The sequence below is a fragment of the Pelecanus crispus genome, chromosome 6, assembly GCF_030463565.1.
Source record: "Pelecanus crispus isolate bPelCri1 chromosome 6, bPelCri1.pri, whole genome shotgun sequence".
Classification (NCBI taxonomy): Eukaryota; Metazoa; Chordata; class Aves; order Pelecaniformes; family Pelecanidae; genus Pelecanus; species Pelecanus crispus.
The window spans coordinates 24,108,847-24,180,935 of NC_134648.1; the positions used below are offsets into that span (position 1 = coordinate 24,108,847).

Genomic DNA, 72,089 nt, shown 5'->3' on the forward strand with positions numbered 1-72,089 from the left:
CATTGATGAAGATATTACTGATTTTCAACGTGGTGTTGATATTTTTAAAAAGTCAAGAAATAGATCAGTCGCAGTCACAGTAAAAAAGATATCTTTTGAGTTTGCCAGCAAAACTTTAACAAAAAAAAAAACCAAACCCCACAGCAAAAGACAAATTATTTTAGTCAACCCAGAATGTTTCCTTAGTACACACTGAAGTGTTTTCCTTTGTATTGGAGACCCTACCATTTCATTTTAGTCTTCCTTTTCTCATTGACCTTTTTTTAATTGAAAAATAGTTTGAAATTAAAATGTTTGGACTGAAACTAAGCATTTATTTTTGAAAAGTAAAAATTAAATGTTTTTTCATTTTTAAATTCCCCTTCTACCTTCTTTTCTTTAAAACACTTCAATGAATTTGATTTCTCAGGCATGTCAGTGAACCTGAAATACTGCATTTTTGTGAATTTCATGCTGTTCTCCTGAAGACGCCTGTAATTAGCAGGAGTGTTCCTTAATTCTTTTATGCCTTGGTTCTTTTTTGTTCTTCCTTGTAAGGATCCCCAATTTGGAATTGCTTACACAGGATCAAATATGTTCTAGATAAAAGTTAGAAAATATGACGATCTTTGAACCTAGTCTGTTATCTTTCCCAAGCACTGAGACATGTATTGTAGGTAATTGTCTTAAAGCTTGAAGTACACTGAGAGGCTTTGAAATTAATATAGAAGTAGGGTTAAATATATAAAAGCACACTTATTTTTATTGCTTGTATGCCTCTGAAAATAGCATTTTAAACTAACGAGCTGGAGGCTAAAAGTATGAAATATTGTAATGACTCGGCGAAAGAGGAGTTTTCATTAGCAGATGGACAACAACAGAGATGATGGATTTGACAGATCCAGCCAGTGTTTTCAAGAACTCGTACAATTAATTGTTCTAAACAGCAGGTATTGCAACACATCGGGCTGGGGCAGGGAATTAAATCACACAGAAAATGAAAAGGTATTAAATGAGAAGGTACCAAAGACAAAGGCCCACTTGTTAGCACTGCGCCTTCTCTCTACACCTCTCCCAAGTGCACAGCTTGCTCCTGTAGGAAGACAAATCTTAGCAGAGATAGCCTGGCACTGCAGGCTGGGGTTAGTGTGGGCTCCACATGCCCCTGCATACACAGCCCCGGCGCTCTCATTGTCACATACCAAAAGGAACCTACATGCCAACCACACTGCTTATGCAGGTGAAACAGGACGGAGTTTTAATGACAGCCTTTTTTAACTGAAAATCTGTGATCCTTTAAACACTGCTCACAAATTTACAGTTACTAGCAATCTTCGTTGGGACAGCCTGTAGATCAAGGGGAAACAGGAAGACAAAGAAGAAAAATTAAAGGCAGTAATTTGCTAGTATAGAAATACAGTGCTGCTTTGTATGCTGAGTTCTTAGTGCACTTGTACACCGAGTTCTTAGTGCACTTACATCTGCATGTATGTTCATGGAGGAGGGTGTACAAATGTGTTTATTTGTCTCACGGAAAGCTACAGTAAGGCAAGACTTCTGAAAACTTTAGCCATTTTTTAAGGAAGCACTATCTCCCTTTAGCCTTTGTAAATCTAACCCAATACTATAACCTGGTTTTTCCAAAAAGTTCAGAATAAATAAGCCCCTGCAGACTTTATAAGAAGTATTTTAATCCTTGTGCATCTACATAAGGATCTGGATATGTAGAAAAATGGAGTTAATGTCTGGGTGACAACTTCTTTTTGAAAGTGTAGCTCAAGGCCAAACTGAAGGTTGGGGGCCATGACAACTATTGTGTCATCAGATCAGTTTTAAGGAACATGAGTTATCTTCTGTAGAGCCTAATTCTGTTTGATTGAAATTGATGAGAGATTTGCAGTCAACAACAGTAAAATGAGGTCAGAGCCACAGATGATATGTCTAATTAATAGGTTACATCCATTCCATCCGTCCCACAAAATGTCTGAGAAAGAGCATAGGGTAAAACATTCCAATCCTGCATAAAAGTAACAGTGAGAGCACTTGGAAGATTTCATCCTCTGAAGTATCTAAACATTTGTGCCAGCACATTTCGTCAAGTTACCATTTAAAGGAATCCTACGGGTAAATTACAGAGTAAAAACTCAGATGACAAGAAATCTGTGGGTGTGCTTGTACATATTGTGGCAGATCTTGAAAACCCACTCTCATATGTAGGTGCCTGAACCCTACCATGAAGTGCAAAGCTAGTTTTTCTGACTCACCTAGGTGCGTCCCATTGTCTCTAGGCTAGGCGTATAATATGTGTTGGCAGTCTCCCTTTCAGGCTTTGTCTTGACAAGGCAGAAAATGGCTTTAGGACTCCTACTCCAATATCCAAAACCACCACAGCCGCATGCCTAAAACTCTAATCCTGTATAATAAATTAATTCTTAAGGTTCAAATTTGTTCAAAAAATGCTGACAGGTTAACTTGCATCCACAGGGCTTGATGCCAGGTTTAGGTATTTATTATTTGTGCGTCCTGTGTTAACTTTATGTTGAACTGACTAATCATCTTTCTACAGCTAGTATAAAACCTGTGTAAGTTCCATACTATAGGTTGTGGCTAATTTTAGAGAAATCAAATCATACGCTCCCTGATCTGGACCAAACTCGTATTGTTTGGTGATCAGGTAGAACAGATAAACACATTCATGACTGTGGAACTGTAGCTTCAGAGACAGTGAAACTTGGGATGAAGATAGAGAGTATCTATAGAAGAAGAATGCAGGAACAATCAAGTTTGGAGAGGAGGAATGGACCACAGCTGGGGTTTTTTGGGTTTTTTTTTCCCTGTTAAGTGAGATATTGATAAAGTCAAATATCAGGACAGGGATCTCTGTAGCCTGCATGCTGTATATCTGCTACTCTGAACAGAATCGGAGCTCTACATCCATGCCATTTCATATTACATAAACACCATTTATATTAAGTGTACCTAAAATTGCGAAGCGCTTACAACTATTTCACTAATCAAATCATGATGCTACGCAATTACCCAGACTTCTGTATTTTCAAACATAACAATGTTTCAGCATACTATTCCACTTCACTAGATTTATTTTGTAGCGGGGTGCATACATACACACACACACACACAGAGACTTGCCTGTTAACTGTGTACCATATATCCATAAGGGTAACATCTCTGTTCTTTTCCTAAACCTGCCCTGGAACTGTTCTCTAGTACCGAGACCAACAGAAATGGAAGAGACTACATCAGTATTATTAAACTCTCCAAAATACGTTGATCATATTCAAACTGCCCACTGGGAACAGCCACTGGTCCACACTGACTCCCTAACCATGCCTGTGAACTGGGAGAGGGCTGCCTGGGGAAAGCCATGGCGTGACTGCTCTGAGGCTGACCTGCACACAGAGGGTTGAACTCCCAGCTCAGACACCTGCTCTGCCTCTGTTTAATTTTCTACTATAGATGCAGTGACAGTGTCTCCTAGTGGCTATATTCTTGAAGGAACAGATCCAAACCCAAACTTCACACCTGAAATTCCCACTCTTCAAAGGTATACAAAATACAAACGCATCTCTAAATTTTAGAGTACCTAAACCAGCATCACTCAAATAGGTAAAATAAAATAAATAATTTAAACACTCAAGGTTTAATATCTCAGTTACAAAGCTGCATGCTGACTCAAAATCTAAAAACTATCTCTAGGTTATACAAATGTGGGGGTGTTTTAAAAAAAACAGTAGCAAGATATTGCATTGTTTCCCTTTTGAAACAGTAACACTAAAGAGAGAGATGCGAGCCGTAACAAAACCATTTGAAGCAAGGTGTTCAGGACTTTGCTCAAGGGTCTGAAGGCAAGCATTGTCATCAACTGGATCAGAGTCAATCTCATTTAACCTTTAGGTCCTCTCAGACCCTGTAAAAGCAAAGGAAATGCTTAAATGCTCTGCTACGGTAGGTCTCCATAGGTTCAACCTACCACATACTGAGCCCTATGCCAGACACCACAATCTATGAATATGAACTAATGTCGCTGGATCTTTGAACCACACTAAGGACTCATGAAAAGCGATGCTGGCATAGATCAGAAGGCTACTTCTCCCAGCAGTACCCTGTCTGCAGTCATGGCCAGCAGAGGACATTTAAACAGAGAACATAAAAACGAGCAACCCTGAGCAGTATCAATACTTGGTTCTAGCCCTTCCTCCTTGAACTAGCTATTTTCCATTTTCAGCACCAGCTAAAGACCAAAAATCCATCCCAGTAATGAGATCTGTATCAGGGGATTTTGTGAAAGGAAGACTTAACAGTCAAGATACAGACAGCATATTCAAGAGTAAGCCAAAGCCCTGCTAGCTGGAACTACAGCAAGGTAGACCCAGAATCCTCTGGGACATGAGTCCGATTTTGCCATGTTGGGGACATTTCCTTTCTCATTTTCAACTTATGGAAGTTTGCCGTTGTCCACCATCCTCCTGGAACACAAAGATTTGGGCAGCAAATTTCCATACATGGATAAGATTAACCATATAAAACATTGAGAGAAAAAAATAATGACTGGAAAGGTGCAGACAAGGAAATCTTTCCTAGAAAATCCTGGCTCTAAGCAACCATTACTTCTTAACAATGGAATACAGATTTGCTTTTCTCTGTGTATATATTGGGGCCTTTTGTTGTTCGCCAAGTATTCTGGCACACCCCTGACATCCCCACTTTGGAGATTTTATGTAAGCTCCCCTGTTGCAGGAGAAATAACACACTGCAAAAATGACTGTGGTTGGAGTAGTTCTATCACAACAAAATAAAGCCTTTATATACTTCAGATCCTAACTAATGTATCTATCTGAACATCCCGAGAGCCAAAGAACATAAACCTGGAGTGTATACAGTTTGTCCCCACCTCCAGCAGGTCTTTCGCCATTTACCTGTGTGTGCCTGATACACTGCTCTGCTTGCAGCAGTGGGCACTTTCTGTTAACTTTTTCCCACTGTGCCAGTGCTGGTGGAAAGCCTTTCTTGAACAAGATCTGGTCAGTATTCTCTTTCCCTGATGATCCTTATGGTGCCTGAGTTTGCCGACCTTTAGGCCAGAGTGTAAAGCTTATCTCCATCCTCAGCTTTTTACCTGAGGGGATGGAAAGATGACAATTTGATTTTGGAAGAGGTCTTCATTAGTAAAAAGGAACTGGCAAGTGAAATGCTTCCCACTCAACTCATTTTCCACACTTCCTTCAGCTATCACCGAACACTAGTTGAATCATACCAAATAAACAGTTTCAGCCTGTCTTACTCTAGGTAAGTTTTCTAAAAAGTTTGAAAGCAAAGCCTAAACTTTTTGTTTCTTTTCTCACCTTGACAATTTAGCTCTGTCCAGTAAGGAAAGCAAAAGCATGCATCTATTGAGGCCTTTCTGTTTCTGGTGCTCTGATCTTTTTTAGCCCACCTGTTCAGCAAACTTTTTTAAAAGCAACTCTCTTTCTACACACATTTAAAACCTCCTTTCAGCCAAAGTTGACAAATCCCTCTAATACATGTCTTCTCTTCTTAAACCCCTGCACAACGGATCCCACATTCCCCACCAATCCGAAACAAGCATAGACCTCTACAGCTGCCTTATGTGGGAATGAAAACCATAGGTGACTGGAGCACCCAGAGGGGAGCAAAAGTTGGGGTAGTCAGAGAAGACAAAGCTACAACCCTATGGATGTAGGCTAGTTCCTCCATCTTGAGCTTCTTCCTCGTGGCTCCAATTATTTGTTGACAGTAGTTAAGTGATTTCATTGTCAGAGGAAATGCTACAGGGCAGATTAAACTGCTGGGCTGCTACCAAAACAGGAATGTACAAATCCGGAGCAGAAATTCCCTGAGAAGGCAAGGCAGTAGCAAATGGTAAGTTAGTTTCCTCTGTCACAGTCCTGTGAAGAGCCAGAAGAGCCCCACAGATTTGCCCTGTGTCAGACCTGGGGACTGTCATTTTTCTAAAGCAACCAAAGCTAATACTTTCTAACCTTCCACTCCTCCAACTGCTCAGAGACCACTCTGTAGAGAGCCAGTTCCTTCCTTTGTCCAGGTAACAGGACACTTGTGTGCACACCACACATGCATCGGGTTATTTAAATCAGCTCAGCAAATCTTTCAGCCTGAGAGACACAAAAGCAATATAAACAGAGCTTCTTTTTGCACTCTGTCCTCAGAGAGTCCTATCCAGAGCAGATCATGCTGATACAACCTGACAACATCCAGGGATAAAGGGGAGGCTCACACCAGACACAGTCTAATACTAGCTAGTATTCTAAGAGGGCAACCAGAGATCAAAGAAATTTTATTTCCTACTAGCAGTTACTCTGAAAACCAAACAAGCCCCCAGCCCCATCAGAGCGACGAAGTGGCTGATCCTTGCAATCCTGTCACGGGTGGGGAGAAAGGTTTCCTTCCAAGAGACGCTACCAGGGCTGAACTGTGTTTGCTTTTCTTTAAAGCCTCTTGTATAACCCTTTGCCCTTCCCAGTATTTCTCTTGCTAGCACTGTAATGCATTTGGCACAAAACTACAAAATTGCAAAACTCTTCAAGAAGTTGGATTTGTTTGTTGCCTTTTTAAGGGGCGGGTGCGGGGACAGCTCCTCGATTCTTTTTGAACTCTTATTATATTTAGGAGACTGCTCCCCCCTCCAGCTCTGAGTTAACCTTTCACTTGGACTCTTGTTTCAGGCAGGTGGTTTAAGCTTGATCTGCCCTCCAGGGGTTAAGTAAAGAAGTGATGGGAGGAAAAACAAAACCTTTCCAGTGGCTCATATTTTAAATTCTTTTTTCCCCTCTCTCTCTCCCTCTCCTAAATGGGTATGTCTGCTTCTCGTTTCCTCTCGCTTCCTAATTATTCCGTTAAGGGAATGGCGAGGGGCAAGGATTAACAATGAAGCCGATGACAGGAAACTGTTACCAACAGCACAAAGCCAGACCCCCCTCCCGTTCCTCCCTCCCAAGAGACGGTCCCCCTCACCCTTCTGTCGATGCCATGGTCCCAAAAGCCCCCCTGTCTTCTCAACAGTCCAAGGGATTATTTTGGACAGTAGGGCGCGAAGGAGGTTGCCTCTTTGGGATAACCCTCGCTCCCGTCTGGGAAGCAGCACGCAATTCCTAGTAATCCTGGGGGCTCCGCAGGGCGAGGATCCGGCAGCTCCGCTCCTGGGCTCTCCCCCACCCGCCGCCGCCGCCCCAGCGAGGGCTCTCCGTGCCCCGGGGACCAGCGCTGTTGCCCCGCGGCCGCCCAGCAGTGGCCGGCGGGGCGAGGAGGCGCTGGCACCTGGGCTGCGATCCCCGGCGCCCTCCCCTCGCCGTGGGTGCGTGTGCGTGTGCGTGTGTGTGCGCCTGTGTGTGTGCGCGTGAGGTGGGGGTGACTTCACATCGGCGCGGTGTTGGCTGAGGCTGGATTGGAAGGTTTTAGCCCTCGAGCCGTGGATTTGCAGTCTATCCCTCTCTATTTTAGGCACGGGCTGACATCACTAGCCGTTGTTACTCTTATAAATCCCCCCAACCGCTCCTTGACAGAAGCGCGAGGGGGGAGCGGGGGGGAGGCAAGCCCCTCGGAGGGGGAGGGCCGGGAGCGGCCGACCGCGACCTGCCCCGCTCGCCGCGGACCGCCACCGCCTCCCCGGGGCAGTTCCGGCCTTCCGCATCGAGAGGGCCCGCCGGGACTCCGGGGAGCTGGGCGGGAGCGACGGGAAGGAGCGAATCCGCCCACACACACACCCCGTGGGTGCCCGGCTGCCACCTCATGCTCCTCATGTCCCCTGGCCAGCGGGCCGGCACGCTGACGGGAGAACAGTCCCGCATCCCGCCCGGCCGAGGGGCACGTCGCGCCTCCCCGCCTGCCAGGCCGCGCCCCCCGCAGCCGAGGCACCTGCCCCGCCGCGCCGCGGCGGCAGTCTCCCGAGGCTGCACAGCGCTGGGCGGCCGCCCCTGGCCGGGCCCTGCCCGTTCAACCCTTCGGCGAGAGCCGTTCGGGGACTTGCCTCCGGCCGCGGCAGAACCGAAAGGCCGTGGAGGACGGCGAGCGGGACCGCCCGCCCCCAGGGACGAGCCGGGCGCGCCACGGCCGCACCGAGTGCACCGAGGCCCGGCCCGGCCCGGCCCGGCTGCTGCGCGGGGCGATGCTGCCCCCTGCCGGGGAGGCGGGGGCGGCGCCGCGGCGGAGGCCCCACCTGCTGGCGCGGCGGGACCCCGGCCGGGCAGGCGAGGCCCAGCGGCGGCGTCCCTGCAGGCTCAGCCTGACCGCGGAGCAGTCAGGACCTGGCCCAGCCCCGCGCCGCCGCGGCCCCGGGAAGAGGCCTCCGTCCCGCGGGTGGCCACAGCTCCTCCCCGCGCCCTCTGCCCGCTCGCACCGCCCTCGACCGCGCCCGCGCCCGGGCCCGTCCCGAGCCGCGTCCTTACCTGTACCGCCCGCCGCCGCCGCCGCGCCCCTCAGCACCGCCCCGCCCCGCCCCGCCGGGGGGCGCCGCGCGCGGCCGCGGCTTGGCGGGGCCGGGGGCCGGGGGAGGCTGAGGTGCGGGCGGGGCCTCCCGCCGGCGGGGCCGCAGGGCGGTGCTCACGGCAGCTGCTGGGGCGCGGCCGTGTGGGGTTAGGAGCCGCCGGGAACGCGGGCCGGAGGGCGCGGCCTGGCCACGGTTGCCGTGGCAGGCCCCTCGCCAGAGCGGGGAGGGTCTGACGGGCACTCACAGCATCTCAGCTCACAGGAGAGCACAGAGATGTCCTGGTACGACCCCTCCTCCTCACTTCATCACTCTTGGGAACCGCAGCACCGTTTATGCTGGAATTTTCCAGATTTTGCTACCAGCCACAGGCTGGCGTGGCAGCCCCACTGCCTGGCCTGCAAGCTGCAGCTGGGCCATGTATGCAGTGTGGGGCAGGAAATTCTTGTCCCGTTTGGTAACCACACTCTCGTGCTGGGGTATGGGACACTCATGCCATGTCAAGACTGCCATGCACCTTTGCTTCAGTTTCTCTCAGCTGAGGCTCTGCCTGCCAACCTCAGTGCTGTCTTTCCATCCAAGTCTGACAAACCTGATGTTCTGTTTCACAGGGGCCAAACATTCCTGCCATAGTCTGTTCCCTCTGCACCAAAGAGGCGGCACAGAAAGCCAGCAGCCATGTGGGAAGCTCCATGCCACGGTAAGGAGCTGTGAGGCTGCAGGGAAGGCACAGCTGAGCAAAGGCTGCCCTACCCTGCCCACCTCTCCTCCCCCAGGACGCCTTTCCTGCAACCAAGCCAATTCCTGTACCTGTCCTTAAACATGGCAAGATGCAGCTTAGTATGCATTTCCTAGTCCTAATCAAATACATATTATTTCTTGTAATCTTACAACGGACTTCGGTTTTCAAGGGAAACAAGTTACCAGGGGAATTCCATTAGAGTCAGTGAAGGTATGCCTGAGAAGAGCATGTACTTCAGTATGTCCATTTCCTTACAGTGCTGTTTTTCAGCTAAGCACCCTGGCTTTTGGAAGTAATTTAATGCACCCCCAGCCCCAAAAACATACAAAGGGAGTAGTATAAATCCATGGGAGTGAGTAAGAATGCAGAGACTGTTTAACTTTTTTTTTTTTTTTTTTAATAGCAATATCTTTACGGCCTTTCCAGAATGCACAGCTCTTTTTCTTGGAGGGAAGGTGTGCTGCTATCCATGTTGTGCTATTTCACACCTTTTCTCCAACAGATGGCATAGATCCTCACCTGTTTAGAAAGAGATGTTTGAAATAGTTTTGCATCTTAAAAATAGATCCTAGCTATCAAAGGGATTAGTGATTCCAGCTCACAGATTGTTTTTTTCAAACATTCATCCCCTATTTTTCCTTATTATTGGCATTAGATGTTAACCCCTGATAAGCTCAGGCTGTAAGTATGGAACTACTATGGGTTAGCCTGCCAGACCAGATGGACAAGCTGATTTGTAATTTCTACGAATACTAGGCATGGTACAGAGGCTTGGATATGTTGATATGACTGCCCACCCGTACATGTGAACATGTGTCATATAACAATAGAAATAAAACATTATGTTTGCATTTAGACTGAATTTAAGATTCAAACATCATTGAGGTCCAGAAGTAGAACCAAATGCTACAGCTAATTCCTCTTTCTGTAAAGGGCTATGCTAAAATCTGAATCCTGGGGTTGAGAGAAGCCTGGCCATCTTCTTGCTTCTGTTTTCTTTGAAGAGCATCATGACGGTAAAAAGAAGGGGGGGTTGAATTCTGCTGTGCACACACAGCTGTAGCAGCCTCTTCCTGTGATTTTCATTCCATGAATTCCTTCAAGAATATACTTTTGTGTGATATACAGTTGGTGCACAGCTATATTGTTGCTCCCCAAGCCCAGAAACTTTCAGCTATTCCTTGCCAGATCTGTGAGCAGCTTGAACCCAAATGGGGATGGGATTCAACACTGAGAAAGAGTTAGAGGATCAGTAAATACTAGGCATGGCTGATCTTTAGTAAAAGGAGAAGAGTGAGGGCTAAAGCTGGAATTAATGCAGACTTTTGCAGATCTATGTGGACTGCTTAGTTTTCTACTGGGCAAATCCTAGAGGGAGAAAAAAACATTTAGACCCTCCTCTCTCATTTGTAGCAGTGGAGAACAATAATGCTATAGAGAGTAATGCAGTCACGGTGTCATAACTGAGAAAACCAGCTCACAGACCTTTATGATTTCCGTTTTAGAATATAATTTCTCTTACATTGGAGTGTAGAGACTCTCATTTAATGTAATCATGGAAAAGCTCTGACTGGGCAAGCCAGGCTCCAATAAAAAATCCTATTCCTTTCTCATTTTATTCTTCGTTGATAGTGTTAGGAAGAAACACATGTTGACTTTCTGCAAGTTTGTCCTTCTCCTAAACTATCACCTAATTTCCTCTAACTCCTGTCAGCGGGGGAGTACCACATGTTCACTGGCATGTGTTCCTCCCAGCAGAGGAATGAAACACATCTTATTTTTCACATTTAATTCAGAATTTTTGTTGCTGCTGGTGTCATGCAGTTTGTCAGCCAAGCATAATCTCCTGGCAGGAGGAGACAGAAAAACAATATAAATAGAAGCAATATACTTTGATTGTAGCCCTTAAACTTTTTGATTCAAGCAACATCACCTGGTCCTATTGCCAGTGAAAATAAGAAAAGTGCAAAAGCATAACACATTAAGTCTTTCTGCCCAGGAAAGCAAAAAATAAATTACACAGAATGACCTCCAATATTAATTGCCCTTTTAGCAGCAATTTTCAGATCCAAAAGTAGGTGGAAACTACTGAATGCTAAGAAACTCTTAAGATTTCACAGCATCAGAGAATGAGCTGAAATCAGACTTGTTAGCTTACAATTGCCATAGCCATGCAAGAGGCTAGGCAGAACATGACTTCAAGCTCTGAGTCCTTCTTGGTGAGAGTACTAAATCCTTTCATCAGATCCCCAGCCTTCACATCCAACTATTGCTGTGAGCTGGTTTGAGCACTGTAATAATTTGGAGGTCCTACAAATTCCAGGGTGTCATAGATGAGTTACCCAGGAGTCATTAGTGATGGGAGACATTCCCCTGTCCCTCCTCCCTAACATTTTCTAGGGCTCATCTCTAGGCTTTAGCCACAGCTGAACAGAGAATGATTTAGTGAAAGAGCAGTAATTAAGGACCATGAGAAGACCAAAGTCTCTCCACTGGACAACATGCCCAGTGGGACAATCTTACACTTTGAAGCCAAACAGTCCAGTCAAGAAAAGTCTCTGCTAAGTATGAGACCTGGACATTATTCTTCACCCTGAAGAGCTACAGAGGAGTTGTTTTGCCACAAAAGTATGTGAACTGATGGAAACCAGTTTTCCTGAGGTTTTTATAGGTCTTTGAAATAATCCACATGGAAAAATGTTTTTAAAAGTATGTTTCAGGTTTTCATCTGTTCAGAATACAAGGTGGGAGAGAACTCCCCTGTACATTTCACTGCAATGGTTCATGTAAAACAATAGCAGCACTGGATGTATTAAGAAAAAAAAATCTTGTTATTTATGTAGTAATTGAATTTTGTGCTAATTCTGCCTCCCAGTGTGCCTGAAGAGTCCCAAGTGAGAGTCACATGCAAACAGAAAAGGGCAGTAGAGAGTCCCTAGAGTGTGACACAGGTAAAGCAACAAGGAATCTGAATAAGTCAGACATAGATATGTAGGTTAAAAAAACAAACCATGGTTTATTTAAATGTGTAAAGTACTTGGGAAAGAAAAAGACTACATTGTACTATGGCAATACAGAGAGCACATACTGTAACAAGCTCATCCATCGTAATGAATTCAGGCTACTCTTTCCAGCCTCCTAATCTGCTCAGTCACACAGATCTTTGGGAGAGGCTCACTGTGGATTTCTCTAGGGGACTCCACACTACAGATTAATTTCAGTCAGAATTCACTGTCCTGTTTCTGTCTGTCAGACTCAGGAGCAGAGCATCAACCTCCCACCAGGGGAGACAGGCGAAATATGGCAAAACTTGTCATGCACTAAGACCCTCTGTCATGGGTTAAGTAAAAGTAGCCCAATGGAACATCTGATCCTAGGACAAATTACCAGGCTGCCTGCCTTAACCTTATCCCATCACTGGGATGAGAAGCCTAAAGCAGCAGAGACTGAGAGAGATATTATGATAGTTATAAAATGCCATTTTCAGACACAGCTTTTTATTTCAGGTTCTTCTCAATCCAGTCTTTGAAGGGAAGAGCTTTGGTGTAGCCACTGTAGAGTTCTAGGCTGCAAGTTTTATCATAACCCCAGCTCACTAATCCCATCAGGTGCCACCTTAGCTCAGGAGATGCTTTTCCTGGCAAAGTTATGGCTGCAATCCCACCAGTCTCAGCAGGGCAGATATTAGAAAAGGCTGTGTGGTCTTGTTTGGCACAGAACATGCTGTCAGTGATGCTGACTTGTATCCCATTATCCTCATACTGTTGCTCACACAACAGTGAATCCACCATCTGAACAGCTCCCATGCGGATTGTGTCATTCTTGTATCCAGGATCTTTAATGTCAGCCAATACCTTCCAGCCAGTAACCATTATTTTTAAATCCTCTGTGGATGAAGTCAAGTCATGAGAAGATGACAAGCAAATGGGTTGAACACGACTGCTGATTCTGGCTTTGTCCAAGAGTTTTATGATAGCTATGTCAGAATCAAGCAATATAGGGTCATAATTGGGATGCACTATGATGGCAGAAATCTGGGGAAGAAACAGAATAGGAAGAATTGTATAGTTAACAGCAATAGCAAGTCAGCAGCACTTTTTCCGTACTATAATATGTGTTAGTTTATTTTGCATACTTCTCCTCTACCCTCCACTCCCAAACTGTTCTTTCACCATAGCGCTCACTCAAATGAGAAACACGCAAAGAGATCAAGCATCTTCTGACTTTTTTTTTTTTTGGCTTGGGTTTCAGGACAGTTTTTATTGCATGAAACTCTTCCTAATGAAAAGCAGTCAAGGCCATTTTCAGCAAAATTGGGAGTTAATGTGCAGTTCAAGTTTTTCCACTGTTTACTGAAAAGATTTTACCTGCCATGCCTGTAGAATTTGAAAGGGGGGGGGGGGGGGGAGGCTTTGAATTAAAATGTTATCTTCTTACTGAAATTCAACCACCTTCTCACCATAAACGAATACTAGCAATAAATTACAGATGTTGGGGCCAAACCTTTACTGCTAGTTACCATGATGAAACACTACAAGAATGGATAGGATTACTATAAGGAAATACTGTAAACATTAATATATTTCCTTACAGGAAAAGTCTGAAAAAGCTGGAATTAGAGAAAGAAACTAAAAATGGGAGGGGGGAGGAGAATCAAATTAACTATGATTTCTTGGATGAAATCCATTAATTAACTCACATACCCCCCCACTCCAGAAAAAGAGACACCCACAGCCAAAATTGCTGTATTTCTCCTCATCTTGACTTAAACCTTTCTAGTTCTACTTAAAAAAATCAAACCGCTCTGGTGAGCCTTAGGTGCTATTTTTGGAGCTGGAGTCAGACATAAACTTCTTTTGAGTTTAGAGTTGTACAGCCTTGGGGTTGAGATGTGAAATGCACTCATGGTGTCAAACCAGGATCTAGAGCACAAATTTTTCACAAATTATGATAATAATCACTTCTGACGGTAGCGGGCATCTCTTCTACTTTTTTTCTGGCAATATCACTCAAGACATTATGGCTCATGGAACCTGAGCTATTTTCTTAGTGATCTGTGTTCGGGGTTGAACATATGAGTTGAACAGTGTCAGAGGAATTTAATGAACTACAGCATGTGCCCTCCTTGTGCCATGACAGTTCTGTCAGTTGAGTCTCTAGATATGCATTTCAAAGAACAGTGTGTAAAACAATATATTGCTCAAAGGATAACCTTTTTCTCCCCATACAAGACAGATGTGGTTAGCATCTTACTGTGCTCATCATTTTCCGCTCCCAGCAGAGTTACTCACCCGCAGATTCTGGATGGTCTTTTCATCCCTGTCATCATCTCTGTAGAATTTCCCCAGAACCACTTTGAGCTCTGCTGTCTTGAGCACAATGGTCTTGCCCAGGTCAGTGACACAGTGAGCTGCCACCACCACGGTGCGCTCATTCACCAGGGCCCCGCTGCAGATAAGGATCCAGGCCCCTTTTCGGAGACTGTTCTCCTTCACCCCACTGGCTGTCCGATAGATTGCCGCTTGCCAGGGCCATCTGGTAGAGGTCACTCTCTTCTGAAGGGTGATGTTTTCTGCTTTTCCACAGACTGAGGAAACATGAATCAAGGATGAGGTAATGCCTTTTCCCCACCAAACAATCTGAATATCACTCTTGATTCCTGCTTAGCATGTGCCGAAAGAAACCAAACTGCAATGGTTAGCATGAGGGGCAGCTTTCTAATTAACCTCTGTCTCCAACCTGCAAAATTATAAGAGTATTTTATATAGCCTTTAAAAAAAAACTTTCAAATTTTCCATTATTATCTGAATTCCTGGCTGAAGTAGGAATGTGGATTTAGCACTTAAGCAGGTGAATTTTCATGACAACCTTATCAAGCTGCACTATAATGAGATGACTGCATAAAGAAATGCAAAGAACACCCCTGATTTTTGCTTGTAACACCATAAGCCAGCAGCGCACTAGAATTCACCTAGGCAGTCACAGAGGTGACTGAGGTTTTTTGTGAGGTCCTCTCCTAGAACTGACCTTAGCACAGATGAGTTCATGCCTATGAGAACGGACTTGTCTTGCAACAAGAACCTTGAAGCAAATGCATCTTCAAATCAACAGCCATCCTGGGGAAAAGAAAAAGCTCTGCCCTGTTCTAGGAATATATTACCCAGGCTCAGACCTGGGGTAAAACCTCCTGTATTCTGAAAGGTTTACTTCAGTTGAAAGAGTTACATCATGTGGTCACATTTTTTAGTCTCCCTTAGGCCATTTTTTTTTTTCCTGGGATGTGCATGCCCATAGTGAAAAGGTTTGAATTAAATAATTTTCAATACATGAGGTGATCTCAAAACAAAACCGCAAACAAGAACTCTGAAAATCTGTTTGATGCTAGGATCTGCTTTTTACAGTTTGCCTGATGTCAGTAGTGGGTTGTACCAAATCTTGTGATATTCCTACCCTGACTCACTCTCTGCACTAGCTCTGGATAAGATTTTGTCTAGACTTACAGTTTGCAATATGAACCCTTCCTTAGCAGGATATATTAAAGGAAGAGTCTCTTTAAAATGCAGACTCTCCATTCTATTGCTTAAGCTTTGATGTTTCTGTCAGCTGTGTGCCAAAGTATAGAGATGGAAGAAAAATCACATTCGCAGTAAATAATACAGGAAAACATGAAGTGATAGTAGGAAAACATTTTCAGATCAGGAGAGAAACTCACTACACCTTTTGCTCAATAAAAGAGTAGAAAAATTGATGGCAAATTACAGTGCTGGAAGCTTGATCCCTTTACAATCAACTGCACAAATTCTACTGGTGGATAAAAAGAGCCATATATCCTCCAAGCTTTATTGCTCCTATCTCCCAGCTGGAAGCATAGGCAGCCTACACTGCTGGAAAAACCTGATTATCTAAGATGAATACACATCCTGTTCCCGCATCCACCCAGAGATGTGTGTATTTTTTTTTTCTTGGAAACTCACTTGGCATACACACAGGGGCTCTCCCACTCCATTTTCCTGTCTTCATACAAGTCCTCCTGCTGCTACCCAAGCGGCGGTAGAAAGGAGAAATGCACTCATACTGAAGCTGAGTATGCAGATGCTGGTACCCTGGGGGCAGGTCTCCAAATGGCAGTGCTGGCTTCTTGGTTGGATAGATTTCAAGCTTTTGCTTGCTGAATGCAGATGAGTAAAGTTGATGCAAAGGTGTTTCCCTGTTTCAAGGCACAAAGAACACAAATTAATAATAATAATATTATAAAACTGATCATTACCATAGCTTTTTCACCAGCTGTGTTAAGTATCATTTCAAAGCATATGAAGTTTGCTTGTAAAAGAATAAGGCAAAAATATCATTCCAACATAGTTTAGCAGTACTCCCATTTACATCCCAGCTATTTTATATATATATACACACATTTATATATACATCCCAGCACACATATATATGTGTGCACACATGTTTATAAATTTTCTATTTGTGTCTCTTTTTTTCATTTTACAGTTTCTGGATTGCAACCAGTTGCCTCTGAGTGTGGAACAGTTTTTGCCATTCACAAAAGGACTGAGATACCATGGTTTTAGATAAAGAAATTACACTAGAAGTTGGCATTGCCGTAATTAATTCTCACTAGAGAGGAGTTAGGCACATCTTTTCTGTAGTGAACATTTTAATAGGCAGTATTAGGAATCGATTCAGATTAAATCATGTTGATAAAGTTGCTTGAGTTAGCAATTAACAGAGATAATTACCTCACCACAGAGATTTCATAATTGCAATAATCACTAAGCTTCCATTTAGAAATTGTACTGATAGGCTGAAACATGGCACATAAAAAAATAAATATATGGACCAGCCTAGATATGGACCATAAACTTGACTACAGTCATACTTAAATCTTCATCACTTAGAAAGTGTCCCTTGCTTTAATGCTTAAAAGCACATATCTACAGAAAAAACTATTTAAGTCTGAAAAATTCAGCAGAAAATTAATTTCCCTTGAGACTTCTGGTACTGCCTGCATCCAGAAAAGCCATAAGAATGTTTTTTCACATAGTAATTCCATTTTTGATCACGGAGAGACACAGACTGCCTCCATCATATAGAATCTGTGAGGTGATACATACCAGCGCTCAAGGAAAATAAAGTTATTAAGAACAAGAGCAATGGCAAGTTTCTTGTATTTTGGAAGAAGGATGAGAGCTGCTGTGGTCATGCTTAGACTGCCAGGGTCCCACTCCCTACTCACATGTGACCTTGCAATATTGCATAATCCACACTTTGCCTCACTATTAATCTGTGAAATGGAGATCCTATTTCAATGGATAAAAACAGTCCACGAACTTAAGATGCCATCATGATGCTATGGAGGTCGGGGCATGTATGCACTCTCATACAGCTGGTGTTAAGATCTGAAACATTTAGCATAAAAAGACCTGTGTGCAAAAGTGAATTGAGAAATTTAAGCAAGAAAAATCCCCTGATGGCTACTAAAGCCTCCTGATGGCTTCTTAGAGCCATCTCTACATTCATATATCGCAGAGCTGGAGAGTAGGACAGTATTTGGGAAGTACGTGTTTGCCTTGTTCCTAAAGTCTTCTCTAGGCATCTGCTACTGGCCTTTGCCAGAGACAGTATATGGCTTGAGCTGCACCTTTATTCTGACCTGGTATGGCAGCTCTTAAGATCAAAGATGAGGACAGTTCTTGCACTGCATCTAGGAATAAATGAATCATGTACTGCCAAAAAAACCTGAAATGAGAAATTTCTCCTTGGACAAAAATGAATCTGAACATTGCAGCATAACTAATTCAGACTGGGTTTATTTCAAGAAATCAGCAGAAGGGTAAGCCCAGACAGGTCTTTCATTCCTTCCTCCCCTCCTACTCTACTTCCTCCTCTCCCCCATGTCCACCCCAAACCGAACTTTCTATCAATTGTGCTATACTGCTTTGGATGGTGAAACTGAATGGGAGCAGATTACATTGCTGTACCCCCGTCTCTCCTGGTGGTCTCCCCACTCATTGCTCCACTAAGACGGCATGTGTTCACATTTTAAGACACATCATTAGCCCCAAGGAACTGTTCTCATAGCCTAATTCTGGCATTGTCCAATAGTTTGCACATTTCTTCCTAGCTGCCTCCAGCAGCTTGCAAACCTGTGCTTAATCAGACCTCCCCTCCCAGCAGCTCTCATTGCTCCATTATCAGTGGAGTTGTAGGAATGGCTGCTCAGGCAGGCTAAACACACAGGGTGGAAAGCAGAGGAGGGGAAAAGCAATCACATTTTTTCTTTAAACTGTAGTTGAGATATTGCATTCTCACCTTGACTGAACCTGCATTGGAAGCACTTTCTGTCTCACCAGGTCAGAGATCTTTGGCTCTCTGCAGGCTAGAAAAAATATAATGTTGCACAGTGCTTTTCCACATTCACAGCTCAAGCGTTACGGTTCATACACATTTCCACTTTTTCCTCTCACTAGCTATAGTGGACTGGATTAAGAAAAGAGGCAGTAAGTTACATGTATTAAAATAAAGATAGGCCCTAAAACCTAAAGCCTTGGAAAAATACTTCCCCACAGATCACCAGATCTATCCCATTTACTATGGTGGAAGCAACTGAGCATCTTCTGCACTGGCACTTTCAGCCATGGAGGAAGATTTGTCCATCAGTGTGTCTGAATGCCAGATTTACATCAGTACAAGCTGGTGGTTTGGAATCTGCAATTTTGGAATCTGGAATTTTGCAATAATGGAATTATACAAAAAATACATAGTTTCCATCTGTGTAGCCACACACAGCTAATTCCAGTGACTCAGCATACAGAGAAGTCTGCAGGATGTTACAGACTTCTAAGAGTCTGTTTGCTTGTGCACCTATTGGAAGGAGCTGGAGACTCTGATTCAAAGGAACACCTCAGAGTTACCTGAATATGCACAATATAACAGAAGGGAGATCCAGAATTTCTAATTTTGTGTATTCATTTTATTTACTTTAAGAGCAGGATAAAATATACATGTTTATTAGTTCAGATAACTCTGCCAGGATCTCCTTCCTGCTGCGCCCAGTGGAAGAAAACAAATCTTGCAGGATGGATTTTAGCTGTATGCCTGAGCACTTGTATTCTGTGGGATTTAACAATATCTAGCTCTTTGTGATTACTGTATATGTTAACCCTTATGTCACCATCAAAGTTAACATCAATAATGATGCTTTCCACAAATAATTATCACCAATAAAGATGCTTTCCACAGATGATTATACACTTCAGGGAGAGAGTATTTCCATCTAAAATAACGGAATAAAGCAAATTCCCCAGGGGACAGACATATTTCTTTACATTATCATTACTTCAGTTAAAAAAAAATCCATTAAAATATCTGTCAAACAATTGCTTTGGGAAAATTAATTTGGCAGTTCCCCAGACCAAATTCATTCATCCATTCAGGGTGGCAGACACACTTAGAGTAGCTCCAGATCAACATCATAATTCCCTTTCTAGCAAATTATTTAAAGATGTGTTTCAGTGTTTCGATGAATACAGGTAGTTTAAGCATGTATTCAAGTGGTTTTCTGAACCAAACCTTTAAGGGTGCAATCTACAGGCTTGGCCTCTTACACTCATGACTGGTCCCATTGACTTAAAAGGATTGTGAGAGGAGAGCTCAGCCCTGTAACAACAATTCTGATGAGACAGTTATTTCCTCTATTTCAATTCCCTCTTGATCTTCTTTAATTTTGATCTTACACAGGTTTGATCCTAGAATGAGGGTAAAAAGGGTCTTAGGGAACATTCCTTTCCGTGGTTAAAGATGGAAACATCTTCTGAAATTGCTGGCCTCTTCTCTGGCTGAGTTTAGCCGCCAGTAGAGCTCGCAAACTACCAATCTCACTATCAAGTGTCAGTCAGACGGTTTATTCTTAGCAAAAATGATTGTTCGGTGAGTGTAAATTATATAAAACAAATTCCAGTAAAACCATAGCAGCTTTTGTGAGTTGTGGTAAAAAACATTGTAAACTACCTTTTATGCAGATTGGCTGCTTTCCTGACCATTCTCCATCATCTTGGCAGGTCCTCTGTTCATTCCCACTAAGAACATATGAGTTGTTACAAAAGAAAGCAATGACTGTGCCAATTTTTGCATAGCGTCCCTTCAAGAGCCCAGTGTCTTCTACTACTCTTCTGTAGCCATTGAGTGGGCCACCAGGATCTGAGCAGTTTTTTTCATCTAGAACTAATGATAGGGGAAAAAATAGTAACCATTTTATCAAGTTCACAGCATTATTTTCACCCATCAGATTGCTTGGCATTTCATTCAGATGTTACTACACAATCTACACTTTATTAAAGATGTCTTTTCAAGACCTATTTGGGATCTTTGTCTTCAAAAAGATCAAACATTACAGAAGAAATGATAATATACAGATGTCTGTTTATAATACACACTTTAGTCTTCACTGAAAGCATAAGATTCTCAAATTATTAAAAAGACTTTAAAATGTAGCTGACAATCCTGAAAAAGAACCTTGACTTTACATGATGTTAATGTCCCATTAACAGGACTACTTCAAGAGCATAAAAGGATGCACTTACACTATTTGTAGGAAACAGGTGCTTGGCATTCTTTTCCCTTTTCTGTACTTTCAATGCTTCACTGGACTTTGATAATAAAACTAGACTACTTAATTTTACTTTTATGTTTGGTTGCATTTTGGTTTCTTAGCACTGAGAGGGATATCTCAATAATAATAATCCAGGGAAAGACAGGAGTTGAAAGAGAACACACATAGATATATATATATACTTACTGATACTAAAAATTTAAATGGAAAGCTTACTCATGCTAGTTTCTGCCTATAAAACCTCTTTTACTTCCTCCTTCCCAATATTTTCCCCTTCATTTTATTTGTTGTTGTGGTTTTTTCTCTCAATAAACTTAAATTTTTGGCCTAAATCTGGATGACAGTATTTCCTATGTGATGCTAATAAATGCTTTTCCCTATATTTTTCCCTCCTCTGCTCTTTCTATTTGGCAGCTGGAAATGTGCTTTTTTTTTCCTTTGGATTTCATCTCAGTTTTCTTGTCAGACTGACAGTAACATGCAATTCTGTTTAATTCCTCTGTCTGATGTCTCATTGCATGATAACCAATGAACATGTAGTTTAGAGAGCTACTGTTGGTGCTGCTCTGCTTATGGAGGGCTGAGAAGACTGAGACATATCAATTGACCAGAAATCACCTCTTCATGTCATTGATTCAGACTCAGCTGCCTGCTGAGGCTCACTTCACAAAAGCACCAACATATAACAAAGCACTTAAACATTTAGGGGGGTTGGGCTCGATGATCTCTCGAGGTCCCTTCCAACCTAAAGCATTCTATGATTCTATGATTCTATGATTTATTTAAATCCCTGTGAAATCAGCACAGTAACAGTGCATAGGTATGGTTCTGTCCTGTTCCCGTATCCTCATGTAACCAGACAGAGCCCAGCTCAGCAAACCATGTAATCACATAGCTAACTGTAACAGTACAAGTTCAATAAAGAGCATATGCTCTTAACATTGGGTATATAATTCAAGCTAAGCATATATTTCAGTGCTTTCTTTAAGCATCATTTAATCCATCATTGGATTTAGCATATGCTGAAGTTTATATATGTACTTAAATACTTTTACACGAGTCATATTCACTAAACAAAAAGAATGTCTGAACTTCCTCTCAACCAGGAGAAAGGGAGAAGCAGAGTCCTGTCTCCTTTTAATTTGGCTCCATTTTTCCTCTCTGTACCTCACAGGCTCTCTCACTTGTGAACCACAAATGACTGATAACTTGATAGCAGCTAAAGACTACAGGGAATCACCCACAGTATAACGCTTTATTTGCAGATTGCTTTCTGCACTGATATCTAGCATCATCATCTGATGAGCAGAGTGCTTGTTTCCAAATGTACCTAAGCTTGACCAAATAAGTCAATGAAGGCCTTCTCTTATTTCATCCTATGCCTATCGGTAACTTGAACAGTAATTCTCTTCTTCCCTAAGCTCAGGGTTATGACTTTTTTGATGGATTAAAACCAAAGACAAAACATCTGGGGAGGAGAAACCTAAATTACACCATCTAGCGCTTCAGTAACAGCCAAGTCTAGAGACAGATTTTTCAACAGATCTTTAGCCAGGGACATCATGCAGCAGGGACTTCAGCACAATCCTGATACATTCTCTCTAGACAGAAGAATGCCTATTGCTTGCTCTTTCAGATGAACTTATATGCTGTTTCACAACACTTCCCCCAAAATTTTCATTGTTTGCCACAATACACTTGTAAAAGCACTTTTCCAACTGATACAAATTATTCTGGAATATGGAAATAAAATTGTGCAATACAAAACAACTAAAGAAAAATTAAGTATCTTGTGAATGGTAGGCATGCCAACTTGCACAGCCAGAATGAATGTAAGTTTCTCTTTTATAATTTTTTCTCTAGGATGGGAATTCTGTTAAGTCATGCAGTAAGCCCCTAATCACCTCCACAGAGTGCACCAGACTTCTGCAGAGAAGGTATCAGAGGTACATAGTAATGGAAGTAGCTATTTATTGTTGCACAATGTCCCTCACTTGGTTTTGGTCCTAGACATTTTCAGTCTGTGTGTAAGAAGGATGTATGCCTAAAGTCTTTGAGGAAATTATTTTTCAGTGATTTGATGTTTTAGTCAGACCTTTATATAAGCAAGTCTTGCAGGCTTGGGATCCAGCAGAGTAAAATAAGAATCCCTACTGCTTCTTAAAGACAGGAAGACAAGAGAACATCATGTTAAGCCATGGGTCTAACAAATTTCAAGTGAGATTTGGATATTCTAGTTTCATGTGAATAAGCTGGCCGAAACATTTGATAAGAATCAAAACTTAAAGTGACCTTACCACATTCAGGATGACGTGTTGACCAAATCCCATCAAGCTGACAGTAGGCAACGTGGCTGCCTTTTAAGCTGTAACCTGCGTTGCACTTGAAGTAAACCTGGGCCCCGTATTTAAAGTCATCTCCTTCCACAATACCATGAGCAGGAGCACCTGGAGTCCTACACATCACCACTGACAGTTCAGATATTTCAAAAAAATCCACTTTATTACAAAAACAGGACTGTGTTAGGATGATTTTTTATTTAGAACATTGAAAAACCAATTAAAATGGGCACAGGAGTCAAAATTACAAGACAGGTATATACCAATCTTTAGAAAGTTGTTTAGACATCAGTTCTACACACACTTACATATATGCCACTTCTCAAAACATATCTAGATCCATTCAGTTCAATGGGATTACTCAGAAGTGTGAAGTGATCATGTGCATAAGTGTTTGTATCGTTAGGGCTCATTTGCTCAAAATACTAATACTTGAAGCACTTTCCATCCTAACAGGGGTTTTGAATGAACTACCATGCTCGGCCAAGAAAAAATTTAGATCCTTAAAAGCCTTATATTGAAATTCTTTCAAATCTTTCAATTTTTATATAGTTTTTCAGATAACCTCACTGAAATATTAAAGCATCATTATTTGTGTAGATCAAACATTATCATAATGACATTAAAAAGGAACCTTGATATTTACCAAACTGTGATATTTACCCTTTCCACAGGGTTTGCTCTACTGGGAAAATATTTGCAGATAACGGTGTATTTAACTACTGCAAGTAGTAAATATTAAACATTGTAAGCAAGATTTCTCCAAGAGCATCAAACCAGTCATACTAAATCAGAACAATGGTCCATCCAGCACAGAAACCTGTCTTCAACAGTGGTGAACAGCAGATTTGATGGAAGGAGTAGAAAAACAGAACAAGCATATAGAATACTTTCCTGACATATTCTGGCAGCATTCAGCAATCTGGGGCTCAAGGACTACCTGAACTACAATGGTATTTTTGGTATAACATACCCTGGTGATTTTATTTTAACATTAATTTGTCTGAGTATTTTTTAAACTCAACTACATAGTTGGTGTCCACAATATCCTGTGGCAAGGAGTTCTACAGACTAAGTGTTGCATGAAAAATATACTGCCTTCTTTGGTTTGGTTTCTAGCCTGCCACCTGATAATTTCATTTGATGCTCTACTTTCTCCGTTATGAGAGACAGAGAACGTCCATGCCCTATTCACCTTCTCCAAGTCACTTTTTAAGACCAATTTTCTGTATGTAGAAATTACAACAATGTAAAGCACAGGTTTTAGTATCTACACAGTTATCCATCTCTGTGTGTGTCTCTGGCTTTGCCTGGCCATTCATTGTGGAAAATTGCATAGGAAAGGATTCAGTACAAGATTTAGAGATGCGTATGGGTTTTTTACCTGGGAACTGTGGTACTCCACTGAAGGTCGCTAGATGAATGCTAAAGAGCTCATCCCTACTTTATGCTTTTAGAATATGACTTTTTCTGTTTTGCCTCATAGCTAGTTGCTTACTAATCTACAGCCAAATTTTGATCCTTACACTTCCAGAGGAAAAACTTTTCTAAGGCTTCAGCCCTGTAATCCTTACACAGAACACACGTGAATGCATCTATTCATATGGACTGTGGACCATCCAATTATTCACATAAGGAAGAGATTCTTGAGTAACAGTCCTAAAGCAGCAGCGTTCACAAGAACAAGGCTCCACAGAAATTCCCCTCATTTTATGGTTTACTACAAACATCAAAGGCAGCAGAATCATTTGTACACTAGTAAGCACAAGTCTTGGAATGAAAAACTGTCTGACATTTAAGCATTAGAGAAGGGCCCAGACTCACTGCTCCAAGTCAGAACACATCCAGCTGGAGCTCCCACTCAACATTTCCTCTGGGCTGCAAGTGTTCTGTATCAATGTCATCTTTAGTGAAAGAGTAATGATAAAAACCCAAGAAAATTCATCCTAGCCCTTGACATTTCTCATGTGAAATATAGGCACAGATACATATACATGCATATATAGGTGCATATGTGTATACAGAAGCACATACATAAATGAAAGGGAAATAATGGGAGCATAGATTTTCTAGGTGTTTTAAATTCTCAGAACACTTGTCTTCACAGTCAAGATCTTTGTATTCCCAGTCACTTCCTCCATCTCTTTCTCCGAAAAGCAATTAATTTCACTACATTTATATTTCTCTCAATGTAAAGTCACACTCAGCTTGTTAAATGAGAAAAGATTATTAGAAACATCTGTGCACCACTCAGAGTTCTCCTTTTTATCATATGTACAGGTTTTCTGTTTTGCTTGTGGTCCGGTTCAGCTCTGCAGAACAAATGTTTTGGTGCTTTTGTGTTCTAGGTCCATCCTGGAAAAAATGTCACCAAGCTACACTTACTTTTTCCCCCCAAACTATAAGTATTTGTTCTTGTTCAGTCTCCTAAGTCATGAAGACATTTAGTTTCTAGTCCTTTTGACTTGCTTTGGTTGCCAGACTTTAGATTCTCTGTGCCAGTGTGACACAGCTGGAACAACTCTGATTTTATTTATGATGTAAATTCAGTGTTTTGTGCACTCATTTAGTGCATTCATTTAGTACTGGAACTATGGCCTAGAGTAGAGGATATGGAGGCAGAAGGTCATGAGATCTGATCACAGGTATAAAACTGTGGCCATAGCTATGTTGCTTCATCTGCTGTATCTAACAAGTGAGAGCACCCCTTTCCTCACAGGGATGTTATAAGCATTAGCTCACACCCACTTGTGTCACAGAGTCACCGTGGGGTTTCTCTGATGGCAAAACAGTGAAGTATTATTAATAGATGTGTCCCTTTTGTTACCCATGCTTTCATCTACTGGTTGTCTGTTCTCTTGCAACACAGGATTTTCCCTCATGGTCTGTCCTATTCTTCAAACTTCGCCACTGGAGGCGCAGCCACTCATTTTTTCTTTGGATCATTTTGTAAGTTCATTCTTTCTCTCTACAAATTAAATGTGTTTTTGAATCTTGCGATGTTCCCTGCATCTCAGTACCACAGCTGAGCTCTCTGAAAAGCTATATTATCTATATCTAGCCTGAAAGTCACATACAGTTACTCTAGTACTTGCCTCTACTGCTTTGGTTTGAGCTCTATAGCTTTTTTCCCTCTTCAGTTTCATTTGCCTTTTATCCCTTTCACCTAATGTTTCAGGCAGCTCTTCTGCACCTTTTCCCTTTACTTGTGAACACTTCAGGCAATGGAGTTTTGAACAGTTCTTGTGAAGGGAATCCTATCCCCTACGTGCTTCATCCAATTCTCTCTTACCATTTTGTGGATAGCTTCCCATCAAGAGTGTGAATTTGACTGATTCTTACATCTTTCAGAATATGCAGTACATTCTATTGAATTTTAGGACAGCCTCCTTTGATATATTTTATTGAAGTCTTTCAACATTCTCTCCTGATGTAAGACTATATACAACTCTCCAACAGACATTTCTCAGAAGTCAAAAAGAAAGGAAAAGAATATTTTGTATATGTCATTCATACCTAGTTCTGCCCTTACCCTCTGGATACACACACTAGCCATAAAATCTAACCACCTGAACTGCCCCAATTCTCTTCAGTTTCTAAGCTCTCTAAGATATTTTACATTACTTCAGATTCCCTTGTCTAGGCAGGATGGGGCTGATCCTGCCATCTACTCTGTATTTCTGAGTATCAGTCCTCCTCCGCTGTGTGGTCCAGCTTTCACAGTCATGGGGGCTGGATCCCCCTCACAGCCCTCACCCACCCACAGCCATCCCCATACCACCTTTTATCCACCCCCAGCTATACCTGTGCCTGGTCTAGCCTGACCACTACAGCAGAGACAGGGTTGTGAGCCATTTGGGCAGCACTTCCTTGGGAAGCAGGTGGTGGGCTGGCCAAGAGCACTCCATGGGCTTGAACCATTCCTAGGCCAGTAGTTAAACTGCTGTGCTCCACATGAAATAAATTATTCCTACTGCCCTGTGACTCTGTCTTCCTGCCTTTAAGGTGTCTTAGACATCTGTCATTTGTGCTGTGTTTGGCTATAGCATTACTTGTCCATAGCAAAATGAGAGAGGAAGGAGTAGGAAAATCTGTCTTGATAACCCTTGGGAGGACTTTCTCACTGACACAGTAGTGGTTAAAGAAAGAACTGGCATCCATAGGTCTTATCCTACTTAAAGGCCTTATCAACATTTCCCTAGTGTTAGTGCAATGCTCTCTGAATAGCAGTCACTTCCCAGCTTTTCACAAGATTAATACCTTACCTTTTCTCTCAGTGCACTTTGCAAAGCAGACAGAGGAAGAAGCAAAAGACAAGTTAGAGAGCTTCAGACAGAATTATCTATGAAATGTATCATGAAGTCAGCAATACTCACCCCAAACTGTAAGGTTTGAGACAGCCCTGCCAAAATGGAACTAGGAGTGTCAGGATTTCAGGTTGCAGTGCTCGGTCTCTGCACCTTTCTCTCCACAAACAGAAGACCAAAGCCACCATAAACCCAGAAAATTTACTAGGTGGCTGCAAAATTCTACTATGAGATGGTAACGGACAGCCAAATATCAAAGACATTCATTCAAGTTCTGACAAAAAAAGTCTGAGCAACCCAGAGACTCCATGAGGGTCAGGCTGATCCCATTCTTCGTGCCATGGTGTCATCATACCTATAAAGATTCTGGTGAATTTATATCTAGAAAACAGTAGGAAAACTGGAGAGATTTCAGGGAAAGGTGAAACTAATGTTAGGGAAATATAATCTTGAGAGTGACTAACAGCTAAGAGTGACCACCCTGGTGATGCAAAAGCTAAAAACTAAAATAATCTAAAAGCTAAAACTAGAAAGGATACAGTAAAATGTTTAAAGGAAGACAAAAAGGTATATTCAGGCAGGATAAAATTAAGAACAGAGGAATTCTTATTCAAGAAATACTCTATAAAAGTCTCCTTGACAAATGTTTGAAAAGCATAGTAGGATATAAGTGGAAATTATATGAGTCTCATAATTTGAAAATTGAAACTCCAGCTAAAAAAAAAAATGGAACAGACTTTGGAGAAAACAGGGTGACACTAGCAAGCCCATTATGAGCTGAGAGATTTTTTTTTGTTTTGATTTTTCCATTTTTTGCTACACAACGTTCTTCCTGGGAAGTTCCACAATTAATCTATACAGGCATATAGGTAACCCTTGTCACTTTAGGGTCTGAGGCAAGTTTTGGCCTGATACAGCTCTGTACAGTTCATAAGAGAGCAAAATAGGAAGGTATAAGACAAGGTGGCTACAGGCACCTCTGACAGAAATGCTCAATTGTGACAGTCCAGTTGTTAGAGAGAGAATAAAAACCAGAGCTGCCTCAAATGTCTATATGACAAACTCAGATTCCCGATAAAACTTACTACCTTTCTTGCCTCTTACTTTGGTGTCTTGGTAAAAAGAAAACAATATTTCTGTCCCATATGAAACATTAAAATGGCTCCACATTTCACAGTCAACTTTCCTCAATCTGAGAAAAAAGAGACGAGAGGAACAGTAAGTTCCTGAATTTTTAAGTAAAATATTCCATTATTAATAATAACAGTGCAGATTCCTCTCCCTTTTAAATTATATGTAAGAGACGTTCCTCAGATCTGAACTATCTGCCATTTAGAAATAGTTTTCATGCTCATTTTATCACCAGTAAGATAAATTAGATGATCTCTTCAGCTACACTTTCCTCTCTTCAATGTCCTTCAAATCCTGCCTGTAGAATTATCATTTGCTTTTGTCCCAGGGTCCCTTCATTAAATGAACACCATTTTTTTCTGCTGCCTTCCTCTCGCCCACTTCCTCATTAAATAATATATACCCCCTCACACATGTCATACATTATCTCTAAATTCTGCACAACCTTTCAATAATATATTGTGTGCCTGAAATAAATCTCATTTCTCATTGCTGGTACTAATAAGAGGTGCAAGAGCTTGTAATTGTATGGAATTTTGTTCTTAATTTGCTTACAGGATTTTTTAATACTGCTACTGCTAAAGAAATTTATCTTCTTGTATATTTCCAAGTCAGAGTTTGGCTTTCAGGCTGACCTATGCTAATGTATATAGCACATTTTGACTATCTAGTAGTGGCTCTGGGGAACATTTTTCTACATACTTGTAATATTGCTTTCACATAAGGTGTGCTGGCATGCTCAGTGGAGACCAAACACTGAAAATGGCCACAGAAACTGCACTTGGTAACAAGTAGGGGAGTAGAGCAGCTTCTGCTGTTATAAATCCTAGCGTATGTCTTCCGCAGCAAGAAAGCTATGGACTTGCTTTCGGACCCCATGTGCCACCATCCTAGCCAAACCAGTCTAATGACTGTCAGAGAAAGTCTGATAGAGACTGAAACTGAAGAAATTTAAATAACTATCCTCAGAAAGAGGACATTTTGTCAGGAGGAAGCCTAAATGACATTCTTTTATCCAGTGAATGCTATCATGAGCCAGCATGCTGCTAAAAGCCACAGCAGCCCCTGAGCCAGAGAAACGCTGTGCAGGCAACTTCAGCACCAGGATTTTGGATCCTGAGCTTTGGGGTTTCCTGGCTCCATGGCAGTGGCTGGCAAGTGCTGTGGAGCCAGAGAACCTGAAAGCCCCAGAAATCACAGCTCCAAGATGCTGTTGCTGGAGGGAGCATAACATGCAGAGTATGTGGAAGTGACTTTTTTTTCTCTCTGATTAAGAAAATAATAATAATAAAAAAAAAGCCAGCAGAAAATATAAATTCCTTTGAAAATTTACTGCTATGAAACCATTCTAACAGAAAACTCTCAGCCAGCTCTATCTACATGCACTTCACACTGATATTTGCAGTCGCTGACTATGGCCAAGCCTGCTAAAGTCAATAGTGGTAAATCCTATCAGGTTTGACTTTTGGCCTGCAAGTCTCTGATTTGATCCAATTCTTTTTCTTGGATTAACTTTTGTTTCGAGGGCAAGTCTGATTACATGACTACCTGAGTGTCATTATATAACAGTTCTTAGAGATTATAATCTCTGTCTTTCCAAAGATTTTTATAAAATTAGTGTCTGTCTGCATTTTACTGCTGGGGAAGCTAGAGCACCGAGCTATCAAGTGATTTAGCTGAAGGCAAACAGTGAGTGAGTGGCAGAGCTAGGAAAAGTCCTGTAATCTCCTGATATTCTTACTATGTTTACATTTAAACTGACCCAGCTTTGTGCAGAAATCAGCATTAAATAGTTATATCATTACATAATCCACACATTATTCTCAGCAGCAGTGTGTTGTACAAAGGTGATGGAGCCATATGGGAGCAGATAGTTCAGTGTGCCTGAACGCAAAGCACAAGACTTAAGGAGGGAACCAGCCATGAACAGCTAAGTAGTTACTGCTGAGTATTGTGATGCCCTTTGCAAAGCCCCATGAGTAAAAAGCTTTTCTGAATTCAGACTTACAGAATTTGTTGTCTTCACTCATAATAGAGCTTATGTCCTAATCTTGGCCCATGAGCTCTGTCAGTCCATGTAAATCTCTTATACCATTTATTCCTACACTTATCCCTTCTCTCACCAGCATGCACCCACAAGGCGAGGACGCCCCAGGTTCTCACAGGGTTTGCTGGCAGACAAGAACTGACGTGGGGGAGGACTCAGATGGCTCTCCTGAGACATCACCTCTCTGCAGCTTGGCACAGCAGCCCAGAGACAGTTAATGCCTAGCACATAAACCCACAGAGACTAACTTTAGCCAAAAGTATAAGGATATTGGCTGTCAAAATGTTTTTGGAATGGCTGTGTCCTCAAGGAGGGAATGAGGTAAGGGATTTGTGGAGGCCATGGCTCAGAGTACTCAGAACTGCTTTTTTATTCCCTCTCATAAGCAGTGAGCAGGGCTTTCAAGCAAGCATATGAGTTTGGTGATGGATTTGATGAAATAGCCCACCAGCACCAGGAGGCATCAGGCCATCCTGCCATCCTGAGGCAGTGTGGCTCTGCACCCTCCTCTGCACGGGGCTGCAAGACCTTGATGTATCAGGTCACACACACTATGAGGCAGGAGCCCTGACTCCAGACTTGTGCTTTAGGAGTCCCAGTGTTCTTGTCTGACTCCTGTCTGCCTTCAAGGTTCTCTGCATGCTGGGATCATGGGCACATTATAAGTCTGCTGATAGGAATATTGCATTCATGAGGTCCTGGAGCACCTCATAGAGCAAGCTTTGTAAGTTGTGGTGGGAATGTCCTCCTCTCAGTGACACTGCTGACACTCTCCCTGAGCCTGCAATTGTTTCAGCACAGGCTTTGTTCCTACAAGGAGCTCAATTCACAGTGATGGTACTTACACTCAGAAAAGAGCCTGGTATCTTCTGATGCTGCGCTCAAGATCAATTCTCAGCTCAAGCTCTCCTGAATAAATGGTAGCAAACACTGCGGGATGACCATAACGACATTAACCTTGTCACCACCTCCCTGAACCTCCCACCTCTCCTACACTGGAGAACCCTGCTGACTAGGAAGCCACACACTGACAAGCAGCCCAGCTGTTCTGCTCCAGACCCTGGCAAGATCTGGATGTGAATGAGAGCAGGAGAGCTCAATGGCATTAGCTTTGCTATGTGATCATCATCATTCCCCACAGCAGGAACAGACTGCTAGGACCTGAACTGCTTTGGAGGACAGGTGGTCTTGGTCAGGACTCTCTGAAGGAAATGCTTTCTGGAGGTGGCGTGTGTTTACATGGGCCATGTCTGAGGGGGCTGGTGATGTCTAGCATGCTTGCTTGTCTTCTTTGTTGCCCGTCAGAACTTTTACTTTTTGGAGCTCGCAGGCTCTGCATTTTAGATGAAAAAAGAGTTGTGGTTCCAACTTTTACAACCAGAAATTAGAAGAGGGTGGACAAGGAAAGCTAAGAGTGCTAAAGTTTGGGTTGAAAATTATTTTTTTTAAAAGCAAGACTCTCAAAGCAGAGAACAAATACATGCCACAGAAATGATCCAAGGGCTGGAGCCTCTCTCTTACTGAGGCCAGGCTGAGAGAGTTGGGGTTGTTCAGCCTGGAGAAGAGAAGGCTGCGAGGAGACCTTATTGCAGCCTTTTGATACTTAAAGGGGGCCTATAGGAAGGATGAGGGCAATCTTTTTAGCAAGGCCTGTTGTAACAGGACAAGGAATAATGGATTTAAACTAAAGAAGAATAGATTTAGACTAGACATAAGAAAGAAATTTTTTACAGTGAGGGTGGTGAAGCACTGGAACAGGTTGCCCAGAGAGGTAGTGGAGGCCCCATCCCTAGAAACATTCAAGGTCAGGTTGGATGGGCCTCTGAGCAACCTGATCTAGTTAAAGCTGTCCCTGCTCACTGCAGGGGGGTTGGGCTACATGACCTCTAAAGGTCCCTTCCAACCAAAAGCATTCTATGATTCTATGCAAACACTGCGGCAGATCCTGTACAAGAAAGGGCAAGGAAACCACTGTGATAACAAGGTGTTCACAGTGATGGCAGTGTTTTCTGGAATAAGGAGACTCTTGGACCTTAAAGAACAAGGATGCTCTGAACAGCTACAGCCACACACCCAAGCAGAACTGCTCTGCTTGGTCATGCCTGTCACCACAGACTCAGCAACGAGTGGGTGAGGCTTTAGGCAGGGGTCTCAGAGGTACCTCCAACCTCTGTGTTATCACAGGTACTTTAGCTGGCAAGGCTAAGATACTAACAGCCAGCTCCACAAAGGTGCCCATATTATGGTGATTTCAGTAGCTAAAAGAGCAAATAGGTGCCTAAATGTCACTTAGGAACTGGCCTTCAGTATCAAATACAAGTCCTGGTAGTGTAACAAGGATGATTCCCCAAAAGTGCCCCCTTGCATTACAGTAGCTTCCATTCAGGTTGCTACCAAGGGAGGATTTTTGATAAACTATCTCTACCCTCACTCACTTGTGTTTCAAAAGAGAGGAAACTCTCTACCCTCCTTCCTGCCTCTTGTGATGCCATAGGACACATTCTCCCAGCTCCATGCCCAACTCCAGCCACAGTTCATGCAGAAATGCTGGGACAGACAATTCACCACAAAGATTTTGGGCCTTAATTTATCCTCCGTGAAAGAGTCCTGGAAGTTCAAATCTCCTCTCGTTGCATTTTGCCAGTCCTCACATTAACCTTGGAAACATCAAAGGAAATAACAGCAAGAGCAGCTGATCAGCCAACTCCAAGTACCAGAGATAGTAGATTTCCAGTCCTGCTCTCTGGGCCTCTTTGCTTTTGCAGTGGTTCCACCAGCTAGGAATAATTACACAAAACTATGATGTAATCCCTACTGAAATCCAAATCTTTTCATTCCCTTCCAGCCAATTGGAACTCACCCTGATGTTTTCCAACTCTCTGCTTCTGTGAATGAGACCGTATCCATGTGAAAATATGCTTGGATCACCCACTGTGATTTATTCATCCGGAGGCAATTTGGAGGTTGTTGCTTACAGTTAGCCACTTGATCTTTATCAGCATTGTTCTTAGCCCTTAGAAAGCCATGTCTCTGGATACAACCTTTCCGGTACTTGGATGGCCTATTTAATTATACAACTGGACCTGTTTGTGCATAGGATACTGGAGTGAGTGAAATCCTAACAATCCTCAACATTCACTTTCTCTGTCAGTGGCAAGAACTAATATTTAGAACAAGTTCCCCAATGTGTCCCTTGGAAAACATCACAATATGACACTGCAGAGGACAGCACTATCTGCTCAGGGGGAAGACTGTAGGGCAACAGAGAAGCTGATATACTCAGTATTATACCAAATTACAAAAGAGAGTAAATCATCTTGAGGTGTTTCATTTCGGAGGTATCAGCTTTCCAGCTAAACAGGGACAAGCCCAGACAATGCTGAATGAGAAAGACACTCTAAAGAAACGCATATAGCTTTGAAACAATGTTTGTGAATGTGCATTAACTGTAACAGGAAAACACCACTTAATGATAAAGATTCACCCTAGCATAGCCGACAGAATAGTTTATTCAGCCTTTTGCAGGGATCTGAGCTGGATTCCAGACAGAAAGGAGGATTTGGCATTGCCTGTTTAAGAAAAAGAGATGGAAATTACCAAATGTTGAGATGAAAGTGTAGGGAAAAAGAAAATGAAGGGAACTAAAAAGCAGGAGAGTACTAAGGAAGTAGCAGGGCAGTTTGGTTGGCTGTGAAATGCAGTTCCTGAGCTCTTGAAGAAACCAAAGAGGAGTACAGGAGCCATAAGAAAGGGCAGGTGGGATACTGCCTGGTCATTTGTGTCATCATTCCTACCACCTGGGGCCATTCTGCCTTGGCAATGTTTTGTATCAGCTGCAAACAGTGTGCAAGACAGTGAAATCATGCCCACAAGTGCAACAAAGGGAAGTGTGTAAGGTAGCTTGCCTCAGAGATGTTTAAGTGTAAAATCCTCAAGGAGGAACGAAGCCTTTGAATGAACTTTGGGGGAAAAAGAACAAAACTGCATCTAAGTGTGCTGGTTATTCTAGCAAACTTTCAAAGTAGTTTTAAGGTTACCCCAAAGCACTGCAAGAATGTGCAGTCTGTATGCTTGCACTCCAGAAGCTACAAATGGTGTATCAGTAGTCATCAGAGAGGACAGGGAGTGGTTAGAGGCAGAGGCCCCAAATCTATAATCTACTCTGGGCCCTTCTCTCATTTCTTCTAGCTCCAAAGAAACCAAAAGATACATCTCCTCCCCCTCAGCTAGGAGGCAGAAAACTCCATCAGCAACTTAAAACTGTATACCAGCTCCCTGGCATCTGTGACCTTTGCAAAAGGTGGGGGTGAGCTTAAAGTGTGGCAGTGATGCAGACTTTTTTTGGCCTGCATGCAGTTATTCTATGCTGAAGAGCTGATTTATGCTGTATATTAGAGCAGACCTGTCAGGAAGACTTAGTCTTCTAAGTGACTGAGTGATGAAATGACAGGGAAAAGTATCTTTGTCCCATCCAGTGTGGCAAGAATACCTGGAATATAGCTTAGTCCAACCAGTCCTCCTGCAACACTGATTCATCCTTCCACGTGGCAAGTCATACCAAGGAGAATCCTCTGGATGATTTTATCTCTAAGGCATGTTAGCAGACTGAGGAAAAAGCTCAGGATTGTTTTGGGGTGGGGCAAGTGGAGATTCCCTATGAATCCTTTTAATGTGGTTTAGAAATAACCTCTTTTCCTATGGCAGGCCTATCCTTGGATGGATTACGTTAACAAAGAGACAATTTCTGATTTATTTAGATGATAGTAATGCCTGGGGCTATGCTCTAGGCAGAATACCATGGTTTTTTACCTGACATGTTTCACTTTCTCAAAAACTAAAAAAACTGGCTTAATAGACACTGTTAATAGACTCTTAATGAACACAGCTAATAGACACTGAGAAAATAACAAAAGGACAAGAGGAGTTATTAATAAAGCAGATGTCCTGTCTCTTTGAGCCTTGCTGTCAGCTACACTTACTCATTGGAGTTTCAAAACACTGTAAAAATATTATGAAATCAAACACTGCTAAATGGTATGAGCAACTTCCTCCCAGAGACTGTATGACTTGCCCAATCCAGCAGTCACATTGACAGAGCTGAAGGAAGGAGCAGTCCTAGGGACCAGTTTTCTGTAGGCTGATTCACAAGCAGTAGTTGTTTAGTGATTGCTTCAGATGTTTGTAGCAATTTCCATCCTCAGCCATCAACCTGATTTTTCTCTTAGGTGTTTCTGCCCTCCTATGGGGCATCTTGGCTGTTTGTGTAACAGAAGCCAAACAGCTTTAGTTTATTGCTCAGTGAATTAAGACAACCCAAAATTGATGTTAGGTTACCTTAAAGTACCAGACATAATGTTTGGTGGTTTGGCAGTTGCTCTGTGAACAGTTCCAGCATCCTTCTAATGAAAGGAGAAACCTCCAGGAAATATACTGAAGTGAAAACTGGGATCAGAAATCTCTACCTCCATCTCAAGCCAAGCCCTTCAAATTCATGCACTAGGCCCTAAACAATACAGATCTTGGCTCATAAACACATGATTCTCCTGGAAAGGCGTATACTGTGGGGCAGTATGGGGCAGCAAGGATATCATCCTAGCAAACATTTAGCCAGCATCACAGTGTTCTTCTGATCAGCTGAGGAGAACAAAAGAGGGCATTATCCCACCAGAACTGAACTCTGAAGGTGACTTAAAAACCTCTCTGAGGACTGGAGAACTATTATCTTACATGGCTTTGCAGACACATGTGGGTCAATGAACCTTCCTGTATGACTGCACTGGCCATGCCTTCACTGCAGGATTATCTCACCCTGTCTGAACTAACTGTCCTTCTGAACAGTCTTGCCCATAAAGAGCAGTTTAACCAAGTAATAGTGCTCAAGGCACAAGTAGCGATACTACATTGCCTCTCAGAGGGAGTCCCAGGAAGGTTCTGGAGAACAAGCCACCTTTGAGAGCATCCTCCCTGTGTTCACACTACAGGGTTGCTGTGTGACAGGCTAAAGGGTGGTGCTGGTTTAAGCTTTAGCCTCTAACCCCTAGTGGGTCTGCAAAACCTGAGAGCTGCCATGTTCCAGTTAAAGGTTTTTGCTAGTGTGTGGGTCTCAAGGCAGGTGAACCCTTCCTCTGTGATAGTGAAAAAAGGCCACTAGCCTTTACTTCTTAGCAGCTCCAGGTATATATGTGCTTTGGCAGCAGAAGGACTTGGGTTCTTATTTCCCACCCTATACACACAAGCCTATACGGAGGACAGTAGAAACAAGACAGAGAGCGAGTAGCATTAATCTTCTCTCTTTGACAGAGCCACCAAAAAAAGCCACCTTGACACAAGTGGGGAAGAACTCTGTCCCTTTAAAAAAGCTGTAATAAGCTATTTTCCACTGGAAAAAATAAGCAAAACCCAACAACCAACCAAAAAAACCTATGGCAGGGCTAGGAGTAGGGAAAATAAGAGTCATGTTTTTGGAACATTTTCCCTAACTGGAATAGGACTGATTTCCAGGCCAGAGTGGCAAGAAAGGGCTCAGGGGCATTTGGTTACACCTGAAGTTCTCCACTGTAATCGTGCAGTGTAGGCATGGTCTAACACATGTGGGCTGCAAATGGCACAATATATACCAGTGATTATAGACAGTGATTATGGAACTCCTTGAAACCTATTACTGAGAATCTTTCTGAGAAAATTAAAAAAAACTCCAAGCATTCCCTTAGAAGACTTTGCATTACATGTCCATGGTTAGGTAAGAAAACTAGGTTTAATGTCCAGAACCTTTTCCCAGTGCCTCATCCTAGACTCTGCTGGGATTAAAATTCTGTCTAGCCTATGCCAAGCACTGACAACTGGGCTCATTTCTCCCAGAGCAGAACAAAGCAGGGGGTCAGACAGTGTTAATGCTTTCTCCCTATCTTAAGTATCAGTCAGTCAGTCCATTAAGGGTGAGGGCATCTGTAACAACCAGCCCAAGTCACAGTTGTATGGGGCCAAGAAGGATGGAAAGGGATTATATCAGCAGTGGGGAAAAAGCTGAAAGCTATATTGAGAGGCCTGTTGGAACATAGCAAGGCCAGCCCTAGAAACATCAAAGGCTACAGCAAGGAGTTAGTTTATACAGCTTAGTCAGTTGGATTAGACCCTTCATTAGGATGCAGAACAAAGCTCTTCTTCTTGGCAGACAAGAGCAAGAAACAGAATAAAAATGGAAATCGGATCTGAGCCCTGAATTCCCCATTCAGCATGAGTTCCTCTTATTTGCGTAGGAACTCTAGTTCGCCTGGCTTTGTTTGAAATAAAGGTACAGGAAATTTCAGGGCAGGATGAGGTCAAGGTCTCTTGCTTTGGGGCCAGCAAGCCCTGGGAGGACTCTTGAGTAAGAACACCCAGTCCTAGGAGGAGGACAAGCAAGGGGGAGAGCATTTGCCATGGGGTACCAGCAGTACCGTCTCTCTACAGCTGCATCTTCAGCAAGCAAACTCAACACTGAGACTTTGGAAAACACCATTCGTAGTTTGAGTTAAACAAGTGGTTGTCATGCTGTACAGATTCCTTGACAGTCTGGTACCTGAGTGGATGTTTTTTAGCATTCAGAGCACCAGGATGAGGCCACTAGGCAGCTTGTTACTTTTTCCCTAATGTGCATCTTTTGAGGAAGTTGCTGCTCTGTTTCAGGGTATTGCAGGCTAAGAGAACAAGAGAATCTGGTTTGTTGTTTTTTTTTTTTTTAATGTCTCTGCAGGATTATTTGCATTAAAATCCACAGAGGTCAGACAGAAAAGCCTGAGTTTGACCTCAGCCATGACAGCATGGCTAAGAGGTCACTGGGAGGGGTATGTGGGTATACTGCAAATTCAGTTTAAGATCAGAAAGAAGACCAAGTATTTAAAATAGGAATTAGTTTTCTCTACTTACTGTATCACCATAACAAAGCATGCTTATGTGTAAGAAGGTATTTGTTGCTGGTCTCTAGGACTTGTCTTTATTGTGTTTTAGGGCAGAAGAAAGAAGGAAAAATCTCACTCTATTGGTTAGCATTTGTTTTACAATTTCATATAGATTTTTTTTAAAACAGTCTCCGGAGTGATATCAGACATAAAATAATAAGATAAAATAAATAAGATAAAATATTTCTTGCCCTGAGACAGGACTTGATTGAAATATTAACAGCCATTAGAAAGATACATGCCTGCATTTCACTTCATGCTGTTGAAGCCTTCAAATCACTGTATTAGCCCCTCAAATTGTAAACAAACAGACTATTTCCTGGAAGACATAGTAGAAAAGAGACTGCTAGTTATAAGCAACTTGTGCCTTTAATTATTTTATTAATATTGCAAATTGTAACTGACAGAGCAATTAGGGTTGAATATTACCCCAGGAAAGCAGCTGGACCAATGTTGATCATACTGTTAAATAGATGGAATTTAGTTTAACAGCGGAAAAAATAGGTTCCTTGTGGTTTATCTCATTAAGGTGATTCCCATAATTCCAATAGTGATTCCTACATCTTTAAATCTAAACTTGGTAACAGATAAAAAGACACAGCTGCATTGGGATGGTGAGGGACTTACAAGATTTCTGATTCTGACATGAAATGTCCATTACTGAATTTGTTTAATTTGGCCTTAACTTATTCCTCAATGAGATAAACCCACAGTCTCCCTTCCTCTGAAGTATGTCCATTGGATTTCTTCAAAACGGTTGTATCTCTCTGGGTACCTTCTGTTGCACCACCTCAATTCTTCTACATGCACTTAACATTAAGGGGCTCTAATTTTCTTCTCTCATACCTATTTTTCATCAACATAAATCCATTGACTTTAATGGGATTGCACCCGACTTGCTCCAAGAAAACCAGACTGAAATAATCAGCCTCATAGTGTCCAAAGTCATATTCAATATTCCAAAAGTGACCATTTTATGATTGTTTTCTGCAGAAATAAATTTATTTCTCTTGGCTCCACCTCACAAGACGGCCCTGTTGCTGCAAGACCTAACAGACAGAAAAATTCTGAGCATGACGTGATCTCCCTTTAACATTTAAACTACAATTCTGTTCAGGAAACTACATGACTAATTTTTAAAGAATTACAGCCACAGATATTTTTTCCAGTTATTCCTTTTGCTTTTAAAAAACAAATCAAACTTTAATTTTCTGCCTTTTCCCCCCCCTACACTGGAAAATACTTAGGATACGTTTTGGCAAAACTGAAGGAAATATCTTAAGAAAAAACTTCTTTGAAGCCAGAGAGAACAGAGATTTGCCGTGATTTTTTCCCAGTGTGAGGTTAGCTATTCACATACAAGAAAAAAAAGTCAACCTTTATCTATGTTATGGAAGGCAGCAATATAGGTGCTGGAAAAAATATTTCCTAGCATAAGCGAAAGGCAAGCATACAGCTGCAAATATAAAGTAACAGTATTTTATCCACTTAAACTGTTCTTTCACTAATCAAACTACAGGATTCCTGCCAAGTCAAAAATCTTACTGTATATATTTTTAAGGGTCTCCTCCCTTTTATTCTGTTACTACCTATACCCTTCATTGTTTACATAAGACAGAAGTCTCATCCTATTTTTTTTCAACTACCTCCTCTGTTGTTAGCTGTGTGTGTTGCATGGGTGAAGTTTCTACACTGGAATTACAAAACAAAACTAGTAAAAGAATGTGAGCTTCATTTCTTGCCTTGACTGTAGTGTACAGCCTGCCAAAACTAGGGTTGAGGTTTGCTGGAAATTTAATTAATTTGAAATTTAGGTTGGTTCTGAACCAGACAGGAATCTTTTCCTTTTTTTAACTCTGTCCTAAAGACAGGAATGGAACTAATCTCACTGAGCAGTTGCAAAGAGCTCGGGAGTTTCCAGTCCCTAAATGACCTGCTAAACAACTACTCACAGGAAAGAGGCTGTTAGCAGAAGAGCCAGCCACATTAGCCCTGAGGTCAGGAACCCTCAATTTTCAGCAATCCCTTCCTTACAGAAAACATACCAGGAATCTGTGCAATCTGGCAGAATGTGGCATGCTGTTCAGAACCAAAACTTTTTCAGGCTTACAGAAAATGTAAAACTACCCCTCCTCTGGTCTGCTGGGAGAAGAGTCAAGTCTTATGGGCTACTTCTGGATCTGTAAAAATTGAAAGGTCTTTTATCTCAAAATGATCCATGCAAGGAGATACCATGTCACTATGATTTATCTCCCCTGATGAGGTAGAAGCAATTCCAGGAGAGAAATCCACTCCTGACAATGGCACATGTGGGGAAAACATTTTGAAGTAGTGAGGTTTGGTATATATTGGCTGCTCTGACATAGAATTGAAAACGCTGGAAGCAGGCAAGGCATTGTGTGCCTTACAGCCAGAGTAATGCCACAGCAGGGCACAGTAAGCCATGCTTTCTGTCTTAGGCCAAATATGATCCCAAGTGGATTTCACTAGTATTACTGAAATCCTCCAGGGTCAGCTAGAGCTCTAGCTCAGTGACTTTAAATATTGCACAACGCTCCTTGAGATGATATAGCCTTTATAATAGCATATATTGCACAATTCTTACTCCTTCTTGCTCTTTCAAGCCCTGTTAGATGAAGACATTTGCTCAAGCATGAAGAATTAAATCACTCGAACAGACAATTGATTTGAACTCATTTGAACCCAGTTATTTTACAGGACAAAACCAGGTGTAAGACTGTACAGTGAGGACCACCAACACAGACATAGACAGAATCTACCCTTTTTCATTTGTTTGGTCACAAGTCTCTGTCATTCTTGGTGCCAGAACTGTACCTTTCAGGTGGCTGTGAAGGAAGACAAACTTCCTAGGACTGACTCTGGCTAGAGCATCAAGTGCAGGGTTCATCTGGGGTATGTGCTTTTAGAAGAGAACAGATGATCCACACAGCGGAAAATAGCAGGCAGGTATATCTCTGTCTGATAAGGCTAGTCCATGGCGAGATTTCTTGTGTGCTGTTTCCCAGCTCCAATTCTGTTTTACCTTTTTACACATAGACATAAAGCTGCAGAACTATTCAGTGGAAATCTTCATAAACTGCAAGCAACATGTCTCTAAAAATACCACAAGAAGCTGTGCATTCTCTGGCATTGTAACTGACCTAACCTACATGTCAATGACACTCCTAACAATTAATGGCCTGCATTGGTGACAACCCTGGAGACTGGTCATACACACAGTGCCTGTACTCACAGTTTTCACAGCGATTCCCTGTATAGCCAGCCAGACAGGCACATTTGTAGGTACCGCTTTTGTCTAGAATGCATGTTCCATCATGAAGACATGGAGATGAAGAACAAGCTATAAAAGAGAAGCAAGAACATTCATGGTCTCTCATAGGATGGGGGTCCTATCTATTTTTCCTCATATGGTTGTGTTTTGGGGAAAATTACATACTCTTGTTAACAGTTAGGAAGACACAGTAAAGGACCTAATGCATGTCAAAAAACCTTCTGCTCTTCTTTCTTACTTGCTGGAGAGGGGATCTTATAGGGATGGGCAATTCTTTTCCCAGCATTCATCACTTTTACCATTTTGCTTTAACTGTAGTCAAGCAGTGAGAAAGGTTTGTGGAAGAAAAATTATTTGCAGCAAGCTCCAACAGTGTTTAGAGCTTAGCCTTAAATTAAAGAAGTTTAATATCAACCTACATTTCTCCTGCCACTCATCCCAGAGTTTCGGGATAAGTTCTGGGATCCATGGTTCTGGCAGGTTTTTTGGGTCTTGGATCTTGTCATCCCAGACTTTGGGAGTTGCTTTGGCCCTCAGGAACACTTTTTGGTGTTGGGTTCAGGAAGGTCTGAAAGGTCATAATGACCCTAAGTCTGCCAGGGAAGCTCTTGTACACCACAAATCTAGCAGTGACAGACATCAAACTCTACATATTAGCATAAATTAATATAAGAATGTGTAATTGCACCATTTAATATAAGCAAATTCCACTGTGCAATAACACACTTTTTTTTGTGCCTGCTCAAAGGGGAGATGAGTAAGTAGAACATAATTTGTTCTCAAAAATACAAAGAAATCATTTCCACTTAGACTCTTTTCCAAACTGAGTGTGGGTTTTAGCAGACAGAAAGTAGAGACAAAATCTCAAGATTTAGATCCAGTTTAAGATTCAAGTAACTCCAACACCTGAGGAGTTCAGGATCTGATGCTCTGCTTCAAGTCCATCTTAACAAAACAAGACTCTGCAGCAAAGTTCACATCTGGATCCATACCAGAAGTTGAGTTCAGTTTCAGCTCCCATTGACTACAAAACATATTCCTTGCCATATTAAAGAATTATCCAAGCATGCTTGATAACTTACGGATTAAACTTTGAAATCATAATTGCTAGAAAGATCTGCATTCCAATTAATTTACAGATCATCTTTGTCCTCCATGCTAAATACACTGATTGCTTTGGTTGTAACAGAAATATAAATCTTTGTAGCAGCCGTTGAGTGTTGCAACCACAAGCAAGCAGTCCTGGAGGACCTATGGTGAGGTTGTGTACTATTACATTTAAAGCATTCTCTCTGCTGCAGCCCAGAATGACAGATATCAGAATCAGCAGTTTTCCTTGCAAAGACTACACTTGAAGCATAATCTTTGAGTGTCTTATATCCAGATGGCAAGAGACAAGAAATATATAGATGCGACATATGGATTTCTCTGGAGGTTTCATGTGGTGATGTAACAGCAATTCATACATGGCTGGGCAATGACTATCTTCCAGGTCTCATTAAAGACTAAGGTCTGACTAAGGACAGTAATTAATTTGTTAAAAGGAATATATATATGTGGCAATTGTACTTTATCCAACTAACGTAAAATATCACTGAGAAAGGGAAGGAGAAGCAGAAGAGCCTGTACAGACTGATATTTTGTAGTCACTGGTGTGGAGGCAGTGAACTTGGAGCTTTGTCCGTGCCCCAGCTTTGTCTCATGGTTCTGCAAAAGTAAGCATGTCAAGTGAACAAGGATATGTGCCAGATACTGTCCTTGAAAATGCCCAACACTCAAGAGCACTAAATATTTTTCTTTTTAAAGGAGTCTTGATTTCTTGGCTTCAGTCAAACAACATGGGACAGCACTACAAAAGGTTAAAGTCCCTATGTTGTGTCAAGGTCACTGGCTTCGGGGTACATAAAGTAAAGCATTACTGAAATTCAGTAACAGGCTTTCATCTCTCTAGATCCAGCATATGTCTAATCCCTAAGAGGCACTGATGCTTCCCCATCTGGCTCCCCATCATTCTCACCCAAAGTCTTTTGAGTGAATTCTAGTCACTCATGCCAATTACTGGTTCCCATTTGACACTTGGCATGGGATGGGACCTGCTTCCAGACCCGGCAGTGCAGCAGGTTGTGTGGTTTCGTCCTTTACTAACGACACATGCAGTGACCTTTCCTAAAGGGGATATAGGCTTTGCAGCTTATTTTGTATCAATCAAAACCTTTCTGGCACTCGAACCAGTGACCTCTGTGCAGTCAGTGCCACTGCAGCAAGCTATGACTTATAAGCCAGCACAGAGCTCAAAGGAAGGGAAGACAGAAAGGGAAGTAATTCAGTTCTAACAGCACAAAACACTTCTTCAGTCCTCTCCACTACACCTCTAAGGTGCTGGGCACATCAGATCACCTCCATGGCCTGGTCTACATCCTGTAAGCACAAGTACTGCTGCTCCTCTCACCTGCAGCACAGGGGATTGCTCTAGCAAGCCCTGTGCAATCTGTTTCGGGGACCTTGGATTTTCCACAGTGCTGTGCACAGAGGGAAATTTCAGGGGAAATGTTTCAGTTTGCAATGTGCTGCCAGAGCTATCGATCCTGTGCTGCCCCCACTTTCGATTCAACACTGCTCAATGCATGCTGTATTCTTCCCCTAAGCCGCCCTGCTGGCCAGGTTAATGTTTCACATAAAAAGACACTGGGAGTGTTTTAAAAGCCTTTCACTACAGCTGCACATTAGGCCAGAAAAGCTTCAAAATAAACTGCACAATAAGACCCCCTCACAAACTCTAAGCAGCCCTTTGCAACGTGCTCTGTGTGGATTACCACACTTGCAGCCACCCAGCTTCAGAATAATTACCACTAAAAATGGGGCGGAAATAAAGTGCTCGACAGTATTCAAATACCAAGTGTTCCCTGCTGGGCAGAGAAAACAGAATCAACTCAGCTTGCACCATATGGAAAATGTTAGTTCCCCGAGTATAGGCAGCCCTTATGCAACATAGCCCACACTACATTCATTTGTTCTATATCATCTCTCCTGCTGTAAGCCCAGGTGAACTATAAATAGCTAACTGCTCCTGCTATGTTACTAACAGATACTAAAGGTAACATTTGAAGAACAGGGCAGGCTAAGAAATGGCATAGGCACTGCATCCAGCAGTATGCACATTTCAAATTGCTAGTTACACCCCTTATCATTGTTAACAGCTGATCCATTGTAGATTTGTGGATTTATATAAGGATTATATAAACTAACTAAACTTCCTGAGCCAGATATACCCTGGATGACCTCATGAAATGTGGATCACCATGGTGTGCAGAAGGCAAGTTATGGTGAGTCATAGATCCTGCAGGGTTTATCTATGGCAAAGCAGCACACTCTGATTAGCCTTCTGTGCCAGGAGTACTGTGGATAGACTTGACCAAAATTCCCCACATAGCTAAACAAGGAAGATCCAGGAAGAGCATAGCAGCTGCTTCAAATGCAAGGGCAACATGAGGAGCCAGCTACACTTTCAATGTTATTTTGCAGCCAGAAGAAAATGATGGAAAGCAGTGTGGGGGATTCAAGGACTGAGTACTAATAAAAACAGGAATTCTGGAGCCCTGCTTCTGTCATTCATAACACTGAGTTCGTCACAGAATGGGAAATGCCTCTTTTTTTTTTTTTCTTAAGGAAAATCATCTGTCCTTTGTACACACTTCATTTTTAAGCCCTAACAGTATGATACGTGAGCCAACACAAAAGTCATGTCAGGGCATTTTCACTGAGCTAATTATGAGGCTTTGCATCAGGTTTTTGCTAATTGAGACAGTGACTCTGCTCCTGCACACAGCATTGAGCAATTCTGCAATTGCAGATACACATGCCCCTTTCTCTATTTCTTTCTGTGTTCTTAGTTCTCAGATTCAAACAGAAAAGTCTCACAAAACAGCAGCTTTTCTGTGCTGGCTGATGTGCTTGTTTTTCACACAGGTAGAAGGAATTCAGTCTTTGTTAGAGGAGCTACATATTCCCATGCCATCTGACGGCTTTTGAATCTTCCCTGCACTGACTTTGTGTAAGTTGCTGTTGGCAACACAGCATGAAAGTTTTTAATGAAGCAAAACAGGGAGAGAGATTAGTGAAACTGAATTAATGAGAATGAGTGGCATGTTCCACTTTTGAATTATTTTACCTGTAATTTCTTCAAAGACAGCATGAAATCCATCAAAGTTCTTGGATCCGTCAGACTGGAAGAGGACATGGAGTGAAGACCCAGTGCTTTGGATGGGAGGCGGCCTCTCATTTCCACAGAATTTCTTAATTATTCGGCTGTCCAAATTGTCCCCATCACGGACCTCCACATAGTCATACTGGCACATGTAGTCAAACTCCAGGCTCAGCATGGAAAATCTTGGGGAACAAGGACTCACAGTCAGACTGCATACTCCTACCTGTGCACCCTGACTCTGATTTATTTGGATGTTTAGTTATGTTAGTGCCTCCCCCCTTCAATGAATCAACAAGTCCCTAATCACAGGAAGTCCCCCTCACTTCATCTCAATTTTTGCATCATGATCCTTGGAAGCCAGCTCAACTCTACACAGTGCTCCATGAGAATATTTAAGTGGCAGAACAGTGAAGTCTAAATTGGAGTCATACAGTCTGTTCACATGCATCAGGTCCCTAACCACACTACAATGTTAGAACTTTCATCTAGGGTCAGACACTGTAGGAGGCATATTTCTATCATGGCTGTTTGCTAAAAATTGTTCTATTTCCCCTAAATAAAGTTCTAAGTACTGAATGTAACAGTATCAAAGACCAAGGCTCAAAAGCTATTTACACTGTGATGTTCAGAAGTCAGCAATTAGGGGTACAAGGAAAGCTTGGGGATGTAACAGAAGCAGAAATAGGTAGACAAAGGGAATCCAAAACACTACAGCACATTTTGCACTAGAAAGCAAAATGGTAGTAAATCCCCAATGTCTGGCACTTGCTGTTCTTTTGAGGGCAGAAATAAGGGACAGGAGTCACTGCAGAAGGGAAATATTTAAAGCCTTTTCTCACAATGTCTGTCTTTCCTAGCTTTGATCCAGCCACTGCACGAGGCACTTGTTCATTAACAGCAATGTTATATGCTGCTGTTTGAATTCAGTGGGGCACAGAGCCAAAGCATCCCACCAGAATATGAATGAGAAAGAGTGCCTCTGGAGAATGACCAATGGCCAGGGGTCCTGGGCCCAGCCTTGGTACAGCAGATAAGAATGAGAAGATCTGGGCCTGTGAGAGGCCATGCTACTAACTGTTAGCTGAGTATTTTATAAATGAAACTTTTTGCATACTCAAGTCTTCTTGAGAACTCCTAAAGCCTCAGACGTGTATTTAGGATTATGCTAAATCTCCCACATTGCTTATTCCAGTGTGGGCCTAGTGATTTGCAAAAACTGCATTTTCACACCAAAGAGGCAAGACAAACTTTGGTTCTGCTGCTGGATCTCACAGTCTGAAGAGGCAAGAGAGTACTGGAGCCTATTTCCTGCTCTTTTCTTCTTGGGACTCACACCCCCATGTTAAGGAGGCCCCCATGTTATGTGAAATGACCCTTCTTTGACAACTCATGAGCTGACTTCAGAGGCCTCTTCACTCAGTCGCCTTTGTTCAGGTCACATGGGTGGTTTTAGAGCATCAGGAGTACACTACATAGAGATATGAATGAGCAGTTGTAGGAAGCTACACCAATGGAGCGGAGCCCCTCATTTTTTAAATCATCTAGTGGAACATAGAATAAGAAAAAAATGACACCTGCTTTTAATATGCATTACACAGAGATTAATTCAACTTAGCTTTGCATAAAATGCATGAGCTGAATTCTAGTTCTGTCAGGTTTGTCAGAGACATCCTCATAGGCATCAGGTTATACACTACATCTTCAAAACATTCTTTCACTGGCAGATCATACCCCAGGGTAACGCTTATGGAAGTTATAGAGCAACAGAAATTAACCCGTTCATCCTTGTCACACTTATCAGGCTACAGTTTATCCTGACTCAATCCTAAAAACATTTACTGGTTCTCTGAACTCGTACATTTCTGATTAAAATTAAGTACGTGTGTAAGTACAGAAGGGAAGCTCCTGGGATGCCCACCATGTAATGGGAGCAGTATTATTAATATATGTAAAGGTAAACTCTGTCTAGCAGTGTGTTCCTGAACAAAGAATATCAAGAGATACTCAGATTGAAGGCACAGAATGAGAGTGCCATACACAGAATACTGTTTCTAATTGTTTGTTTTCTCTGCTTTAAAAAATTATGAAAACAGTGTGGAAGATGTGAAAGGCATAGGGGGTGCTGATTTGCATTTTATTTAACTTAGCATAGAAGCAGATAGACTGTACTGATGACATGGAATCCCATGATTAAGACTCAGAATTGGCAGGTCAGGAAACCAGCCAAAGCTTTTCAGAATCTCTTGGCTATGGCCCAGTTGACGGGACCCTTTACAGACCACAAGGTCTGTTGCTGTTTAAATCACAGGTACAGGCAATGTAATGAACCTCAGTTCTGTCAGCTGTGAAACTGTAACTATATAATAATTCTCTTGGATATTATGAAACTACGCATGCTAGTTTAGTGCCACAGGTCATCAGATACAAAATGGAAGGCAAAGTATTGTCTTGATTTCATCAGTGTCTACAGTGTGAATACATTTACCAACCCTCTGAGGAAAGCTTCTAACCAAAGGAAAATATTTAAAACTGCACCTCTGCTGAGGCATTAAAGAAAGTGATTGAAAGTTGTGAGCTACTTCTACTGTGGTATATCCCTGACATGGCTCAGGCTGAGGGAGCCTATACATCGCAACCCAAAGAAAAACAAGGCTGGAAACAGCAGAGAAAACAAACTACCACCACAATCTGGGTACAAATCTTTTTCAAAACAGATCTGCTTAGCCAACCCCCAAAGGACTGTGTGGCACAGCTTGAAGCAAGGGAAGATTTATCGATGCTCCTAGGAGTTTTACTCTTCCTGCCCATGTAAGAGACAAATCACTTTGTTCCCCTTCTGTATCACACTGTCCCCACCCCTGCCCTCACAAGCCATCAGAGCAGCAGCAAACAGGATTTGTGACAGGGATAATGAACAAAGGAGTTCTTTTGTTAGCAGTTGTGCTGATTCAGCACAATGTTGGCTGTGCATTACAGCTCTAAGCAGAGTTAGCACCCAAAAAGGGGATCAGCGTGTTTATATGAAAATGCAGTGAAGGCAATGATACAGCATGGATGGCATACCCAGGAGGAAGGCTCTGATGGCCTGCTTAGGTGACCTGCCCTTCTGTGTAGGAATGGCCTAAAGGAGAAGCTTTAGGCTAAATGTACTAGTTTTCCACAGTATCTAACTGCTGAAGTACCTCAGTGGCCAACTTTGAGGTGGTCCACCTTGAAAACCTCAGCTGATTCAGAACACACCCTGGGGTTACCTTATGCGAGGTAGATACAGGTCCTCATGTTCTGTGTTTGCCCTGGAGGCTTCCTCCTATGTCTCCTTATTTGCAGGGTGGTAGGATTAAGTGTGGACATTCAGAACTGTTCCTGATCTTTCCCTAGAAGTGCCGTGTTATCTGCTGGGATCTTTAGGCACCCAGACATCAAGCTCAGCTCAGGCTGGGCACGGGGCTTTAGGCTTCTCCAATGCTACCCAGTTCAGATAAATGTAGTTGCTGACAACAGAAGGTTGGCTACCGCTCAGGCTTCCCTCTTGGAGACTTTCACAGTTGGAATGTAATGTTATGTCACAACAACGAGATGCCTAGTATTGTGTTTGTTTGACTGTAGGAAGCATGGACACAGGGAGAAAGAGAAAAGCACTCTCTGCACGATGCTCCCCATGTTAGTTTTGTATCTTCTGGTAATAGCAAAGGTAAACGGAGTGAACTGTACAGATCTCACATGACACTAACATCTTCCTAGCATGCGAGTGGCCCTCAGGGTCTAGAATGGAGCTCTGACTTCTCCAAGGCTAGAACGGAGGTCTGATTTCTCCAAAGAGTTAGTACATCTGTTTAGCTTACCTTACAGCACTCCCCATTCCTCTGCCTTGAAAACGGAGGGCAGTCGTCTTAGCGCAGCCACAGCAAGTACTGCTGTTCTATCTAGGGTCCTTTGTTAAAATAGCCTTTCCTCCCTTTCTTGTACCTTGTGCCTGGTGCCACCTGTCTGCCAACTCTTTATCCAGCGATGGGTGCATTCACTAGTGATGTGCATGCACAGGACCCATTTCCACTGTCATACCCACCCCAATAAAAGTGAAGACAGGGTGACACCTGTAGCTCCTGAAGCACTTTTTTAGCCTTACAATTGACAAAGCCTCATTCAGAAATGTAAAAATACCAGGTTAACACCTCCCTGAGCTTGTGATGTGCAAATCATACACCTAGCCAACATAATCTTTTAAAAACAAGGTAGGTACAACTCATACCTGCTGAGACTGATGCAAAGTTGTGTCACGAGAACACAAAACTCCTCCTCACAGCATTGCTCCCCTGTGTCTCCCACACATTTCTCCAGAGTCAAGAGGCTCCAACGCTATCCAGGCAATAATTGCTGCTCCTCATAACTACACAATAGGCTTGCATTTGCAAGTCTGAAAAAAGGGCATTAGTGAGGGAATGCCACAAGCTCTTATTTTCTATTCAACTGATTTCTTTTCCTCTTATTAAATATTAAGTCTCACTTTAAACACATAGGAAGAAATCTGTTTGTGTATCTAGCATAGTTCTTTTGCCTGGGCTCCAAAGCTGGTAATGTGAAGGCTTTAGCTACTGGTTTTATTATATTAGCTAGCAGGTTTTGAATACAATCCCCTGTCAAGCTTCCAGCTGCATGTGTGAGCTCCCTGCTACGCAGACATGAAAACTGTATTAACTACCCCAAGTAGGGGCTCTCCTGCACTACACAGGATACCCATTCAAGAACTTGAGCTTGAGTCAGCAGGGACGGGTTAACAGGTCTAAGCATACACAGGTCAGAGGAGCAATGACTTGCAGGAGAACAAATCACATCCGCCAGACGTAGGAATGGTAAAAGGAATAACTGAGGCTTGTAGAGGACAGGGCTGGTAAAATGAGTGAAAGAAAAATAAGAGAGGGAAAATGTAGGCTTAAATGCAAGGCAGGTCCCATGGGCAACTCTCTCCTGGCATGAGACATCATATCAAAGTGTTCCTACAGCTTTTTTTCACAGAATGTCTTCGTTCAGCCTGGTACACTCTTCAGAAAATATTGTGTTTTAGTGTCAAGGTCTTGAAGAGCCCTCTAGAGAGATACATTGTGCCGAATATCTGAGAGACTCTCCTTAGCATCCAGCTGTCCTAAATGGGAACTAAAGGCACAGCACTGGTGATTTGTGCAGTGGCTGCCCATCACAAGCTAGACCAGGGGAAAGAGCTGAGTACCTTCACTGCCCCAGGGCTCCCAGCTGTTGACCCTCATTGACTCTTGGTTATCTACATGCCCCAGTGTCCACCTGAAACCAGTGCTGGCTAAAAGTCAGGATGACCTACCTTAATTCAATGTTAAATCCAGCTTGAACATGAATAGTCCATTCACATCGTGCATTCAGTGGGTAACCCTCCAGCAAAATCTGACCTCTAGAAGCCTGAAGAACCTGCCCACACCCTGGGGAGAAAAAGAAAAAAAAAAAAAAATCTGTGTGAGGGACCTTCAAGAGGCATTTGAAGAAAATACATGTAGAAACAACACCGGAATGAGGAGACAGGGTGGCTTAGGAAGATATACACTTTCTTACATGGCAGTATATAAAATAATGGGACAGCCACACAACAGCTATAAAGAGTTATGACTCTAATAGAGTATTGTCTAGGCTAAGAGCACCCCTAGAAAACTTTTAGTTGATTGCTTCTCCCTGGTTTGCAATACAGCCCGATGAAACCATTTCTTACAGCTTTTGCCCCACTCTTGATTAGCCCACCCACCCACCTGGCTGGCACTCCAGCTCAGAACAGTTTTGATGGATCTCATGTTGACCTGTCTAATCACTGAAGCTGAGGAAGCTGGTGAGAAAGTGCCAAAGGTACAATGAACACTTGAATTAGCTCAAGTGAGCGAAACGAGAGGAGGAGCTGTTGCACCCTACATCATAGTTTCAAGTCCTTCACAAGGAGACTCTTGGAGGACAAACAGCTAATGTATTCCTAGAGGAGACATCTGTTTGTCCTTAGGATTCACCACATCATTCTTACATGTTAATGCCACCATGCCAATGGAGACATATAAACATCACAGCTCCTCCACCAATGACTCAGTGTAACATATATAATAATACAGCCCTCATCCCTTCTCTCAGGTTCATTCCTATCCTTCCTCTCCTCCTGTCCCACTCTGCCTGTGTCTCAGCTTTTCACCATGCTATGAAATGTACTTCAGTATCCGGCATCAACAGAATAAGACAAAGTACTCCGGTCATTTGTGCCCAGTCTGAGAAAACCATCAGAGGACAATGACCTGAACAAACAGCAGACAAGGTCACACACTGAGGAACCAATATCTTTTCATGGTTATCCTGCAGCTGTCCCTAGGCAGCTGTCCAGGGATAGTTGTCCTAATTCCTCATCTTGGATGCTGAACGTTTTTAACCCAGAGAGTTCCCTCACCTTCAGTAACCTCTCACTTTCCTCCAGCTATAAAATATGGCTAATGGTATTTTCCTTTGTGGAAGAAGGAAAGTTGTTTAGTGATTTTTGTAGAACCTTCTGTGATCTGTAAATGCAAGTGCTAGCAAAATGCGCAGTTAAATCATTACACACCAAACAGAGCTAATTTCTCAGTTTCTACTTTCCTGACTACATGTTTCTGAATGGAGTCTCACACATGGCTACATTCCTGGTAAGCCTTCTGTTGCTTTGCTGGGGGATGAGGCTGTATCTGTAAGCCAGAAATTGCAAATGAGTCTAACAGCATCACTGAACCAGGGGACTCTGATACAGGCTGCACACCACAGATAATGAGGATAAGTAAAAAGACAAATGACCCAAAAGGCCTCCACAGCAACACTCTCACTTCTTTTTACCTCTTTAGTCCAATAGGAAGCCCTTCTCCTTCCATCTGTTTCCAAAGAGGAACCCTAAACTTTTAATCAATAACACAGGATGAATGTTTCCTACTGAAATGGTGGGTTTTAACACTCGCCTCAGGGCCCTTCCTTCGTTTGGGAAAAGAAGGTGACAGTGACCTGATTTGGTGAAGTACCAAGCATCTGCGGTTCCCATTGATCTTAGTGTCTGGAAATCAGTCCTGCTGCATCTGGTCTATGGTGAAATGTGAAAACTGCAGGTCAATTACTCCTTTCTCCTTAAGAAAGTGTTGCTCAAATGAAATACCCTTTGTTCATTTATCCTCGGTTACCCTTAGTTAAGCAGGACCTAAGGAAAAAGAAATCCTGCTCAGAAGAGTTCCTCAAAAGTGTTTCATCCTCCTCTGTGGCTCGCTTAGTTCCCTCTGTAAAAGGCAAGGATTAATGACTGTGCCCAGCAACCACATTAGGATTCAGTGAGTACAGCAGGATCTGCTGTGGTGCGCATGATAATGCTCCTTTGCACAGTAAGAAACAGGACCTTGTGCTGCCACTGGCTCCTGCCTCAAAAACAACCTGAGACAAAGCTGCTAGAAATCTTCAGATGGTTTGCCAGGGGGCTTGGACCACCTCAAAGAAAGTTTCCCTTTCATCCCAAAGGGCTTTTGAGTTTCTGATGCCTTTAACAAAGGAAAGCCAAAGAACTGGTGCAAAGAGATACTTGTGTGCATGGCATACTAAACACACTTTTCTGTTTGCAGTGGTACAGCCTGAACTCTCTGAACACTGGTGCCAAGAAAATAGGCCAGTAAAGCAGGTGGTCCAGAGGCTAAAGAGGAGCCATTCAACAACCACCTCCAAAAGAACGTTCTCAGATTTGCTACCACCCTTCTCCGCACGAAGCACCTTTGTGATCACATCAGATCTGTGCTCTTACATCCCCAGCCCTTCTAGCAGAAGTTAGGCTGACTCCCCAGACGAACAGTTCAATCATCTGTTGATCAAAAGGAGTCTTTTCTCTTCCCATTCTGAACCTGCGGGAGACCTGGAAAGCTCTCAAAAATAATTTACATCCTAAACACAAATGGTGGCAAATTCTGCCTCATTTACAAAAAAAAAAATCCACTTTGGCAGAGTGTCAACATCCTTGTTCCGTTCCTGTTCCTGAAAAAAAATGCAGCTTTCAGGGCCACAGTAAGATTTCCTCTAAGGCTTCTTACTAACAGAAAAGAAAACAATTCAGGAGACCCATGGGTCAATGGAGGGAGAGGTCCTGAGGAGACCTCTAGTAAGAATACATTATGCGCTGTTTGAATGTCTCAGCATCAATGTGGGGCTCCTTCAAAGGTCAAGAGGACGGAACAGAGGAGAATGAAAGTAGAAACACTACTGGTATTCAGAAACAAACTGATATGGGAAGGCAGCTGTCACTCATCATGCCTTGTTGCTACCTGTTGCTTCCTGATCACCAGTATTATGTGACACACTAATGTTTGCAAAGTCTGTAAAACTACAAGTACTGTTGCTCGTCACGGGGACCACATTCAAATAGCAAGGCTGAGGACAGCTGTTAGATAACATGACTTCTCTCCCGCTTTGATGGAGTATGTGTTCTCAAGTGTCGTGACACTTGGAAGTTGACAAAGGCTGTTGGAGTGCAGGATACAGAGGAAAGGGTCCTGCAGGATCATTTTTCTTCTGGGTTTAGATTCTGATGTGCCTTTTAGAGCATGATAGTCCAATCCAATAACCAGTCCAGTTAGGAAATGCACCAGTACCCAATTAACTCTGTTCAGTGTGTTTTTTTCCTAATAACACTCCTTTGGACTACTCTATACCATTTCTCTTTTTACCAAATGATCTGGTGTCCTTCAGCCATGTCCATGTGTCTGGCTATACCAGCAGACAGCACAAGCTCAGTTGGTTAGAACACGGTGCTAGTAACACCAAGTTCACAGGTTCAATCCCTGCTTACTGCGGGGGGGGGGGGGTGTGGGGGGGGTGGGCTCGATGATCTCTCAAGGTCCCTTCCAACCCAAAGCATTCTATGATTCTGTGATTCTAAACTGGACAGCCACATGGGCCGCCCATGCTACTTCTTCCTTGTCATGGCCCTCCAAGCACATCACCAAGCACATTTTGCTGGCAGTGCCCAGAAATCGCTCTGAGGGGCTCACCCTGCCCTCGTGATTGTGGGCAGCCCCTTGACCGCTGCCCCATGACTGGGGTAGTGCCACCAGCCCATGGAGCCAGATGGGGCACCCCAGGGTTGCTGGGCTGCTCTGAGGGCAGGCCTCGCTTCTCGCCTTGGGACAACCAAAGCCTGCCCCCCAGCTGCCCCCCAACACCAGTGCGGTATTAAATAGGGATTAAATCTGCCCATAAGCAAAATTTCATCTGCGCGCTGCTCTGCGTCCCTGGCACTCATCCCGTTGTGCCTACACGCGCGGCCGTTTCCCCACCTGGCTGACGAGCGGTCGTGGGGCATGGCGCCTGGGGCCAGGCGACGCGTTCTCCTCTGGGGCCCCCGGGCGCCACCTAGCGCCCGCGCGGCGGCGGTGCCGCGCGGCGGCCGCGGGCGGGCCGGGCTGCCTGAGGGAGATGGCGCGCAGGGAGGGCGGAGCGCCGGGGGCTGCGCTGCGGGAGAGGAGTGCCCGCCGGGCCCGGCCGGGTTGGGCCCAGCCTGGGGCGATTTCTTAGGGCCGTCGGTGGTGAAGGGCTGGAGCCGGAGGGGTGCCCGCTCGCCGCCGGGACGCTCGCCCGATTACGGCGGAGCTCGCCCGACCCGCTCGCCGTCTTGGCTGGCCCCGGCGCACTCGGCCCCGGGAACACGAGCCTGGTTCCGGGACCGGGGCCAGTGCTCCGCGGCAACGCCTCCCGCGCCCCGCGAGAGGGAGACAAAGCCCGGCGCTCCCCGGCGGCGGGTCCGTCCGGAGCGCTGCCGGGTGCCCGGGAGCTGCCTGCCTGCCTCTACCTCTTCTCCGTACCCGCCCGTGCTTTGGGCCAACCATCCTAAAGCGTTCAGGCGGGGAGTGTGAAGTCTGCGGGTAGGTTGCCCTCGGCGCAGGGGCAAGGTAGGCGCGGGCCTCGCTGGGCAAGAGGAGGTAAAATCTGGGGAAGCAACTTCAGCTGGGGACGCCTTGCAAAGGCAGCTCTGCCAGGAGGAGCCCTCCTTTCTGGCCACTCCGGCAGCGCTGCTCCCAACAGCCGCCGACCTGGTGTGGGGCGGAGCTTTGTGTGCAGCTTGTGCGCAAGACCAGCTTGGTCAGGGCAGGTCCCGCGGGTCATCCATGTGCTTACTAGCAGAGGCCACCAGCATTTGCAACATACGATGAAGCAGACGGATTACATGCCGAAATTACTGTGGTTGCGCGCCCTTGTGTTCCCGGGGTTTATTGGCACTCTGCTGCTGGCAAGGTGCCTGGGTTAGGCTGCAAAGTTCCAGGTGTGATCCTGTGTGCAGGTACCAAAGAGAGATACCTCCTCCTTCGCTTTCCAAAATGTGTTGTTAGCACATCCACTGCTCCAGCAGCCAGTGCATGCTGTTGTTCAAAGGCTATTTGCTGGCTGCCCTCCAGACCCAAAGTCACATAGCTGTGAGCGTGCAGGCCAGCACCCAGCATGGTTATAGGCTGCTTTCAAGCTATGCAGTCTCTGCATGCCTGAGCCTATTGTCAAGGGCAAAAGTCAGATAGCCATGAGAGCCAGAGCAGGGGAGCTCAAGAGTGTGCTGGGATCACACCTGTCCCCTGTGCTTCTCTTTTAAGAGTGGAAGAGACAATAGGACTATCTGCCTATCCTACCCTGCCTCTGAAGTACCGTGGAACCACACAAAAGAGACCACATCCTCAGTGTCACACGGCTTCCCTCAAAAGAGCAAGTAGTAGGAAAAACACTATAAGACAAAGCTCTGCAAAATTTCAATATTGCAAAAATGTCCAAATAGACATCAGTGTGAGGGTGTATTTGTTTTAAAACACAAGTAGGCAGAGCAGGCTGAAATATACTGTAGGCAACTGATCTACTCAGGCAAAGGGAGGAAGGATTAGATGAGCTAATGGTTCTTTTTTGGCTCTGCTCTTATAAAAAGTGCCAGGGGAGCTCTAGCATTGACCCAGAGCAAACGGGAATTTAAAGTGCTATCAGAAGTCACACTGTAAACTGCAAGAGACTCAGTTTATCAACTTCCAAAGCACCAAGGTTGAGTTAGCCCTTTTGCTGAAACATGTTGATTCCCCATATTCTGCTGTTTGAAGCAATGATTTTGTTTGCTTTCACCTCCTGAATGGTCATGGGCTGTGTTGGGAAAGCAGGTTCAATTGTTGCTTTAAAATCAATGACTAAGAGGAGACAAGACTAAGGTGTGTAGAATAACGGACAGAACAGAGTAGAAAAAGCAGACTCTGCTTTCATCCCTTTCAGTGAAGTGTGAACAAAGAGACAGTGAATAAAAATTGAAAGTGGGTTGGTGAAAGGCAATTGCCCACCTTCACCAGTGGGAAATTGGAAAAGGAAATACTGGTCTTAAACTGTATCCAATTAGCTTATGGAATTCATTATTAAAAGACAGCATTGGGACCAACAGCTTAGCAAAATCCAAGAAGCAGGAGCTTTTGTATGCTGTCAGGAACAAAACCTACAGATATCACTACCAGAGCCTGAAACACTCCTGGTCCATCACAGTGCTGTTAGCAGTTGCAAGAGACTGTTTTCCAGAGCTGTCTTGGAGTGTGTTGGAGCTGTGCAAAGGAGGGAGGGAGCCTCGGGACTTTCCTCGGGACTGGTTCTGCAGCCCAGGAGTTGAAGGAGGACAGAGGAGAAGCTGTTTGATATAGCTGTTGCCCTTGTAAATGTTTATGCTTTAATGGAGGCCTCTGGGGAATCAGTTATGCTGAAGTATGTCTGAGAAATGCAGAGAACAGAAGATTTCCAGAGTTACAGTAGTTAAAGTTTGAAAATAAACCAAAACAAACCAGAAGTTTAGTAGGGTTGTAACCTCCCGTGACTTGGGGCCTGGGCCACTCCCTAGCAGATGAGCACTGGGAGAGAAGTTTTCCCCACTGTAGATCTGCTTACTCCCTGGTTGTTTTTGCCCTCTCCTGTCTGCCCTTTGCAAGAGTCACCATACAGGAATAGCTGGAAAGGCGCAGCATGGCTCTGGCTCTGTCCCACCACTCCCTGTCCCTGACATGCCTCCCTGCCCGTGTAGGACACTTACTCATGCAGTCCCCTCCATACCAGCCAGCTCTGCACTCTGCACAGTAGATCCCCTTGATGTAGAAGTCATCAAGCGTCCCTCCCCAGGAGCCGTTGCGGCAGGACTTACAGTTCTCAAAAATGGTGCAGCCTGAAAGGAGAGCCACTGCATTAGAGGAAAGCCAAGGTGGATTGTGCTGCGGGGAGAGGAGCAGCCTCTCTCTCTTTTCCACAAAAAATGCCAATGACATTAGTGACTGCTGCAGTGCTGACAGTTTCCCCGCTGTGAACCATACCCAACGTCCACCCCCAAACCCTAGGCAGCTCAGACTCAGATTTAGAGCCAAACTCCCAGTCTGACTTGCCCAAACCTCTAAATCTCATTGCTCTGACTGTAAATGCCTCTCTTAGGAGTCTGAATGTGGATGCTGGTGCTGCTCAGGCCCAGCCCAAGTGATTCTGATGTCTTCTCACCTGGTCCTGTCTCTTCCTGTTCTCACCTTTCACTTTGCCCTTTCCTCCTAGCTAGCCGGATTTCCAAGTCGTCTCTGCCTTCTTGCTTCGGGGATGCAAATCATCCCAGAGCACCTACAAAACACTGCTGGTGTGAAGCCAGCTGCAAACATCACCCTTTGGCAGCTCCCAAGCCTGCCCAAGATGCCTTGAGGACAACACTGCTGGTAGAAAGTGGGGTTTTTTCTGGCAGTGATGCTACTTGCTGCGGGGGCACCTTGCCAGTGTCTTGCTACTGTCAACAGAGTGGCAGAGGGAGCTCCTGAGGAGATGTGGGGCAATCCCTTGCCCCAGTGAGATGTGCCTGCCCTTGCCGCTCCCCTGCCCAGCAGCTACCATTACGTACTGATGCCTTGGCCAAAGATCTGGTGTGGACACAGTGTGGCCCTAAACATACCTGGGTGGATTAAGCAGGAGTCGCACTCATTCTCCTCGTTCCTGCAGCAGGGAATGGTGTAGCCCACTCTTTCTTTCCGTCCTGGGCAGATGCACTCAATCTGGTCGTATTCACAGCACTCCCGACACATGATATTCCACTCAGCGCCCGGGCAGTTTTCATTGATCACTGTGTACTCTGCAAGCAGGGGACACACAGAAATAATCCATTATCTGCCTAGGATTGACAGGATCTATTATTCAGCAATTTCTTAGATCATGTATGGCATGAGGCTGGTATGGCATGAGGCATGTATGGCATGAGGTCTTCAGCCCAGGAAATCCCAAACTGTGTGGTAACACGCAGCGGAAACGTCAGCTCAGTTTGAGTGTCTAAAGAACACATGGGAGTTTTGCAGTTCCAGCCAGAGGAGGCAAACAGATCAGAGGGAAGGAATATGTTCACTTCAGTCTTTTCTCTGCAAGACCTTCCCACTTCTGTGATGAGAAAAACAGTTTAAAGAAAACACAGAGGATGATGTCACATGAGAAACTCTTCTTCAGATCACAGGACTGATTTATGGCCTCATATATAGTATACATTGTTTAAACTATAATAGCATGTTTTGGTCATATTTCTGTTTGTAAAGTTGCTACTCTTGAAGACTAGGGTGTCCACCAGGAAAGGCCAATTTTGAGGCTGGGTTTTAGCCGATTGCACTCCCTGTTTTCAGTCAGAAGCACAGGGTGTTACACTCGGCTTCACTGCCAAAGGAAACAAGATTTTTCATTATTTTTAAAGCTTCGTTTTGTCTGGTATTTCTAATATGGTAACATTATTAATATCTTTTCATGATTTAGCATAACCACATATGATGATATTTAAGCTATGCTGGAAATGCCCTTTTAGGAAACGACCTCAGACTGTGACTCCAGACCGCCACAGTAAGAGCAGATCCCATCTTTCTCCGCGAGTGTGCTGTCTGAATTCTACAAAGTGAAATCTAATGAGTGCACGGTGCTGTCAGCATGTCTTCTAACCAGCTGACAGACCTGATGACTGTTTTCATGGAGTTTGATGGTAAAAAGAGAGAGAGCAGACTAGAAAGGTGAGACATGAAAGAAACATAATGAGACTATCTCTTTCTTCTTCCCTCTCTCCTCCCCCTTTTCTTTTTTTTTTTCATTGTGGTTAGGTAACATCCTTTTTCCTTTTGTTTTAAACTCTGAGTAACAGGGCTGCCTTGTCATTGCAACAAGCCGTACATCTCTAAGGTGCAGCGCTCCCGTCCGTGCCTGTACCTGGCTCCCTTCTCACACTGCTGTTTTTTGTTTCACTGTGCCTCATAACCTAATTACCATGTCTGATGGAGCTCCCTACCACTGAACCTTTGCTGCTCTGTCTCACTTGATTCTCCATGGCCTCATGAAGCCTGATTCCTGGAAGATTATCTTTTCCCCTGATGATATTTACTGGCTCCATAAAAAAGGGACCACCAAGCTGTTTCTTAATTTTTTTCCCTTTGGCTGGGAAATGAAATTCAGCCCTTTGTCCTCCTCAGAACTGAGCTTTTCCCTTGTGCCTGGTATACCGACCAGGGAGAGTCCACCACTGCTCTGAGTTTGGAAACCAGGCTGCTGTTTGTGCTGAAACCTTTCTATTCCCCCTCCCCACCCCCATAATCATTCCAAAAAGAAAAAGAAAGCTGCTTCTGTCATTCAATAAGATTCCATAATTTTTTATTCCAATAATAAATTCTTGCATCAAAATAACCTTAGTGTTTAGCAGTTATATAGCCTTCTGCCTGCAGATCTCAACATGCTCTATAAAGTCCTTTTTCCAGATGGGAAACTGAAGCACAAGGGAGGTGAAGTGACTTTGCTCAAGGTCCCAGAGAAAAACAATAGCAGAGCCAGGAATTAAACTCATGCCTTGTAATTCCCAGAACAGCAGTCAATCAACTCAGCCAAGTTGGGAGTTCTTAACCTGTGGCTAATATTGTCTTTTAATGAAGCCATTTATCTATGAACTGTATCTGATTCATATTCCAGAGCAAATTGGTTACACGTGTCTAATTATCTTATTAGAACTGACACTCCGTTTGATACATCTCACCATACATGACTGAAAAGAGCTGTTTCTGTGGTGTATGGGGGTTGGGGTCTCAGTCCTTGTTGATGGAGGACTCCCCAAAGTCTGAGTAATAAATAACTACCCAACACTCAGGACCTTTTGCAAAGCTTCCTTCAAATTCTCATGTTTCCCAACTCAAGCTAGAAATTTAATTTCTCTCAAAATTGCTAAAGCATGTTAATAAAATGGTTATATCCATTTGGGTTGTGGCTGTAAATTGCCCAAGAGAAATTGCTATCTGTAAAATGGTCCAAATGTTCACAGGCAGAGTTGCACAGGGGTGACTAAGGCATGTGTCCATCCTTGCAGGAATTAAAAAACCTGGCAAAGTAAGGCTGCGAACAACACAATGTAACTTTCAAGTTTGCACTTCTGTGAGAGAGGGGCTGGACCAGATGACCTCCAGAGGTCCCTTTCAACCTAAATTACTCTGTGCTTCCATAAAATATTACACATGTATTTGTACATGTGTAGAGAGTGTGTGTATGTGCATATGCATATTTATTTTTGTATGTAGAGCTTGTGTACACAACAGGGCCAAAAAGCAGATGCCACACTTATTTTTCATAAATTGAATGGGTGTATTTGTAGCCTAAGTTGAGTTTAAGGTAGTATATTTAGTGTTAAGATGGGAGCAGCAGATGCTCACCCTTAAAGAATTGTAAAAATAAATTTGCTGCAACCAAGAAATGCTGTTTTTTCACTTCTTGCCCTTGTCTCAACTGAGACAATGAAAATAGACTCTCTTTTGATTTACTGACAATTTAATTCCCTTTCACGTTCTCAGGTACTGCAGTTTGGGCAACATATATATCCTTGACAAGGAAATTTGTGGATTTGAGATTTTTTTGAAATGATCCTCTCTAGGATTTTCTTCATAGAAATAATGAAATCTATTATTCTGAAGTTTTGCAGAAGGTATTCTTTAAAGAAATTTGTGTGAAGAGTTTATGCACCTCTTTAATAACAGTAGGATCCCTTTTGTTTTGCCTAAGTATCTCCAGGCTACTGAACAAAAGGCAAAGGAAACCTTTCCCTCAGAAATTTAAGAGGGAGATGCACAGAGACACTAGGGTGTGTAATGAATGTACATTTGTGTTGCCGAGCTCAGCCTGGGCTACAGGGAGGAAGAGGCATAACCCTGCTCCCCCTTGTGTGTTTGGGGAATGGTAACCACTGGCAGCTCCCCACACCCACACTTGGCCATTATTACCCCAAAACAGAAGAGAATGAGGCAGAGAAGAGCAGGGGGAGATTTACTGACTGAGTAAAATAACTGGAAGCCAGGCCTTGGCCAGCTGTGGCAGAGATAATTGTGGGGTACTTTGTGGGCCTGACTTGGATAATCCTCCAAAGCAGGCAGTCTGGCTTGCAGGCAGTGGCTGCAACTCCCAGCGTCAAACACAGTCTAGAAAGTGGCTTGACCTGATTTTGGGAGAAGCAGGAAGAAGCTGCTTGACAACCCATGCAAAATATTTAGCTGAAAAGAACAAACAAGCCTCTGGACAGGCAAATAAACAGTGGATTAATTTATGGGATTTTAATGATGGAAGAAAAGCCCATTTAATCCAGGCATAAACAGCACACATGGAAGCAGCTCAAGACCATGGAAACCAAGCAAGAAATGGCTGTGTTGGGAAGGCACGCAAACCTCTGGGGAAGGTGCTGGAGGGAAGACCTGTTTGGCTTGGGAGCCTAGCAGAGCACAACGCAACATTTCACCCAATGCTTTGAGTCCAGCCTGAGGGACAAGTGACGTGGAAGATGAGCACTGAGGCATACGCAGGGTGGCTGGTAATTCTCATGCATTTGTAGGTTCGCATGGCAACACTTTCATGATTTTCACTGACATCTGGACCTAGCGAGACTGCCTAGTCCCTATAGCACATTTCAGATCCTAAAGGCTGTCAGCAATGGATTTTGTAAGACAGCAGTAGGAGTGGATGTTCCCAGTCAATGACCTCCCTGTTAGCAGTGTCAGTCCGAGGGGCTGAGTTACAGCACTGGCAATTCATCCCAGTGATGCTGCCACCTTCCCTGCTCCCCGGTGCTGAGCCAGTGCTTTGGAGGAGTGAAAGGCTCCTCACTTTGGGGAGCCCTCCCTGCTAACAGGTGGGCCCTGAGCTTCCTCCTTGAAAAACCTGCGTGCGAATGATGAGCTGCAGCAAGGAGAAGATGCAGCAGGACCTTATGTTGAGGGGTGGGCTGGCTGATCCTGCTCTGGGCTCCACTGAGCCTGTGCTGGGAGCTGAGCTGCTGAAAAGCAGATGAAGAGCATCTACAGAGGAGCTGGCACTGAATGAAATGCACAGCCAATTTGCTGAGTAGTTTAACGCTTACTGACTTCCCGTGTCAGTAACAGGACCTCAGTTTCTACACAAATCCCCAAGACTGCAAAGGCAAAACTTTCAGCCTTTTCTCTGGATTTTGACTTGGCTCAGTGTTTGCCTTTTTAAAAGTGGTGTTTGCCTGCCTACCTCTGCCATGAACTGACAGGAGCCAGTGAAGGGAAGGAGTGGAAGCAGGTTACTCCTGGTGCTGCAATAGCTTGAAAGGTAAACAGTTTTAATCTGCCAGACTATCAAGCTTCTACTGTCACTCACTTCCTTTACAAATGTAGAGAAACTCCAGCTCTGATTTGACTTGCCAGACTCACCCACTTCCGTCACTTTCTCTGGCCCAGAATTCCCTTTTTTGCTTCTTTCTTGTTTTTCACCTTTTCAAAACATGCCAACTTCCTTGGCCAAGATGTGCTTGGGCAGTCTGGTGTGCAGCAGAGGAGCTTGAACAGTTATTGATGTAGTCATCGTCTCCCTGACACAAGGGTATCTGTTTTTCCTATCACCCTCACGGTCTGGGCACACATATAACTCAGCCATCTCTGTCCTCACTAAACCTCAAATACTATTCTGTTCCAAACTGCAGGATTTCGGAAAATGAGGTGATAAAAACCACACAAGAAATTCTTTTATTGGTACTTGGGAAGGGTCATGATGGAGGTTTGACAGAAATACTCTTTGAAATTGAGTGGAAATGCAACCTTCCAAAAGGGTAGTTTTTAGTGCACCATTCTGAAAAGCCAGAAGTCTTCTTGGAAGATAAGTGAAGGCTCCATTAGCACTCACCCTGAACACTGGAGATATGTTACTTATTCTTATGCCAATGAGTTCAAAATTCTCAAATGCCCGAGTAATAAAAAATAGCTGCAAGGATAAGACCATCTTAAAGCACTAGTTCTGTTCAATACAAGGTTTGCTGGAAAGGATAGTGATGAATCCTGTGGAATGTACAATGAGCCCAGTCAAATCTCTCATTCAAGGGAAAAGCAGAGACCTATCAAGGATGGAAAAAAGTCTGATCATCAAAGCATGTCTTAGAACTCAGGGACAAAGGAAGAACTGCCAAAAGCCAAGCCAAATTTGACCTTGCAAAGGAAATTAAAAGAATAGCAAAAGGTTCTTCAGCCATATAAAGAAAAAATAAATAAGGAAACAGGAAGAGAGACTCCTGTGGGATGGCAGTGCAGATGAAATGAAAGACCGTGGTCGAGAGTGTAGTGAGTTACTAGCTTTCATCTTCAGGGATGTTTATGGGGACCCTGTGAGCAAGGGTTTGAGGGTGTGGAAACAAACTGTGATCCACATATTAGTGAGCTTCTAACCAACTGTGGTTTGCACCTTGGGATATTCAAGTAAACCAACTTCAGTTTTGGTTTATCTTACTAGGTCAGGCTTAAAGCTTTGGTGATTTGGGAACACATTCACAAGCACAGTGCTGCCTCAGTGGTGGGTCAGGCAGCTCATTATGGTAAAACTTCAGCTTCAGCACACTTGTCTTTTGCCATGGTGAATTTGTCAGTCATAGATACCTTGCTAGATAGAAAGGGGATTTCTGTTCCAAAGGTCTGAGAGCTGGGAAAATTATGTTGCTAAGAACTAAGGTGAATTGAAGCAAGCCCAATTAAACCAATTAACTCGTGTCTTCCATTTCTTTGGAAGAATGACTTTTTTAGGCTGCAGTCACTTTAAGCTGATATAAGCCCATGCTGCTGCTGAGATGGGACACTTTCCTCCCTTCTCTCCCTGACTTCCCATTCCCACTCCCTGTCTTTGTGCTGGCATTAGCTGCTATATGGAGGGATCACAGGACTGATCCAGCAGAAAACCAGTTTGCCATCTCCGTCCATCGTTGGGGGAAAAAAAAGAGAAGTTTACAACCTAAATGTCCTCTACACTCCTCCAAAAGAGAGAGCACCTTAGGACCCTGCTGGATATGTTTATTTATCAGAACTCCTGAAAGATGGAAGAAAGCGCTTTATAGGGCCATCCATATCTTGGTCTGAACTGATGGAACTTCCCATCCTACAAGTCCATTCTATTATCCTCCAAAGATGAGTTCTCCTTTCATGCCTCAATTTATCCATCAGCACATTGGTAAAATACTACTTAGGCTCAAAGAAGTATTATTTCAAATAACTTCGAAAAGTGCCATATGAATTAACAGTGCATTGTAAATAAGAGCAGATACAAACAGATACATCTTTAAAATTAGAGTCCGTAGAGGATGACTTTTCCAAAGTGATTATTCAACCAGTTCATGTTCCACAGATGAGAACATGACCCTTTTTATTTGACTGCATTTTAATTTTTCAGCATGATGCTCAAAAACAATTACTGCCCTCTGCAGAAGAAATGAGCATTTGAGTTTGAAGGAGCAATTTCTTAAGGCTCTTGTTAGGGAAAGTTTGACCATGTAATAATTCTGAAATGAAGCTTTCTCGTTTAAAGTAAAAATAGCTCCAACAGAGGTGAAACCTAGTAACAGCTAACATTTTCTTTAGGTCTGTCTCCTTTTTTTTACTGTTTTATCCTGCTCCTTTCTTACTTAGCTCTACTGTCATTGCACGGATGTGCAAGCTGGGCCCCACACCATACGTATCATGTGTGTGGACGTTAACATTAACAACAAGAAGAGTTCTGAGCACACAGGACACCTAGAATTTGTCAGCTGGAAATGAGAAACATGGTGGGTGAAACTATGGCTCCACTGTGATGAATAGTAAAACTCTCCATTTGATTTCAGTAAGGCTAAGAGGAATAGACCTCGGAAGGGAAGAGAGATGTTCTCTTTAAGAGGCTTTTACTGGGGCTCTTGGAAAATGGTGTACCCCAAACCATTAATAATGAAGGAAAGTGCAGGTCTTTATTCATAACCTCTTTTTGCCTCAGATAACTTATTGTGCAAATGATGCCTGTTTTTCTAATAGGTGTGTTAAGAGGCTGAAAGAGATAATGCTGTCTCTAAAAACACTTGCTTCTCTTTAGAAATTATGTACCTATTCTTTTTAGCAGCTGGGCTAATTAAAAGAGGAGCTAAAATACATCCGTTTTAGTTTTACTCAGTGTGCTTACTTTATGGGTCACAGACCTTTGCTGAATAATTAGGCTGCTTTTCCTACAGAGTCAGTTATCATCCTTTCCTGGCCATTAGTGTGTTATTTCATACAGCTGTAAGGGGGGAGGGGTGGGGGGGGTGGGGGAGGGAAGAAAGGATTTCTATTAAAAAAAATCCAAGCCAGTGGGTGAACATAGGGGGAAATCTAGTATACTAAGTTGAATCTGTCCACTTAATACATGTGCATTAACTCAACTGTCTTTTTTAAGTCCCAAATGCAGGATTGTGTTGAAAGCAGACTAAACTACTACAGAAAGTATATTCTGTTTAAGAAACACACTGAAAACCTCTCCAGTGTAAGTACAATTGTGTTCTGCTGGATGAGACCACCATTGTCTTAAGCTCTACCTTTTTAACAATTCAGATCATGTTGCACATAGGAAAAAAGGCTAATGCACATTCTCCTTTGATTCAGGAATTGGGGTCTGCCTAATGTTTTCAAGTAGGAGGGTCTCTATTCCAGGTTTCCTGTTGTCATATAGTGTTTAGTAGCTATAAATTCAGAAATAAATAGTCCTGATGTTGTTCCTGATAGGCCGTAGTTTTGCTTCATCGTGTTCCTATAGTAGTGCCTTTTTTACATTTGTAAGCTTCTACTCTTAACTAGGCTATGACAAACAAATCATAAGCTCCCAAGACTTCGGCTCCAAGGAGAGAAGAATTGTTAGCTAAAAAAAAAAAAATATTTTGAGGTCTCCATTGGGTCCGTAACAGGATTTCCCACATGACTTCCAAAGCTTTTACCTGTCTCCACACTGCCTTGTTTTTCTTGGTCTCTGATAAAAATCAAGTATCTCAGTGTAACTAAAAGGAAAGCCAAATAAAAATCGTGCTTCCTATTTGTGAGGTCTAGACTTTCATAGAATCATAGAATCACAGAATGCTTTGGGTTGGAAGGGACCTTTAGAGGTCATCTAGCCCAACCCCCCTGCAGTGAGCAGGGACAGCTTTAACTAGATCAGGTTGCTCAGAGGCCCATCCACCCTGACCTTGAATGTTTCCAGGGATGGGGCCTCCACTACCTCTCTGGGCAACCTGTTCCAGTGCTTCACCACCCTCATTGTAAAAAATTTCTTTCTTATATCTAGTCTAAATCTATTCTTCTTTAGTTTAAAACCATTACTCCTTGTCCTGTCACAACAAGCCTTGCTAAAAAGATTGTCCCCATCTTTCCTATAGGCCCCCTTTAAGTATCAAAAGGCTGCAATAAGGTCTCCTCGCAGCCTTCTCTTCTCCAGGCTGAACAACCCCAACTCTCTCAGCCTGGCCTCATAGGACAGGGGCTCCAGCCCTCGGACCATTTTTGTGGCCCTCCTCTGGACCTGCTCCAACAGGTCCGTGTCCTTCTTATGCTGATGGCTCCAGAGCTGGATGCAGTACTCCAGGTGGGGTCTCACTAGAGCAGAGTAGAGAGGCAGAATTACCTCCCTCGACCTGCTGGCCACGCTTCTTTTGATGCAGCCCAGGATTCGGTTGGCTTTCTGGGCTGCAAGCGCACATTGTTGGCTCATGTCCAGCTTTTCATCCACCAGTACCCCCAAGTCCTTCTCTGCAGGGCTGCTCTCAATGTCTTCATCCCCCAGCCTGTATTACTTTGCCCATATAAGCACTATAACAGTGGGTTAATGCAAAAACAGCATTAATACAAATAGCTCTAGGGTTTTGTGTCCAGTGTTAACTGAAAACAGGACTGTCAGTTTGGTCTTTCTACATGTTAAAGCCTCAGTAATCCCACTACCCCTCAGCCAAAATTGCCTTCAGTTGTGATGCCCAACCAGTTGTGTCATTTCCCCCATTTTCCTCTTTCAGTAAACCTGCATACCCTGCTCTATCCACTGCCATGGAGAGGACTGACAGGTAGCTCTAGAGTAGGATGATTGTTCCTATTGGAAACGTCCTGTTCTCTTTCTTCCTACATTTCAACAGCCCTTGTTCCCTGGTGGTAAGCTGTACCATGGAAAATGGAGCCATACTCCATACCACCTGAGTCGAAACTCTGCTCCTTTCACCATTTTCTTGTACCAAACCCTTATATGCCCTCCCTTCCCTTTAGGGACAGGCCAGTTGGTCCACAGGCCCAGAGACCTGTGTCATGTGTTCATGCCTCCACCACATTTCAGATCCAGTTCCAGTTTAAACCTCATTCTCCTCTGCATGGATCTTCCCCTTGCCCTCAAAACACCACATGGCTTCCTTTTACTGTATCTTTTTGCCACAGGTGGACTTAAATTACAGGCCATCTATGCCACTAGCTAGGATGTTTTTAGCATCTAAAGCAACCTGAAGAAGGCTGCCCTAAACCTACCCCTCCTTCAGTTTCTTCTCTGTAATTATGAGCCGGCATTTGTGATCTTACTATCGGCACTGTGGCCATGTGTCTTCATCCAAGAAGGGCTGTGATAGGATAAAATAGCCAGGGTAAGGCTAAAACTCAGAGGTTGCCACATTACCCTTCAGGCCTTGATTTCTTTCTGGGATAGAGGAGCTTTTTCTGGCCAGAAAAATTACACTGGTGTGATCAGGAAGAGATTTTGTTTTCTCTGTGCTGTAAGATGAAGAACAGGAACAGGTAACGAATATAGCACTTTTGAGTTAGTGACAGCATCGATGAGGTTAGAGAGCCGAGCCTTCGCTAATAGGGTCTGGGGGTCAAAGCAGGATTTCTGCAATAGGGGAGACTATTTGGGAATCTGTGGAGAAGATGCAGCTGCAGTATTGAAATTCATGACCACATAACATGAGAATGTGCTTGTGTTATAAACATGGAGCTGTCTTGAGGTGCTGGACCTGTCTTGAGTGCTTGCTTGCTGTAACAGTGTGAGACCTGGAACATGTTGGCAGTTTACTTGCAGTTAATATTGCCCAGATAGAAATAGTCCACACAAACAGCAGCAAAAGCCCTGAACCTTCATCTCAAATTTTACTCCTTACAGCTCCCCCAGCGTGTGTAGTCCAGCCCTAACCAAGGACTGCAGATGCCCTCAGGCTGCCAGCCCTCTGTCCCTGCTGATAGCTTGCCTCCGTCCCCATTTGCCCCTGCACCATGTCCCTGATCCTGCAGGAGGGAGGGAGGCATCCACATCCCCAAGGGAGCTGATGCTGCTGGCAGCACCCGCACGGCGCTGCGGTGGCGAGGGCTCCCTCTGGGCCAATGGAGAGCCTAATCCTGGGCACCAGCAGGCTTGCAGGGACTCCTGGGAGCCCCTTGAGGTGGCCTTGGGGTCGACAGTGAGTAACCCCAGCTTTTCTCCAAAATAAAAAGCATGTCTCTTTCCCTTTGTCCATGTTAGGAACCTAAACATGTGAACTGAAGTAACCCATTTGCTAAGATTGAATGCATCTGGATGCATCTGAGTGCATCTGGCCTCCACTTCTCTAGACAGAGGCTGGAGGGGGAGGGGAAGAGAGGTTGGAAAGGGTTTTAGATAGGCAGAAACACACACAAACACACATATATTTTTAAGGAAATATGAGTCACTTGCACTTCAAGTTTATTCCAAAAATCAATTCCCAGACCTCCCTGACTCCTGCCCCCAACTCTTGAGGCAGGCCCTGTGCAACTGGGTGTGATAAATATGGATAAAAATTGGATACATCTGTGGGGAGGAGGCAAAATGCTATTTTCCAACCTGCCCTGACATGCTAAGGCCACTGCACTTTTGAATCACTCCCCTGTCTCTGAGTGCCCCTCCCGCTGCTGCCGGAAGGGAGCTCCTGGCCCCCTCCTCATGCTCGTGCATGAGCAGCAGGGCAGGGGAGGCATGGTGAGGAAGGAGAGGGGGCAGGGGGGATGGCTTTCCTCCATGTATCCCCCAGGCCCTTCTCAGACTCCTCCTGGCACGTGAGGAGCTGGTGTCAAGGCAAACTGGCACCCTCCATTGCAAGCTCACAGCCCCACAGCCCTCATGTTCCATTGCCCGTCATTGTCCTTCCTCCTGCCTTCCCTTGTCACTGCTGTGGAGGGGGCCCCCAGCAGCCTAGTGCCTGCCCACTCTACAGACTGGCTTCTCACCATGAGAGACATGCTGCCCCTGCAGCAGGAGAGATTTGTTGCCCACCTAGCCACTTGACAGCTGCAGCCCATGCCTAGGGCTGCTCTGCCACTGGCAGGGCTATTTCTGTTCCACCCTGGCACATGCCATGGAGCCACCTTGCCTGGCCAGTGTGCAAGGTGGCACGTGAGTGAGGGACAGGCCACTGCAGGGATAAGTCCATCCATGTGGGATGGAGGTGTGGGGAAGCTCTCTGTGCTCATGCCCCAGGGGGAAGGTTTGGCAGGAGGTCAGTCTCCCAGGACAGCTGCAGGTGCTGGTGGCCAGCCTGGCAGGCAGACATCTCTGGTCACCACCTGTCACCTGCACCCTGGGCCCTGAGGGGCTGGCAGGGAAGGGCACTGCAGAGGCAGACCCTCTGCCACAGCCCCTGGCGAGGTGGGCTCTGAAGCACCATCCTTAACACCAATTATTTATAGCCATCGCAGCTGGAGTGCCTGCATACCTGACAGCTCCCCCCCCTCGGTAAGAGGCACTTACCTTGCCAGGAGTGCTGCAATCTGCAGCAGCTTGAAGGCTGGGTAATTTGAGGGCACCTCACCTCCCAGTCCTTAGGGCTGCAACTCCCAAGAAAGCAGCGTGTGATGCTGACAGCTAGCTGCTGCAAGCAGCTCCAGCCACCTTCAGGTGTAAACAGCCCACATCTGTGGCCATAACAACAGCAAATTTGCACTCAAGGGTAAATGCTTTTGCTTAGCCTTATGAAGAAGAAACCATACATGCTGGTTCAGCAGAAACTGGAGTGAGGCTTGAGTATAAAAAAGATCATTCCACTTTAATGAGGCTTCCCCTTCGAAAGAATAATATTGGTGGAACTAAAGCCCAGATCAGAAACAATGTGTGGCTTTTGTTTTCTTTTTTTCCTTCACTTTTTTCCTCCATTGCCTTCATTCTTGGTGTTGGGGCTGGAGAGGAAAGTGTCTGTCTTGCCAAACTAAACAAATTACGCTTTCAGAGGCTTAAATGCCTCTTTTTATCATCATTTCCTTAGCACTGAGTGTTGAGAAAATAAAGCAATAGTAAGCAAAGTGATTGCATACCCTTTTCTTGATGGCCATTGGCAAACAAATCCAGCCAGTTGTTTCTCTTTAAGGCTATTAAGTTTGCCTGGAAATCATCCCTGGGCAAATCTCCCCATACACACACTCCATGCCAGCAAGAAAAAAAAAAATAAAGCAGAGCCCCTTCTTTCTATTATTTCCATCCCTGCAGATCTCTCTATTTCCCATGACAGTGCAGGAGATCAAACCCCTCTGACCACACTGAAGGAAAGGGACTCACTCAGCCATGCCGGGAACACACACGCTCACTTACGGTACCTCTTGGCAAGCAGGAGATGAGCAGGAGCTGGAGGAGAGTGAGTCCTACATGTGTCCAGGGGGCTCGCTCCATACTGCCCAGGCCAGTGCAGCAGTGTAACTGCTCAGGAA

At 43.7% G+C, this 72,089-nt stretch overlaps 1 protein-coding gene across 4 annotated transcripts; it reads right to left on the reverse strand.

The window, feature by feature from the left end:
- Positions 1 to 12,697: 12,697 nt before the first annotated feature.
- Positions 12,698 to 59,213, reverse strand: PAMR1 (peptidase domain containing associated with muscle regeneration 1). 4 transcript variants are annotated; one of them, XM_075712810.1, is made up of 11 exons: positions 59,042 to 59,210; positions 58,154 to 58,282; positions 51,407 to 51,521; positions 46,039 to 46,256; positions 41,832 to 41,939; positions 23,115 to 23,285; positions 20,217 to 20,429; positions 18,519 to 18,585; positions 16,175 to 16,407; positions 14,492 to 14,787; positions 12,698 to 13,234 (listed from the first exon to the last, which is right to left on the reverse strand). In XM_075712810.1, the coding sequence occupies exons 1-11, from the start codon at positions 59,169 to 59,171 to the stop codon at positions 12,698 to 12,700; spliced, it is 2,217 nt and encodes a 738-aa protein (XP_075568925.1). In that variant the 5' UTR covers positions 59,172 to 59,210. The 4 variants fall into 4 exon arrangements, with proteins under 4 accessions (XP_075568925.1, XP_075568924.1, XP_075568927.1 ...); XM_075712809.1 differs by having other exon boundaries at positions 23,115 to 23,315; XM_075712812.1 differs by lacking the exon at positions 23,115 to 23,285 and having other exon boundaries at positions 59,042 to 59,213.
- Positions 59,214 to 72,089: the final 12,876 nt, after the last annotated feature.

Coding starts and splice junctions, on each gene's coding strand:
- PAMR1 (XM_075712809.1), bottom strand. CDS start 59,171: ATGTGTCGGGAGTGCTGTGAATACGACCAGATTGAGTGCATCTGCCCA. Junction 46,257..51,406: donor GGATTTAACATTGAATTAAG/GTAGGTCATCCT, acceptor TTGTTCCCCAAG/ATTTTCCATGCTGAGCCTGG. Junction 18,586..20,216: donor GCAGCCAATCTGCATAAAAG/GTAGTTTACAAT, acceptor TATTTTTTCTAG/CCTGCAGAGAGCCAAAGATC.